The sequence below is a fragment of the Gracilinanus agilis genome, chromosome 6 (genome assembly GCF_016433145.1).
Source record: "Gracilinanus agilis isolate LMUSP501 chromosome 6, AgileGrace, whole genome shotgun sequence".
NCBI lineage: Eukaryota > Metazoa > Chordata > Mammalia > Didelphimorphia > Didelphidae > Gracilinanus > Gracilinanus agilis.
In genome coordinates this window covers 16973477-17039851 of record NC_058135.1, presented here as the reverse complement: position 1 = coordinate 17039851, position 66375 = coordinate 16973477, and the positions used below count along the sequence as shown (strand labels likewise).

The 66375-nt window shown below is 37.6% G+C and overlaps 1 protein-coding gene across 1 annotated transcript; it reads right to left on the bottom strand.

Annotated features, from left to right (window-relative positions):
- Positions 1-10962: 10962 nt before the first annotated feature.
- Positions 10963-31058, bottom strand: MSR1 (macrophage scavenger receptor 1). The gene is made up of 8 exons (XM_044680292.1): positions 30947-31058; positions 30044-30157; positions 26699-27123; positions 21422-21608; positions 18209-18289; positions 14321-14410; positions 12721-12774; positions 10963-11399 (listed from the first exon to the last, which is right to left on the bottom strand). Coding segments are annotated over exons 1-8 (1065 nt in total). The 3' UTR covers positions 10963-11397.
- Positions 31059-66375: the final 35317 nt, after the last annotated feature.

Sequence of the window (66375 nt, the reverse complement as noted above, 5' to 3'; positions counted from 1 at the left end):
GAGTTTCTTTAGCAAATATATATATTTAAATATATATATATATATATGTTTATATTATATATAGCATATAATATAGTATACAACCATTATATCATAAATAGATTTTTAATATTTTAAGTAATATTATGTTTTATTAATATTACTTATATAATGCATAATAATAAATATATAATAATGTTAATTAATATTAATTATATATATTTAAGAGATCATTAGTCATAGGATTTGGGACAAGCTAAGCCTTTCCCAGTTAGATCTGAAAGTATCAGAAACCACAGTGGGCAATAGAAAGAGCTCTGAGTGGACTGGTGGTGGGATATCAAATCTCACAATTGCCATTTTTTTTTTACTTTAGAGAAGTATTTCCCACCTCTTGACCTCATGTTCCTCATTTGTAACAATAGGGTTACTGGAAAAGATGACCTCTAAAGTTCTATCCATCTCTCATTCCCATGAGCCATTGTGTTTTCCTCTCTTGCTGACTCACAGGAGATATATTTGTGAAATCCTCAAATGGAGAACTGAGGTGACTCAGAGACAACTTTTGCTTGTTTGCTTTAAATCACCCTATGCCTCAAAAGAAGGTACATATGTCTTATGGTTTGGAGTCTTAGTTTTCTAAAGTATAGGATTTGTGTCCATATCTCCCCCATACCCTTTTGAATTAATATGTTAATGTTTTATTTAATTAAATAAACATTCATTAAGTGCATTCTATGTGCCTTCTGGCATCTCTGTTCCTTTGGTCCAGAAACTTTTCTTCATCTCATGTTTTTTTCCCTTTCCTGACACTCACAGAAGCCTGTCTCCTCCAACCCCAAAAGAAATCACCTCCCAACTATTTTTCCTCATCTTACAGGTACCTTCTCTGTTGACCCCTGATTCATCAGTCTTGAAGGAGGACTTGGCATACTCCTGCTCTCCATGATGACTTCCATATTTTCCTGCTACTCCTTCACAGTGACCTCTCCTCCTTGGAGTGAGGTTCATTCCATCTAGTTCTACTTCTTAGTTCAGGTAATGATGACATCTTTATTATTTATTCTTTATTCCTCCTCCTTTATCAAGGAATTCTGTTCCTGGCTCTCAGCCTTCCTCTTTATCCTATTTTACTGGGCTTCAATGTACATGTTGATGTCCCTTTACAGACCCTTGTATCCTCTCAGTTCATCACCCTCACCAACTCCTATGATGTACCTGTCAGCCATACTAGGGATGGTCACACCCTTGATCACTCCTAGAGTTCCACTTCATGATCAAGAATTCTTAAATTCTTTTATCTTTTTTTATATTTTTTTTTGCTTACCTCCTTTCATTCCATCTTTCCTCATGCCTTATTTCCCCTCAGTTCTTTACCCTTCATGATTACTTCCAGGTCATTAATCCCTTGACAATCTTCTGAATCATCACTAATGTTCTTTTTGTTTTTTTACCTTTCTCCTCAATCTTGAACTCATACTTAATGAATTGAATTTATACTGTCCTCTGGTCTCAAATCCTTAAACTCTTGCCCTCTGGACATTCAAAATTTGCAATCCTGTCCCTGGATCATTCCTACTTTCTGCCTTTTCTGCTCCTAGGCACATATTGCTCCAAGAATCTTGGAAAGTTCACACAATGGAACTTAATGAGTCCACTACAAAGGGTCTGATCTCAACTGATCCCCCACTGCAATAATAATTTTACTCTTTATTAATAGAGTCTCCATTGTACTCCTCCCAGTAGTTATGTCGACCTTTTCTTCTTTTCTCAAGATCTTCACACCATCCCTCCCTCTAGTATCTCAACAGAGGTCTTTGTTTCCTATTTATGTAGATGAATGTGTCAAGAGTTAGATCAGTGAATTTGGGTTTCACTTCCAACTCCAACACTACTTAGAGTAAAGACTCAATGAATCTATACTTCATTTCCAGAAGGAAGCAGATGTGTGCCTAAATGTGCTGACGCATGCAGGGGTGAGAATGACCATTAGTCCTTTACCTTCTCTTGAGAGGATAGACTATCAATACTTGGTCTGTGAAGTTGCTAACAGTGTGGTTCATCATTGGCTCTCAGGGGAAAAGTCATTGGCCATATTTGCCCCCAGGATATGCCCTCACTCTATGCTCCCTTGTATCACCTCAAAAATGAGAAGTTCAATACTTACTGTACCTACCTCTTGGGGTTTTTGTGAAGAAAATGTCCTGTAAATCTTGAGTCATGATGCAGACATTTGAATTATCCATTCATCCTATGTTTAGTAAATTTACTTCAAGATACTTTGACTCATCAAGCTCTAAGAAAGACTGTTTCTGAATACCTAATAGAAATAGCTTGCTAAGGCGTGAAGAGTAAAGCTCTATATTCAGAAGACCTGAATTCAAATCTTTCCTCTGACATATGTTATCTGAATGACTTCAGGCAAGTCACTGAAGAACAAAATCTAATGGTGAAGCTCTTGTCCACTTAGAATGAGTTTCTTCAGTCAATCAGGGATTATGTAGTGGAAGTCACAGAAATTTCTTTCCAGCCCTCTTCTTATTCTCCAATCTTCACTTGACAGGTGCTTTACTCATTAGCCTCCTGTATATCTAAATAATTTAAATCAGAGCCTCTTGGAATTCATTGACTTACCTTCCACCTTAAAGTTAATAGCTTATCTTATTTCCCATATGAAATCAATAGTCCTTATTTAAATATTCCTTAGTCTCCAAATAGTTATATGATTTTCTTTCACTTTCTATCCCATCTTAAAACAATTACATGCAAATAATCCAAGGGGCCATATTTCCATATAAATGATACATGATTTCATTGTAGACCTCGGAAACTGCTTCCTCATATGTTTTCCAGTTTTAATAAAAGTTTATTCTTTGCCCCTTTAAGCCATAAAATCTTCAAATACAAATCTTACATAAGGTGATTTATGACTCTCATTCATGCTACAGTTTATTTTCCATCTCAAAATGTTTATATCCTATCTGACAACTATGTTTATTTTCATGCAAATATTTTAAGTAATTTTTATTAAATCAAAGGTGTTTTCCTTCTCCTTTTAGGCATCAAGATGTTCAATTGTGACAAAAGCAATATCTGATCTTTACCTGTTGACATGACTCTTTTTCTTTGCACAAAATAATTTTTAATTCTTTAATATTCAGAATATGAAAGAGGGAGTACTTTACATAGAGAATGAATAAAAAGAAATGTTTTGGATGGAAAACTCTGACAACTGGAAAGATCAAGGAAAGCCAGTTGAGTTCTTTGAAGAGAAAGCTAGGGAACTCTATAAAGCAAATGTGAGTAGTACTAGAAATAATCGAGGCAAAGGTACTCAGTTTGAATATGGAATGTCAGTTTAGTTGGAGTAAATCAGGAGGAGAAATATGACAGCAGTGCAGAAAGATAGTCTAGACTCATACTGATGAATAGAGGAGATTGTATTTCATCCTAAAGGAAATGGGAGTGATAGAAGCTTCTTGAGCAAGGGAATTTCTACAATATTACCAGGTACTGGAATTTGAAATGGAGAGAAAGGGGCAGTTATAAGAGATGCTATGGAGGGATAGTCTAGATGAGGGGATGAGAGATAGTAAAGAGTCAAGAATGCTTACTGTTTGTTACACTTATGTGGGTTATTTTATCTCTATAGCATTGTGAGTTGCTTGTGAACAAAGACTATATCTTATCAAAACTTGATTTCTCTCCCAGAGCTCAGCATGAGACTCTGTACAAAGGAGATCCTTTATATTTAGTATTCAAGAGGAAACAAGCATAGTGACTAGAGAGATAGCCTTGAAGTCCCAAAGACCAGAATTCAACTCCTTCTTCTGGCACCTACTATGTGACCCTGGGCAAGTCACTTGATCTCTAAGAATCTCAGAATCCTCATTCATAAAAGGGAATAATAATACCTATAACACCTCCCTGGGTTGTTCTGAGGATCAAATGAAGAAAAGTCTATATAACTTTAAAGAGCTCTGTCAAGTTTTGGACAGCATTATGATAATGAATAAATGAATAAATACATTTCAAGAATTGAATTTCAGAAGGGTCAGCTAAGAATCATATTTCGTTCCTATGTCTCTTGCTCCAAAGGGCTCCAGAAGCCCTTTAGTCCAATCCCTCTCATTTTATGGAGGAAAAAAAATGAAGTCAAGGGGTGTTTAGTGACTTGCATAAGGTCATCCAGGTAATATATGTCAGAAGAAGGATTTTTTACTCAGATGCTCTGAATCTAGAGTTTTACTCTTCACACCTTAGCAAATTGTTTCTGTTGGGAATTCAGGAACTGAGTCTTTCTTAGAGGTCGATGAGTCAAAGAACCTGGAAGGAATTGACTAGAAGTAGGATGTATAGGTAGCTTAAATGTCTACATCATGACTTATGGTTTACAGGGCATTTTCCTCATAAAAGACCTAAGAAGTAGATAGTTAAATATTGATATTCTCACTTTATAGATGAGCATAGAGTGAGAGCACATCCTGGAACAAAAATGACCCTTGGCTCTTTCTTGTAATTTCATGGACCAAGTATTAATTGTTCACCCTCTCAAGGGTAGGAACAGGACTAATGACCATTCTTAGTCTTGGGTGTGTTGGTATAACTTAGGCACTCCTGCTCCCTTTTGAAAGAGAAGTATAGATTCCTTGACTTTTTACTCAAAGTATTGTTAAAGTTGGAAGTGAAACCAAAATTTACTGTTCCCATTTCTTTACATACTTCTCTATACCTTAGAACATCCAGCAACATAGAGAAAGGCAAAAAATATTTTGGCTCAACTTTTGCATGTGTGACGTGTTCTCAGGCCAAAATTAACTTTACCTTCCCTCCCCATCTTTTGTTGTCCTATTGCTTAGCATGTGTCTATACTATGATAAGGGAGTTTTCTAGACAAAAGTGAGACAGATTCCCTCTATGATTTAATTTGAGAACTAAAGTTTGAAAATCCTCACCATAAATTGGTGTTCCCCATTCTGGGGCAATAAGGAGAATGTACTGTGGCTCTATGGGCTAAACTTTCTCATTGCAACATGGAATCACAGATTTTATAGATAGTAAGTGGCCTCTGCCATGTATGAACCTGGGTTTTCTGACTCAAATTCCAGGTTTTTCCAGGAAGCCATGTTGTCCTCTGCCCTTAAGGAGTTCATTTTCTACTTGGGAGATATGGCATATATAGAAATAATTTGAGGGGAAAAAACTAACAAAGTGGTAGGAGGTCAAGAAAATTTCACCAGGGAAGCACTTTCTGAGTTGAACCTTGAAAGAAGCTAAGTATAGGCACTGAGATGCAGAGGAGGAGAAAGTACATTTCATGAAGCAAGGAGAAAAAGGAGATGGAGAGCAGCCCAAGCTAATTACAAGGATCTCTAAAGGATGGATGCAAAGTGATCTCTGTCTGATATCTAGGCATACCCTAAAATGATATTATCTCTATTATCTATCCTCTTTTCTCTAAACCTTCAATACACGACAAGTTGTCAAGTTCTTGTTAAGCCTGCCACCACTCATCTCCCATATTCATCTCTTTCTCTCCAATTACATGGTCCCAATGCAGGGCTTCAGTTATCCCTCTTTCTCAGACTTTTTCAGTACTTTTATACTTGGTTTTGATGACTAATTTCCCCCCCCCCCTCCAACAATTATGGACTAGCACTGTCCTAGGTACTGGAAGTACAAAGATAAATAGCAATACTCCTTTCCCTAATTCTCTCCTCTCTAAAACACTTTCATGCCGAAAAACTGATATTCCTATCCAAGTCATGCTCTTGCTCAAGAAGTTTCAGGGACTCCCTGTTGTCCCTAGGATGAAATAGGAATTACTTATGTCATGTGTCTAGTCTTCGCAATTGGGCTCTAACCTTCCTTTCTCCAGATGTTTTCCCTTCCTACACCCTGTTTCAAGTAAATGGGCTTACTTGCAGTTCCTCATGGACAATATTCCATTTCCTACTTAAGAGCTTTTGCACAGACTTGTTTCCCCATGCCTGAAATGCTCTCTTTAACTTTTCCTCTTAGAATCCCTAGTTTCCTTCAAAGGTCAAGTTCAAAACTCTTATGCAAGGCCTTTCCTCATTCATCCTCTTATTGGTACTCTTCCATTGAAATGATTCATTTACTATGTCTGTATTTTGTACAGCCTTATCAAGGTAATTTTGTTTTCTCCTAGTAGAATTTAAGTTCTTTGAGGAGAGAGACTATTGTTTTTTATTTTTGTATTTCCAGTAGCTAGGAAAATCCTGGCCTTTAATAAGTGATTAATAAATGCTTGTTGAATTTAATTGAAATGTGAAAAGGAAATCAGATAATTCCTATATAGTTTTTTAAACCCTTTCCTTCTGGTAAAGGCTATGCATCTGGGGTTGTGACTTGTCTAGGGTCACACAATTAGGAAGTGTTTGAGGCCAGATTTAAACCCAGAACCTCCCTTCTTTAGCTCTGGCTCTCTAGCCACTGAGATACCTAGCTGCCCTCTCTGTGTAGTTTTAGTCAAAAGAATAAGGAAGTTGCTTGTACTGAGGTAAGTCTTGCCACTGATGAGTTCCCTCATTCCCAATGAGTTTTAAATGGAGCTGCCTTGGAGAATTAACCACAATAACAAACACTGTGTCAGCAAGGAACAGTTCTCAGGGCACATTTTTGGAAATAGATTAACTACCTGAAGCAGATCCAAAAGAGAATAAGTAGGACAATGGAAGTCATAGAAACAGGATCAATGGAAGGAACTGGAACTGTTTAGCCTAGAAAAGATAAGACATGGTGGCAGGTATGTGCCTAGGAATAACTGGCTTCATGAATTGAAGGGCTGTTATGTAGAATTTATTCAATTGAGCAAATCCTCATTTGGCTCTTACAATAAGGAAGACACATCAAGCTAAGGATATAAAGACACAGGAGAATTATCTGGATGGCATTGTTGCAAAAATTTTTCATTGCACTTTTGACATAATGAAATATTCAAATAATCTTAATAGGATATATTGACCCTCTAATAAGTGAGAAAAGATACAGCTATGAGTTAAGGCATCTACTTAGACCAAGGATGAGGTGAACAATATTCTTGATTGGTTTTGTTCTTTTTGTTATTTGCTCTTTCCTTCCATTCTTGAGTTCTGAAATGCTTAATTGCCCAGGTTTCCAACTCCCAAACAGCTCTGTGTATTTAGATGACCCATCTACAAGGGATTTTATGCCATCCAGCTAGCCCAGATTTCCCTTTATTTTCTTTACCACCTCATCTAGTCAGAATGTCCAAAGATCCCAAAACTTTCTGGAATGGAGACAACAGAATATACTTGTCTCCCTAACAATTAAATATTGGAAGATCCAAAGTGGGATTATAAAGCTGGAAAGTAGCTGCTAAGGTCACAAATTGGGCATCCTAAAGTTATAAAGATGCAGAAGCCTTATCTCATGTGCTTGCCACCCTGTGCAGGGATTTACCATGGACCTAGGAGAGACCCATTATGCCAAGGTCTCTCTTGCCATCATTAACCTGTGTTTCAAACCTGTGCTACATACATCAATAAACTTTTTGGATATATAAAAATTATGAGTGCTTTGTGGGCCTTTCACAACTTGGTAAGGATGTAGGCTACTAATCACCTCTGATTTGCAAAACACTTGCTATTAAAATAGTGGGAGATTGACCAGAAGAAAATGATTAACTCTCTAGAATCTCTCATTTATCCCCTTGAACCCACCCATAGCAGATAGGACGAGGCAGATAAAAAGCTATGGCAGCACCCTGGATGGAATACAGGAGTAGAGCCAGCTCAGGCTTTGCCACATCAAATAACCAATTAATCAGTCATCATTTAGTAGTACTTTTAAGGTGCCAGGTTCTTGATGTTCTGGGCACTGTTGATACATCAATAAAAATGCAAGTCTATGTCAGTCTTCAAGGAGCTTATATTCTGGGGGGAGATGGGGAGGGTAACATTCATATAATAAATTCAAGGTATATACAGGATGAAGAAAAAGCAAATGGTGAGAAGTCATTGAATTGGGTAATCAAGAAGAATTAGTTGAAGATGGCAATTCAGTTGGGAGCTTAAAGGGGTCTAGGCATTATAAGGGGGCAAAAGTGAAGGGAGTGTGGGTTTTAGGCATGCGGGTGGGGCAGTCCTTGCAAAGGAGGTAATTATTAATGGAAAAGCAAGAGGTGCAGTTTGGCTGGACTAGACATTTTCTGAAGGAGGTCATCCTGGAAAGGCAGAAGAGCAAGGTTTTGCAGCGCTTTAAATAACAAACAAAGGAGCCTGTAATTTAATCCTAGAGCCAATGGAGAATCACTGAGTTTATTGAAAAAGGATTTGGCATTGTCAAACCTGTGCTTTAGGAAAATCCCTTTGGTAGCTAAGTGTAGGATGAATTGGAGTGGGGAGAGACTTTGGGCAGAAAGACACAGCCTATGGCAATAGTCCAGGCACAAGGTTGTGTGAGTGGAGTAAAGGAGATACTTAGAGAGATTTTGGGGAGAGAGAAGCAAAATTTGGCCACAGAATAGATAAAGGGAATAAATGAAAAGGAGAAAGAGAAGCTAAAAATGACTGACTGCAGGATTGTAAATGGGTGACTGGAAGGATGGTACTTTAAGGATGCCCTTTATAGAGGAGTTAGGAGGAAGACTAGTTTCAGGTAAAAGATAAATTCTGTTTTGGAGATACTGAGTTTGAGGTACCTATGAGACACAAAAACTCACAAAGAAGAGAATATCCAGGAAGAGGGTGGCCAATATTGACAAATGCTACAAAGGTCAAAGAGGATAGGGTCATCCTTGAGCAAATCCTATCCCTGATTTGTGGACTTTGGTTGCCTTTTCTAAAAAGGTTTTGGACTACATCATCTTAAAGGTTCTTTTGAGCTCTAGGTCCCATAAGCTTGGACAATGATACGCTAATCAGCCAAGAGAAGACAAGGAGCAAAGAGATAAACATTGAGAATGGAGAATAGAAAATCTTGTAGGTTATAAAATCACATGTGAAACACATACTCCTAGCACATCCACAAGAATGTCCACCACACACATATACCCAAAGTACCTCCCATCTTCCTTATGCTGTTTTAGAAGATTTGAAAGCACAGAAGTAATTCTCTTAGGCCATCGTGGAGTCTTCCAACATGAATGAATGGCTTTCTGGAAAACATATTTGAGAAAGACTGCAAACAAAAAGCTGGGTCATCAAACAAATATAAATTCAAAAGGAAACTGATAAAACACACCTTGTTGGGAATGTGTCCCAAGAGAAGGTAAACCTTTAGGAGGACCCCATTATTTTCCCTAGAATGATCAAAACACCAGACTTGGAGTCAGGAAGACCTGGCTTCAAATTTGGCCTCAGATACTAGCTAGCTGTAATTCTCTGTGATTCAGTGTCCTCATCTGTATAATGAAGAGAGTAGCCTTGATGACCTCCAAGACCTCCTCCAACTTTGAATTAATTTCATCTTTTGGCTGACAATAAAAATGTACACATTGTTAGGGGCTCATCAGGTATGGTTTTTTGAATTGGATGCAGACCATACATTATCTTGAATTTTGGGTGGATTTTTGAAGGATAGAGGAAGTCCATAAGAGGATGCCCAAGTTCTATAAGTAGAAGGGAGATAATTAAAAATATTTTGATTGGTTTTTTCCCCTTCAAACACAGGCTATGGGACTAACATTATCCCGACTAGTCACTCCCATCGTCTTGACTCAATAATTGGAAGACTATTACCTTCCCAATACTATCATCAGCAAAGCCTCTAAATCTTTCTTTTAGGCTTAGGGAAGGCTACTATTTTATTACTATAATATTTTTATATTAAATTATGTGGCCATTTTAATTATTAAACCAGACTGAAAATGAAAGAGAAATAAATAACTCTAGTGGAAATCAAATGAAAGGCATGGAAGAAAAGGGATTCAAGAATTCAAAAATTCAAGAGAATAGGTCAAGATTTTGCAGTAAAGAAGGCAATGCAAGTGTGACCATATCACAAATCACAGAGCTAGTTTGAGTGCAGCTGTTGAATACAAGACATAAATCAAGAGAGAGACTAAACAAGGTGCACCTTAGGGGGCAGAAGCCATCAACAGAGGTCAGCACAAAATGTCAGATTCATAAAACCTGTGTCAGGGAAGCTGAAGGACAAAGTATGTGCCCAAGAAGTTGCTGGGAGAAAGTTGAAGGAAAAGTTAGTTTGTCTTGCTGGCAAGGATGGCACTTGGGCTTCAAAGCATCCCCAAACCATACTGATGGGGAGTCAAGAGACCTGAGTTTTAATCCCAGGCCTTCTACCTATATCTTAGGAGTAGGGACAAAAAGATAAAAAGGAAATCATGTCTGCCCCCAAGGAACTTTCATTCTAATGTAGAAAGTTAAGGTATTCTTACCACAAATAGTTATTGACCCTAGATCAGGTCAACATGTCAGTAGATCTCTTTTCCATATTCTGTTGTTGAGTAATTTCAATTGGAATTTAGGTAACCCCGCTCCTAAGTTTGCCCCTTGCCTTTCATTTGTTGCAGCTGATCATTCCTCCTGCCATGGCTGCTGAATGTTAGGAGGTTTATGTTCAGACTTTGTAGGCTTCCCAGAAAGGTATGAGAGACTCTCGGGTTCCGGATCTCTTTGGAGTTGGCACTGAGAGCTGCGTCTGCTCCCAGGGACAAGAGACTTCTCCCCAGAGTCTCCCAGCCTTCGGCTCTGAGTGGAATTTGTTTGTGACTCTGTGGGGTGCCCAGACTGATGGGCCTTTCCCTTTATTGGATTAAAGAATGGGTTTTCGGACTCCTTGGAAGTTCTGTATTTATTCCTGTCTCCAGGCCAAGCCTCTGTCTACTTCTTTGCCTGGCAGCCTGGGCCCAAAGAGATCCTCTGCATGGGGCTCAGATAGCCCCCCTCCCTCCAGATCAATTGTTTTCAGGCTTTTGCTTTTTGTACACCTAAAACAAACATAAACTGAGATGGGTTTAAAGTACGATACTCTTAGTGACATCAGATTTTTTATTGTTGTTTTCCAAGCGCGTTGCTACAACAGTGGATAGAGCTTTCCAAATCGGGGTAAGAGGTTAGCAGCAGTTACCGGCACCCCAGAATAGCGGAGGGCAGCGCCAGGGGAGTGTGTAGGGGCTGTCCCAGGAGTAGCGGTCGGATGGGAAGGCCAGTGGTTAGAGCTGCCAAGGAGGGGCAGGGGAGGGCGATGCTGGGGATCGGTAATTGAATGGGCCAAGGCCCGGCCAGGGGGTCTACGCGGTGAGAGGCGGCCAGGGCCAAGCATCGGGTGAGGTAGAGCGGAGCTAGCTGCAAGCCAGGGGTCCCGCCAGGCCAACGGCACGTAGGCACAAGGCTGAATCTGGGACAAAGCCATGTGGATCTGGTGTATCCTTATACGGGAGAGGTGGGTGGCAGCTGTCAAGGCCTGGCCTCCTGGTAGGAAAAAATAGACCTTGTAGAACGTGTCATGTGCCTCCAGGCTCCAAAGTAAAACTGGAAAGCTGATTCTGAGGCATCAGATGTTGCCAACTCAAGCCCTTTCCTCCCTCACCCTTCCAGGGGCCATCATTCAGGGCGCCCAGGAAGCCTGATGGGTATGTGGGGAGGAGCGAGGCTTAGAATTCCATCCTGCGGGACTTCGGCCGGAGACTGAACCTCTCTGGCTGGCCATGGGTCTCCTTAGCTGTGAGGGAAGTGGTCTGGACCACATGCCCCTTTCTCAGGCGGTGATGGCCCCTTCTACTTCTAAAGTAGGATGGTCGGGTCACAATTGTCATGTTTCATCGAGAGCTGTGTACTACAGTGGATAGCGCACTGGGCCTGGAGCCAGGAAGACCTGAGTTCTAATGTGGCCTCTGACACTTATCAGCTGTGGGACCCTGGGCAAATCACTTAACTGCATTGGTTTTTTCATCTGTAAAATGAGGATAATCACGGGATCTACTTCCTAGCATTGTTGTAAGGATCAGTTGAGATAATAATTACAAAGCACTTAGCCATACATGCCTGCCACATAGTAGGCATTATCTAAATGTGAGCTGTTATTATTATTATTATTATTATTATTACAGCTGGATGTCAGTCATTGTTTCCTTTTTTATCCAACCTTTCCTTATATCCGCAGGAATTCCTGGGGCAGAAGACCCCAGTAAGTCAGTCAACAAGTCTTTAATGAATGCCTACTGTGTGCAATACACTGGGACACAATCCACAGGAATTGTGTCCAAAGACCACACCTGGTTGGCATCTTCTTCTGAGCCTGAATGAAATATTCCTCCCGTGAATCAAGACTCCTGATCTGAGAAAGGCTGGAAAAGCTTCCTCTTTCCTCTTTCAGTCTGGGAATGTCCTGCTTTCTGGGTATTCCCTGGAAGCTGGGAGCTGAAGGGTGGGAGGTCTGAGGCACCAGAGGCCCACGGAGGAGCTCACGCTCCCCTCAGGGACCAGGAAAGAACTGATTTTCCCTCAAGCCTATGTTGCTCCACCCTCCTATAAAGAACTTGGGGAGAACATTTCTAGGAACCAAATTTTAAAATAAAATGCAAGCAAACAATTAGAATCAATCCGGTTCATGCTAAGCCATGCCTTGGATTTATTCCAATCGCCCCATTTTAGCTTAAGGCACACCAACTGCCTTGGGAGAAGTGCTGAGGTTCGGTGATGGAGCTTAGGGGAGAATCTGCCTAGATTGCCAATGTCAGAGATGACTGCAGTGAACCAACCCAAGACAGAAACAGACCCTACAGATACTTACAGTACCGTCCTCGGTCCCCTTTTGCACCTTTTTGTCCTTTCAATCCAGGAATACCTTTAAAAAATTCATATTTGCTTTAGAGGAATGGTAGTAGGGGTGGGAATTGGGCTATACAAGTGGGAAGGGGCTTACAGTACCATAGAAGGGCACAATCGAGGGCAGACCCTCACCTCAGAACCCCATAGGGTGTAGGGGACAACTGAGGAGCCAAAACAGGCTTCTGATACCACTCCTCTCTCCAATGTGGCCATCCTTCCTCCTCTTGTGTCTTAGCTCTTGGCTGCAGATTTTGACCCAGATCCCAAAGCTTCACTTTGCCTTCTGCTACTCAGACATGTACCCCTAGACATGATTAATATTAGGGAGGCAGCATGGCATTTGGAGGTAGCTGTGTGACTCTGCAAAAGTTACTTAACTCCTTCAGTCTCAGTTTCTCTGTTTTTAAAAAGGGAATAATAATGCCTGTGATATTGATCTCACAGAGTTGCTGTGATCCCGTTTGCAAAAAAACTTTGTAAACCTTAACGGTTCTCTATAAATGTCTGCTATTATTTTGAGCCTAGCCTGCTAGGCAAAGAAGTAGATAGAGACTTGGCCTGGAGACAAGAAGACCCGAGTTCAGATCTGATCCTCAGGTGCTTATTAGCTTTGTAATCCCAGGCAAATCCCTTGACTTCTGTTTACCTCAGTTTCCTCAGTTCTAAATAGGGATAATGATCACAGCCATGCCTTTTCAGGATGAAGGACAAAGGAGGGGATGGGGACACTGCTAGGTAGATCTTAGGGATGATAGCAATGCTAGCTCTGATCTCTACTGACCTCGCCTGGGAGAGAGACAGAAGTCACTGATATATAATTAAGGTTCAAAAAGGACCTCACAGTGAAGAAGACAGAACTTATAGAGATGAGGGGAAAGCCCCTTAGTTGTTGTTGTTGTTGTTGTTGTTGTTGTTGTTGTTGTTGTTGTTGTTGTTGTTGTTGTTGTTGTTTTCTTCAATTTTATAAATACAGGATGTGGAAGACCAGGTTAGAGAGTCAATTATATAGGGGGTTTACTAGGCTGCCAGCTCCTCGTATTTCAAAAGGAGTGAGAGAGAGGCCCCCAAAGTAAAGGTGATCTCAGGCTTCATTAATACTAGGCTCTGGAGGGGCAAATGGGTGGCTCAGTGGATAGAAAGATGGACCTGGAAACAGGAGGTCTTGGGTTCAAATTTATCCTCAGATACATCCAAGTTGTTTGACCCTGGGCGAGTCACATAACCCAAATGGGAAAAAAAAGACTGTGAACTCAGTCGAACCATTTTTCCATTTGCAGCCTCAGTTTCCTCATCTAGAAAATGGGGTCAGTAATGCTCATCCTCTCCCCACCTCTGCTCTGTCTCTCAGAGGGCTATGGTAAAGAAAACCCTTATAGACTTGTAAGTACTCTAGAATCCTCACCAGGAATGACTGACTAATCCCCACCCAAAACTGGTTCATGCCAAAATCAACACACCCTTTGTTTCTATCCTTCCCTTCCCTCATGCTCTTTCTTCCCACTCTCACTTCCACAATACATCATTTTATATGTTTCATTGCAGTAACTACATGATCATGGTACCTGGTCTTCCGCCAAAGCCCTGGGGTCCAGGATTTCCTCTGGGCCCCTGGGGGCCCATCATTCCCATGTCACCTTTTAGACCTGGCAGACCTGAGGTATCCAGGGAAGAAGAAAAAAAAAACCCAAGGTCAGTCATTTGTCCTGCAAAGGCCAAAGCACGCCCTGGTCTTTCACCAACCTGTGGACCTGAGGAAGAAAGAACAGAACATTTCCTTGCCTAACATGTCAGACAGACATAAGGGTTGACTGGCTCACGATAACTATGAGTACAAGTGGAAAGAAATCAAATGCATAAAACTCAGCCCCAAATTTCTTTCCAGACTTGATGGACATTACTCCTGAGAGAACAGCGTTTCACTTAGTAAAGTGAACCTTTGACTACTTAGACTCAAATGGCTCAGAAGGGGAAATTTCTGTCCAATATAAGGAAAAACTTTCTACCCTTTAAAAGATGTCCTGAAATGGAAGAGACTGTCTTGGGGATCAGTAGAATGCAGAGTTAATAGCCAGAATTTTCGGGATAATATTTTTTTCAGTAAGCTAGTTCCCTAATGAAATTTCTAAACATTTAGCCCCATTTATTGACTTTTTAAGCAGAATGCTAGGAAGGTTAGGCAAGAGCCAAATTCATGCTTTTCATTTTAAAAAAATATTTTTTTCTGATGCAGTCTCATGGGGTCAATCCAATGATCAGTTAGGAAGAGATTTTTAACAATCCAAATAAAGGATAGAGAGAATATCAGATAAAACAATTTTGATTGCATAAAACTGAAATTTTTGCACAAACAAATCAATGCAGTTAAAATTAGAAAGAAAAATTAACTGGGGAAAAATCTTTCAGCATTTTTTTCTGAGAAAGGCTTCATATCCATGACATATAAAAAACTAAAAATATACAAGAACAAGAACCATTCTCAATACAAAAAAAATGTTAAAGGATTTGAACAGACAGTTCTGAAAATAAGAAAAGTAAGATATCAACAACAATATGAAAACATTTCAGAACCAATGTAATTAAAATTACAATCCTACCTAATCTACTTATTCTATGCTAGTGATGGTGAATCTTTTAGACACCAGATGCCATGCCATGCCCCTCCTTTCACCCAGGGACTGAGTGAGAGAAAGGGAGGGAGCAGTCAAGGTGCTTTGTTCAGGGAAGGGAGTAAGCACTTCCATTGGGCTGCTGAATAGAGAACTAGGGAGTCACAGTGGCAAGAGGGAAGAGACTAGCTCTGCCCAAGTCCCTCTGCTTTTCTAGTAATTTAACTCTGGTGGGTGACTGCACATGTGCCCACAGAAAAGTCTCTGCATGCCATCTTTGGCACCCATGCCTTAGGCTCACCATCATGGTTCTCTGCCATCCCAATTAAATTACCAAAAAATTATTTTACTGAACTAGAAAAAATAATAATAAAATTCATTTGCAAAATAGATGGCCAAAAATATCAAAGGAAAAAATGAAAATAAATGTTAAGGAAGGAAGTCTTGCATTATGAGATTTCAACATATATTATAAAGCAGTAGCTATCAAAATGATCTAGTACTGGCTAAGATATAGGAAAGTATATCAATGAAGCAGAATAGACATGCAACAAACAGTCATAAAAGATTATAATAACCTTATTTTGGACAAAGGGAGATTTCAAGTTTTGGGAGTAAAATTCACTTTTTGGTAAAAATTATTGGGAAAACTAGAAGGCAGTTTGGCAGAAACTAAATAGAGGTCAATGTCTTATACTCATATATTTACTAAGAAAGGATCAAAATAGATACAAAACCTAGGGAAATATAAAAAAATAAGAACAGGGAAAAGATTACCTATCAGATTTATGGATAGTAGAGGAATTTATGGATGAACTAGAGATACATTGTGAAATATAAAATGGATAAATTCAAATACATTTATTTGAAGAGTTTTATACACACACACACACACACACACATATATATATATATATATATATATAAAACTAATGGAGGCAAGATTAGAAAAAAAAGCATTGTTAAGGAAAATTTTTGTGACTAGTTTCTCAAATAGAGGTCTAATATCTAAAATATATAGAGAATTTTGTCAAATATATGAGTGTGAACCATTCCCCAATTGATAAATGGTCAAAAGATATGAACAAACAGTTTTTGGATAAAGAAATAAAAAATACATACATGTATATGAAAATTCACGCTAAAACATTATTGATTAAAGAAATTCACATCAAAACAACCCTGAGATATGTCATACTTATCAGATTGGCTAAAATGATAAAAGAACAAAATAGCAAATGGAAAAATTAGGCACTAATACATTGTTGGTGGAATTGACCCAACCATTTTGGAGAGTTATCTGGAATTATATTTACCTTTTGATTCAGCAACATCCCTACTAGATTTATTTCTTAAGATGATCAAGAAAAAAGGAAAATAAAGTAAATGTTCTAAAATATTTGTAACAGCTCTTTTTATTGTAGCAAAGAACTAGAAATTCAAGGGATATCCATCAATTTAAAAATGGGTGAATGGACTGTGGTATATAATACCATTATTAATTATTTTTATTATTATTTTATTTTATAATTTTTATAATTTTATAAATTTTATTTTATAATTATTAATTATTATTATTAATGGGAAAGGAACATATGAAGAGAGTTCTGAAACTTTGGCCAGGAGCTTTTGATACCCCAGAAAACTTTGTCCTCATAGTTTTTTATGGTTCCATTTGAATGTAAGTTCATTGAGGGCAGTATCTGTATTATTAATACTATCTTTGTGTCTCCAATAGCTAACCCAGGGATTTGCATGCATACACACACACACACACACACACACATAAAAGCTTTGCCAACTGTTCTCCAAAACCACACCAGATAAGTTCAACTGAAATAACAATAAATCTGGGGTCAAAATTGTATTTGAATCTCATTTTTGCTCTGTGACCTTGGAAAAATCATTTCAGCTCTCTGAACCTCAGTTACCTCTTTTATAAAATTCAAGGGCTTGATTTGATCTCCTTTTAGGGCAAGGTGGCACAATGGATAGAACACCAGCGCTGAAGTCAGGAAGATATCATCCTGAATTCAAATCTGACCTCAGATACCTACTAGTGACCTTGGGCAAGTCACTTAATTTTGTTTGCCTCAGTTTCCTATCTTGTTAAATGAGCTGGGAAAGGAAATGGAAAACCAGTAGCTTTGCCAAGAAAATCCAAGAAAAGGTCATGATATGACTTGTAACAACTGAACTACAATATGAGTTTTTTCAGACCTAGATCCTATCACCCATGATTTCAAGAAGATGCTGGGTTTATCCCATGAGTGACCTCTCCCCTAGCCTAGTCTGCCAGTGGTTGTCCAACCAATGGACCCAGAACCACACTGGACACAAAGATGAGGATATTGGGAAAAACCACAGAGCCATTCAATGTTCCTAACAAGTATCAGATACCTACTCTCAGCTTGAAGCAGACTCCTATGTCCCATCATGACTTTTTAGTGTCCTTTGGATCTTACTATCCGAGATAATATATGTACAACCAGCACAGTACCTGACATATACAATAGGAACTTAATAAATGCTTCTTTTCTTCCCTTCCCTGCTCCTTTCTCTACTATAACCCAAGTACTACCTGGCCTCTCCAAACTGAACTCTCCTTCATGTGTGTACTTCAATTGAGCTCCTTGAGGCAGGGAGCTTTCTCCTTTTCCTTTTTTGTCCCCAGGGCAGAAATCCCTTAAACACAGCTTATTCTAGGGTATCTTCATCCTTCTTGGAGGATGCAGGTATAACCGTGATCATTGGACAATGTTCTCAGTAAGGTTACAGATTCTCTGTTTCACTGAGTAGAGAATCCAGACCATGTCAAGTCACACTCAATCTGCATTCACATACCTCTTGGGCCAGTGATGCCAGGTATACCTGCTTCTCCTTTGGGACCACTGTCTCCTTTTTCACCTTTTGGTCCAGGAGGTCCTTGAAAGAAAGGGATGATAATTACCACTCATGATTGTTGATCAAACACACGCACAGCAAAAGTGCTCAGGGAAAGGTGGCCTCAGGGAAGTTCATGATAATCAATGACCTTCCCCAACTAAGATGAATTTCTCCCTCTTGATATGTGTCAGAACCTTTCCAAATCCCAACTTCTCCCTGTATCTCACACAATGAATGAAAGAGTGAAACAGATAGGGGCGTCACGGAGAGAAGATTGGTTTAAGTCAGGAAAACCTGAGTCTGAATCCAGCCTCAGACACTTCTAATCTGTGGCACCTTGAGCAAGTCACTTTACTACTTGTGTGCCTCAGGTTCTTCAATTGTAAAATGGGGATAATAATACCACCTCCATCACAGGGTTGTCCTGAAGATCAAAGAAGGTCATATTTGTAACAGTGCCTGGCACACAGCAGATGCTAAATAAATGTTTGCTCCCTCATTGCTATTGTGATGAGCCTGTCTACTCAGCAACTCTGGTAAATACCATAAGTAACAACTAGCTCTGGGTGATATCTGGCTGTTTGGAATAAGAGGAAGAAAGAAGTTAAAATAATTCTCCTTTTTCTCCTTCAGCTTCAGTCAGTACGATAATTCTTAGGAATGAATGGTTCTCCCCAAACCAATGTATTCAAAAAGCAATTTTCTATTCTGAAGGGAGAAGAGCCCTAACATACTGGCACTTACTCAGAAAAGAGGGAAGACCCTGAATTTAAGAGCAATGATATTGCTTAGGAGCAAGACTATATCTTAACAAGAAGCTCATGATTATTAGTAGCTATTAGTAGTCACTGGAACACCCAGACAACTTGGCCTCTTTCTTCCCATGTGACAGGAGAGCCTCAGCATATTAGCTTTGTTCCTACTCTCCTCCTCCATCTGGTGACCAAAGAAGTAAGAATTCTCTGGGTCTGCTTCCTGGCTCCTGCTTCTACTCAACACTTCTTGGCTGGGAGGAGGATGGGGACCATAGAGTTCTCCTGGGTCTTCTTTGCTTTTTATGTGGCAGGACTCACTGAGCCCAAGATATGTATCGATGGGTAACCCATTGCACTGAAACTAGAAAATCAATAACTAATAGTATGATCAATGCTTGGAGAATGATTTTTAGAACTATAAAACATAACAATGTGATTTATAGTCAGACTTTTAGTACCAGGCAAAAGTCTGTGTATATAACCCGATTAAGAAAGGAGTCCTAGGACAATACCTGGGTTGGAATTTCAAATGTGTGTATTGTTAGAGCAATTTTAAGTGTGTGCATTACCATACTAATTATGAGTTACCATGTTAATCTTAAGTGTGTGAATCTATCTTATAATGGACTTTATATCAAACTCATTCATGTAAGAGACTACAAGAACCAGAAGGCCACCAAAAGGCCATAGAGGACAGGAGCTCTTAGAGGACTGGAGCCTTAGAGGCCAAGAGCCTTTAGAAGGCTCAAGGAGGTTGACCAGAGCAAAAGCCTTCTGACCTGTCCATGACCTAGAAGTCATGTCAAGAGTGATCCTGTAAGTCTTCACTCCAATGCTGTAAGTTCCTCTTTATGCCTTTAAAAACTCGTTATTGTCAATGGTCAAGGTCTGAGGTTTTGAACTGGGAAGAAACCTGCAGAGCTCTGGCCATGTGATCTCTTTGCCGCAATAAAGCCAGATCTTCACCCAGAAAGATCTCCTAGTGTCTTATTTTTATAGCATCCTATTGTCTGGAGAAATGGTAGGCCTTAGGTTTGGAGATTACCATTAAGAATGTAATGTTCTTGAAATGGGAATCATTTGTTTTAGAACTTTTAAAGCATGATGAGCTAGAAACTTCCTTTAATGAATGAGGGGCTTGATGGGCTCCAAAATTATGCTTGGTTTGTACATTTGTTTTTGAGCTAAGCATTTCACCTGAAAATTACCATTAAATAACTCTGTATTGGTGTCTCTTGGTCTCTGTCAATCTGTCTGTCTTCTTTCCGTGTCTCCATCACTGTCTGTCTCTTTTTTTCTCTATCTCTTTGTGTCACTATATCTCTTATCTGTCTCTGTCTCTATGTCTGTCTGTTAATCTCTCTCACCAAATAGTATAATCTCTCAATCAAATTCTGCCAATTGTTTCTATTCCCTCTTGCTTAACTCCTCCCCTTATTCACCAAGCTATTATTTATGGACTGGAGAGAAAGCATGCTTCTCTTTTCTAGATATTCTCTTGCACTTCTTTCTAATGCTGAAATTCAATTGGAGAATCTCAAAGTTGAAACAAGCCTGAGACATCACCTAGCTTTATCAGTGCTGGTCCAGTGTCGCTGCCCCTCATGACTACTATTTCTTTGTTCTGAGGCCAAACAAAACAAGGCTGATACCTTTTCTTCAATATAGCACATCAAATAACTTGAAGATAGCTATTGTGACATCCTTAAGTATTCTCTATGTTGAATGTCTCCAGTGTAATTAAGTCATCCAACTCATCCCTTTGCTGGCCACTCTCCTCTGAATTTAGGGCATCTTTCTTCACATAAGGCCCTTCAAAATTTCTATTGATGATCTAAGTAGGATGGAGATACAGGCAAACACCACCTTCTCCCTTCTGGACACCTAATCTATTGGTGCAGACTAAGGTTCTGTTGTTTGTCTGGTCACCATGTAGTACTATGGATCTGTCATCTCACCCTCCCCCTTGCCTCAGAACTTTTTCAGAGGAACTGTTATCTAGCCATAACATTCTGTTACCTGAATGTGAAGACGACTTTTTGAACCTGTGTCAAACATTCCATTTATCCCTAATCCACTGTATAAGATTTCATCCTACCTTTTAGCCACCGAGATCTGTTGGATCTTGCCTAATATGACAGCAGAGACGGTATTTATCTAGGATTTGTCAAATTTCTGCCCTATTTAGATTTGAACTTTGGTAAGTACTGACCAGAACCACTCACAGATCCAGTTCCCTTTTAAGAGATAGTTTCTTCTATCCCAAGGATTTAGATGACTCCATTCCAGCCCTTTGGCAAATGATCCCTTTTCAATTAGATATCCCTTTCTTAGGCTATAAGTGACCCCAAACTCAGCCATCTCCAGAGACTTTCAAGACAATATCTGCTAAGGAAGTGAAACAACTTGATATTACCTTGGATTAATGTTAGATTTCTCAATGTCATCGAATGCTCCCAGTCCTTTAGTCTAAGGTCATTTGTAATGTTAGTCAAAAGTTTCATTTCTTCTTTTATTTCTTGGTTTAGATGGACCTGCTGTTCCTTCAAGGTCATAATTTCTGCTGACACATTGAACACATGCTGCTCCAGCCTCTCGATATCCTATAAAATATCACAGAACATCAGCAAAATTATTTTATCAGATGAATAAATGAACATTTTGCTTACTGAGGATTTTTTTCTTTCAACTCTCTACTATAGAAGGATAACTATTCATACATCACTTATACACTTTCTAGTTATTCCATATTCTACCAGCCAGTCAGTCAATAAGCATTCATTAAATACCTACTATGCACCAGGCTCTGTGCTAAGTGCTGATTACAACACTTCCTTTACACAAGCAAAGGCTTAAAAACTATGATTTTATTAAAGGAAATGATACTAGAGACGATAAAAAGCATGTGCTTTGTGCCCTAAGACTACTAGGTCTTTTCATCTCACTTCACCTTCATTATCATCATCACCAGTATTTAAAGTGCTCTTTTCCATATATTATCTCATTTCATTCTTGTAATATCCCTAGGAGGTAGGTGTTATTATTATCACCATTTTGCAGATGAAGAAACTGAGGCTGAAAGTATTATTCAGTTGAAATTTGGATGCAGGGTTTCTTGTCAAGGTTAGCACTCTATCTACCACACCCTTTAGCGGTCTTGGCTTGTAGTGGAAACTTATTATTTTTGTTGTCTCCCCCTAGTATAACCCGAGTTCTTGAAACCAAGGTCTGTCTTGCTTTCATGTTTCTCTGCCTACCACTTAGCACTTGTATGTAGTTAGTGCTTAACAGATTTTCCTCATTAATTCATTAATTTATACTGAGGAAAGGAAAGGACAAAGAAGATAATGAGAGATGAAGGAAAATAGTACAAGAACATCACAATGTCACTTTGAAAAAGGAGATTGAAAATATTTTGAATCTTCCTCTCTCTTTCTCTCTGGCTTTTCTATAAACACTTTCATCAGGTGGAGTAATTGTTGATAATATCAGAGCAGGTACTCCATCTGCTGACAGAGAATCACAGAACTCGAAGGGATCCTGGAAGAGCTCTTGTCAAAGTACTACCAAAATAGGAATTTCCTCTATATCCCTTTTTAGAAATAGAAAGAGAGTCTGCTTGTAGACATCCAATGAAGAGGAACTCATCACCTCTTGTGGCAGAACATTCTTTAAGAACACTATGGACCACAAAGAAGACAGAAAAGGGGACTCAAGAATGACTAGGACCTTTGCAAGGCATGGATGAGGTAACAATAACTGACAACAACTGAGTGATGTCCATATTTTTTAAGATATGGAACCGTCTTTATTCCATTTATTAAACAAAATACACAAGACCCAAAGGACTTATATATACCAGTGAACAAATATATAAACATAAAACACTCAAGTAATCCATTTAACTCCTGAGAGAGAAAAAGTAGAGCTGCTCAGCTCTATAATATAATATAAATTTTTGATTCTATTTTCTTTTCCAAAAAGAATAACCCTCACATGAGAAATGTCAGAACAAAAATGACTAACAAGCAGTTGGTGCAAAAACTCAGACAAAGGTCTAATTACTCAAATATACAAGGAGCTAAATCAATTGTACAAAAAAAAACAAGCCATCCCCCAATCAGCAAGGGACATGAATAAGCAATTTTCAGATAAAGAAATCAAAAGTATCAATAAGCACATGAGAAAGTGTTCTAAATCTCTAATAATTAGAGAAATGCAAATTAAAACAACTCTGAGGTACCACCTCATACCTAGCAGATAGGCTAAAATGAAAGAAGAGGATAGTAATGAATGTTGGAGGGGATGTGGCAATATTGGGACATTAATGCATTGCTGGTGGAGTTGTGGACTGACCCAACCATTCTGGATGGCAATTTGGAACTATGCCCAAAGGGCTTTAAAAGACTCTCTGCCTTTTGATCCAGCCATAGCACTGCTTGGTTTATACCCCAAAGAGAAAATAAGGAAAAAGACTTGCACAAAAATATTTATAGCCGCGCTCTTTGTGGTGGCAAAAAATTGGAAAGTGAGAGAATGTCCTTCAATTGGGGAATGGCTAAACAAATTGTGGTATCTGTTGGTGATGGAATACTACTGTGCTCAAAGGAATAAAGAACTGGAGGAATTCCATGTGAACTGGAATGACCTCCAGGAGTTGATGCAAAGAGAAAGGAGCAGATCTAGGAGAACATTGTACACAGAAACTGATACACTGTGGTATAATTGAACATAACAGACTTCTCTAATAGCAGCAATGCAAGAATCCAGAGCAAGGCTGAGGGACTTATGAGACAGAAAACTAGCCACGTTCAGAGGAAGAACTGTGGGAGGAGAAACACAGAAGAAAAACAATTGCTTGAACACATGGGCTGATGGGGATATTATTGGGGATGTAGACACTAAACGATAACTCTAGTCCAACTATCAATAATATAAAATTAGGTCTGTGTGTCGGCTAAGGGGGGTTAGGGGAATTTGGGGGAGAGGGAAAGAACATGAAGCATGTAACTATGGGAAAATATTCAAAATAAAAATTTAAAAAAAAACAAGCAGTTGATGTCCATGATAAGAAAGGAGGTATGATGAGAGTCCTTAGCTACATTTGATGAATTCATATACCCTTGAATACCTCAGGTCCTGAAAGAACAGCAGTGAATTTGAAAGATGGTGGAAACTAGGAAGGGAGTTGCAAAATATGAAGTCTCATGTGCTACTAATTTTCCAAAAAGAGAACAGTGGCCAAAAAGTATAGATCAGGGAATTTTATTTCATTCTTTGGAAAATTCTTGAACAGACTGTTAAAGAGAAGCTTAGTGAACAGCTAGAAAGTGAAGTGGCTATTACAAAAAGCCAGTAGGTTTTTCACAAGAACCAGTTATTTCAGATTCACCTCTTTTCCATTTTTCAACAGTTTAATAACATGGAAGATGGAGTAGATGCTGTAGATTTAGTTTTGATTTTACAAAAGCATTTGATAAAATATCTCATCATCATGAGATTGTGCGTTCCTTAATGGCAGGAACTCATCTTTTGCCCTTTTTGGATCTCTCCAGCACTTATCACAGTACCTAGCACAAAGCATTTAATAAATGCTTATTTATTGACCAGCTGACTAATTCAGGGATCAAGAACAGTGGGTGAAATCATAAAGAGGCCACATCAGGGTTGGTGTCAAGAAAAACTTCATAACAAGGAAGAAAAAAGCAAGTTCAAGAGAAATAATCAACATATTGGGAAAATCTGACATTATTTGCAATGTTCCACACATGTGGACTGTTTTGCCCCTCCCTCACTTCTGCCAAGGTATTGGGAGAGATATCTTCCTGTGTCTCTTTCTTAAGACTAAGCTTGATTTTTGTAATTTTGCAACATTCCATTTAGATTGTTTTATGATGACTATTCTTTCTTATATTGTTGTACTATTGGGTATAGTGTTTTCTTGACTTTGTATCAATTCATGTTTCTCTTTCCATGCTTCTCTGCAAGTATTACATTACTTTCATGCACCACAGTCACTTTAGCCATTTCCCAATCGATGCACATCTACTTTGCTTCTGGTTCTTTGCTACCACAAAAAAAATGCTGCTATACATATTTTCATGTATTTCAGCCTTTTTGCCCTATTCCTCCATTCCTAATCAACTGCTTTCTTTCTTGTCCTAGATGCATTATTTTTTCAGCCAATTCTTAAATGGCATAGTCTCCAGTGTTCTTATCATCTTGGTCACTTTCTTATGGCCATGCTAATTTTTATCATTGTTCTTTTTTAAGTTGAACATAGTGTTTAGGAGGAACAGCTGGGTGGTGCAGTAGATAGACCACTAGACCTGGAATCAGGAGTGCTGGACTGGTTCAATATTAGGAAAGCTATCATCGTAGATGACCAGAAAAACCTTTTGTCAAAACAACATCCATTACTATTAAACACTAAACAGATCCCAATTACTCACAAACATGGTGAATAAAAAGCATAAGTAATAGATTCTTGTGCCAAAGGAGACTCCTCTCTGAGCCTTAATAGATGGTCTTTGGATGATCTTGTTTTAAAGAATGCATGCTCTGGTGAGCAGCTATTGGTGATATTCCTCTTAATGCTTAATTAGGCTATCTCTCAGGTGATGGGCATACTAACCCATCATAGCGACCATTTGAAGTCTTTCCAGCTTAGCAGCCCATGCCATGCTGTTGGCACAATTTTTGAGAATCCAGAATCACAATCCCACCATGATGAGATCTTGGAGGAAGACTTTAGGGACAGAGGGTAGCATTGGTATATAGTAGACAATAGTATAACATAATATACTTTTAATACACAATACATCTATTCAACTAAGGGTTATCTATATATGAATTACTATTTCTGTCTTTCAACAACATGATTTTTAAGGCTGAGCATTCCTTCCACTGCTGAACCAGACTGTTAGCTCCTTTAACTTAGCTGAGGGTTGTAGAGCATAGCTGAGACTGGAAGCATCCATTCCCCTGCCCGTGATCAAGGTTGGAATGAGTTCCATATCCTGACCTTAGCAAGACTGGCTCCTGAGCAAGATATAGTTCATCTATTATTAGGCATCTCCCCAAAGCATTTCCAGCTTGGCAAGGCTTCATAGAACTTCTTTACTGTCAGCACATTATTGAAAAACTGAGGATTGCTTCTAAGCCATTACAATACATTATTTGTAGGATTCCAATGACAGAATCACTTGCAATATTATTCCTTAAAGATGCAGAAAAGTGACTGATCTAGATAATCCAAATTCTAGTGGATGATAGTCTACTCCAGTGATTCCCAAAGTGGGCACCACCGCCCCCTGGTGGGTGCTGCAGCGATCCAGGGAGGCAGTGATAGCCACAGGTACATTTGGGGGCGGTGATAGTATGTGACAGGGGGCATTAAGTAATATTTTTTCTGGAAAGGGGGCAGTAGGCCAAAAAAAGGCTGGGAACCACTGGTCTACTCTGTTGGCATATTATTTTTTTCTCCATTGCCTTCAAAGACAAAGTCTCTGAGCAAGTCTACTGAGCATCAAAGTAACTGGCTGAATGAGTTGACCTGAAATGGAGGAAGGGGGTTTTTGAGTTAGTGATTTGTGGGCTTTACATCTAGCCTGGTCTGATTCTGGATACCCAAACCCCATCATCAAGTAGGCTATCATTACTCAATGTGGCTTTTTTATGCACCAACACTTACCTCCTGCTGTTTGTGGATGTTGTCTTGATAGACACCTTTCCAGTTCTCTCTATCAAGCTGAATTTCAAGTAATGTAGCATTCAGGATGGCTAAAGAGTTGTTGACAGTGTTGATCATTTCGCTTTGACTGTGGATGGTAGACATGATGGAGGTAACCTGCAGGAGAAGATCTTCAAACTTCTGCTCAGTTCTCATGCTGAGGTTCCAGAAAACCTGTGAGTGCAGGAGGTTGGCTTCTAAATCAGAGACCTTTTCTATCTCCTTTTCTAAGGTGTAATTGTGATCAGGCATCATTTTCTTTAATCCCTCCTTATCTTCTTGGTCCTTTTCTTTCCTTAGGAATTCTGAAGTAGAATTCTGATAGGCTCCATTTTCACAGATGGGGCTGTTTATGCAGTTCTGCATACCCCATCTCAGGGCCTGAGCTGTGGAGTCAAAGAAAGTAATAAGGAACATTGATCATTTCACTAGAAGAAGTCTTTTATGATCACTGAATTGTAAATGGTTAGAATCAATCAATTAACAACATTTATTTTAGTACTCACAACATTCTGAGAATTGTGCCAAATATTTGAGATATAAATATAAAAAGAGAATAGTCTTTGAACCAAAAGAACTCATATTCTAAAAGGGAAGATACACCATGTTAATATATAAATATATCATCTGTCTTTGGCCAACCCTAAAGAGAGGCAGAAAGACTGATCCACTGAATGAACAGATACTCAGATTCCCCAAGTTTAGCTCCTTCCTCAACTTTTGGTAAAGATATTTGTGACTAGAAGAACAGGAAACCAGGCAAGTAGAAAGAAGGAGGAAGCCTTTGTACACAAGAAAAATGAATGCAGAGCCATCACAGATTCTTAAACACACACACACACACACACACACACACACACACACACACACACACACACACACACACTGTCTCTCTCTGACTGTTTGCCTCTTCCTCTCTCCCTCCCCCTTTCTCTTTTCTCTTCCTCCTTTCTTCTGTCTCTCTCTTCCTTTCTCCTTTGTTTCTCATTCTGTTTATGTCTCTTCCTCCTCCATCTCTCTTCACATCCTTTCTCTACCTCTCTCTTCCTCACTCTCTATCTCAGTCTGTCTTTGTCTTTTTTTCTTAATCTCTCTCTCTCTCTGTTCACTTTCTCTCTTCTTCCCTCCTCTCCCCTTTATTCCCATCACTCTCTCTTCTTGTCTATTTCTTTATCATTCTCCTCTCTTTGTTCCTCCCCTTCCCCTTCCTCTTTCTCTCTATAAGTTTTCTCTTTATGTTTTCCCCTCTTTGACTGTTTCTCCATTTCTCTCTGCCTCTCTGACACTCTTTCTTCCTCTTCCCATCTCTTTCTCCCTCTCTCTCTCTGTCTTCCTCTGTCTTCCTCTGTCTCCCTCCACTCCTTTTCTCTATCTCTCTGTCTCTCTCATCTTCTGTCTCTTCCTCTGTGTCTCTTTCCTCCTGTCTCCCCTCTCTTTTTCTTCCTTTCCTTCCCTTGCTACCTCTTCTCCCTCTCCTTTTCTCTCCTCCCTTTCTCTCCCTCTCTTTCTTCTTTTTCCCTTTTCCTTCCCCTTCCCCTTTTCCCCTCCCTCTCTTCTCTTCTCTCTCCCTCCCAGGAAAAAACAGAATGTCTCCAACTGAATTACACACTTTAGACTTACTGCTTCCCCCTGGCTCAGGTGGTACTAGCTTTTGTTCTAAATGAATATTGTTCTTTTGAAAGTTTTAATAAATGACACAAATGTTGGCCTTCATAAACTCAAACTGTTTGTCATAGTTGATGTATTACTCATGAATGGGAGAAAGAGCATTCTCTATTTTAAAAAGAGGTATTTGGTTCAGATGAAAAGGGCTAGACCTGAGAGATGGAGCCATTAGGGAAATGTAGGGCCACTAATACTGGACTTTTACAAGCTGGATAAAATTTGAGACCTAGATATCTATTTTACAATAAAAAATTCCAATCCAAAATGACATCAACAGTAAAACCACACATCTGACAAAAGGTGTAGGAGCACTGAAGGACAGTCATTTTGGAGACAAATAAATATTGAAAAGGAAGCTGCTACTCTCTAAAGGGAAGGGGACCAAGTTACTAGTTAAGCTTCAGCCACAAAAATACCTAGACCATAGAAAGCACTAAATGTTTGTCAATGGATGGATGGGTGAATGGATAGATGGATGGAAGATGAAGTTCCTTGGCCACATTCAGACAAATCCTTTGACTTGGGAAGGATTGACCACTTATCCTGTCTTGCTCACCATCACCCCCTGATAATTATAAGTATAGTATATAGAGAAAATAAATGCATAGTGATTAATACTTAACCCCAAACATTTTAAGACTAATTCCTATTTTGCCATGCTTCTTTCCTACTGGATTTGTAAATGTGATTAAAGAAAAGCAAAGAAACAAACATCAAATTTGAGTCTTGCATTCATCATGCCCAAATTCCATCTTAATTTCACATAAGGGTCTAGGCTATTGAAGCTTTTGGGGCCCATGGTTCTCATAGTCATTCAGATTTGTCACATTGATTCAGGGCTCTTCACTTTCCATTTCTATATTTTGTGCCCTGTAACTAAATCCTTCACAAATCCTACTGATTCTACCTCTATAAAAATCTCTTTACTATCTCTTCTTCTTTCTACATCGTTGGCCACTACCCAAGGTCAGTTCTATATGACTTAGATGCCAGAGTGCTATTCTGAAATATAGGAGGCAGAGGAAAGAGGGAAGAAGAGAGGAAAAGGAGAAGGGGCGGAAATAAGGAGAGAGAGGAAAAGAGGAAAGACCAATAGACAGACTGACAGAGACCTACAGATAGAGAAACAGAAATAGTCAGACGGAGATAGAGAGACAGAATAGAGAGAAACAAAGACACAGAGGGAGATATGGACAGAGAAATAATAGAGAGACCAACCAAGTTGTTTCTGTCTCCAGGGTTCTAGTGGAATCTTTTGTTTGTTGGTTTTTCCAAGGATGCAGAAATCACATATTAGGATAATGGGATATCATCTATACTTCCACTTTTCCTTTGTCTCTCTTATTTGTACATTTAAAAGAAGTAAAAGGCATATAGCCAAGTACTGCAGCCATCTTGACTAGAGGTAGCTAGAAACAACTGAAGACCCACAACTACCATGATGGCCAAGGGCTTTGCATAAACACACACATATACATATGCATAGATACATATATAGGTATACATGCACACATGAAATACACTTATGTTAAAGAATGTCTAAGAAACAGAGAGACAGTGGTAGCAAAGCTTGAGAAACTATTTTGGCTTTGCTTTCCTAGAGTACATTTTGCCAAATCATATCTCTTGTGAATACTTTACCTGTAATAAATCCAGTGACTGGGATTAGAACCCCAAACATCAGGATGTAAAGCCCAAGCAGTGCAATTTTATGTGACTTCAGTTTTTCTTGTAAACCAAAGACATTGGGAGAATCTATTTTAAAATAATATAAAACATTCATTATATGGTCCCAAAAGAGCATACTTAACTGTTACTGAAATTAGATATTAAAAATAATTTCATGTCATTATCTCCAAGTATATTCCTTAAATAAAAGACCACTCTATATTCAAATGTCACCAGGCAGAAGTTATCTCAGACATCAGCTAGTCCTAATGCAGGATTTCATTGTCTGCCCTTCAGAATTAGCAGTTAACTCACCCCTACTTCCCTATTGAAGGCTTCCTAGGATGGAGGACTACAGGAAGGCTCAGCCCAGCATAAGCAATGTGTTCATCATTTCAGGACCAGTATAATCAAACTTGGGCTCATCAAGCAGCTAGGTGGCTCAGTGAATAGAGAGCCAGGTCTAGAGATGGAAGGTCCTTGGTTTCAAATCTGGCTTCAGATACATCCTATCTGTGTCTTGGTACTTACCAAGACCACCCCACTTGTCTAGCCTCACCACTCTTCTGCCTTGGAACCAAAGCTTGGTATTTGTTTTAAGAGAGAAGGTAAGGATTTAAGAAAATAAGTATGTTGATTGGATTTTTTTAAAGATAGCTGCCTGGTAAACATTTTCTAACAGTCTTCTTCAGTGCCAGAAATGTAGCCTCACGAATGCTTTGGTTGTTGAAACCTATGATGGCCTGTTACAGAACACAGGGTTCATGCACTTCTTGTATAAGGGGCACAGATGACGAGCCTGAAGCTCATAAGCTCATGCCATGGAAATCACAGAAAGGGGCATGCTGAACGCTTCCGTTTCATTCAATGACTCACTTTCTGGAAGCTTTGCTGTCATGGTCTTGGCATCAAATCTTACTGAGTCAGAGCAGCCATCCTGAGTACAGTTCTCCTCCTTATGATTGAAAAGTCTATTCCACTTTTCCATGACTGCCAAAAAAAAAAAAGTGAAAAGTGTATTTCCATATGTAGCACAAGAGCAAAATGTTTATAGAGCAAGCTACCTTTGAGTTATTTTGGCATAAAATGCTAAATTATGATTTATAATTATGATTCAGTTTTAATGGGTTGTAAAATCTCAAAATTAATGTGCTGGAATTAAGCATATTCATTCTTCTCGCCAACTGTTATTTTTATGGTAAAAGGCAGTTTTATTTTCTACATTAAAAAAATATAGTAAGGTCATGTCCTTATGGGTTTATAAAACCGTCAGTGGGAGTGGGGAGAAGTATACTTGTCTCACACTTGTGAGAAGACAAAATTTTCACCCTTTTCTTGGGGAACAGGCTGATAGGAGGCACCTCTATTTTCAGACATGGCCAGTGTCTCCATTTGTTGCTTAATTACCTTTATTTGCTACAATAAAGGGATTTGTGATCATTTTTATGTTAATAACAAAAAGATACTATAATAATAATATATAGTAAGAGCATTTAAACCAAAGGTGTCAAACAGGCATCTTAGACAGAACATGGCTAGCAACACTGACCAATATAGCCTGAACCAGATGGAAATATAATTGGAAAATACTTAACAAAAAATAAAATTAAAGTAAAACATAGATAATATTAAGTTGTAGTTTTCTAAGTCAATATGTAACTTGCAGGAATCCTTATATATGGTTTAGTGGCCCCAGTTTCTATTTGAATCTTAAACCATTGACTTAAACCAACAATAGAATGGAAAATAACTCTTTGGATTAGGAACCAAATGCATTCCTTCCTTCTTTCATTTAGCAAACATTCATGAAGTACCTGACTGAGTTACAAGGAAAGAAGAGTAACAATGATGTCCTTGTGACATTTACAATTCATTGACAGGGAGTGAGAGGCAAAAAATGATTAATAGAAACAAGCTAGTCAGAAGAACAATGGAGAAATCCAAAGAAAATGCTTCTGGATATTTGAAGGAAAAAGAAACTTCACTATAGTGATCAGTGTGGGGTGGGAAAGTCACTTTTTGAGATAAAGAGGGACAATGTGCCCAAAGGCTCAGAAAAGGTAGAGTGAAAGACAAGAATGGGAGTGAGAGAATTCCAGAGTCTGAGAGATTAAAGTACCCTCAGAGGCCACCAAGTCCCATACATATGCAGAAAGAATGTGTACTATTATGTTTCCTATGAGGGCTAGTTCATCGTCTATTTAGAGATGGTCAATGAGGGGGAACCTCTCACATTTCACAGAAATCCATTCCCCTTGGTTGCTCCAATTGTTGAAAATTTGGAGGGTTTGTTTGTTTGTCTGTTTGTCTTTCCTGACATAAGACTCAACTGATCTCTTTGCAGATTCTGACCTTTGCTCATGGTTATACCCGCTTAGGCTTAACAGAACAAGTTTAATCTCTCCTCCACATGACATCCTACAAATACATAAAGATAGTTATCATCCTCTACCCTGTCTCAAGGATCTAGATGCCCTCATCTCAAGTTTCTTAAAACTATGGAATCTAGGACTGAACCTAGAACTCCAGGCAAAATGTAGAAAAGCTGGAATGCACAGACTCTCTCACATCTCAATCTCAAGAAGCTATGCCCTTCCTAATGCCACCCAAGATACCATTCACTTCAGGCTGTCATATTCCAGACCAATAAAAACACAGAACTTTTTCAGATAGGAGACTACCTGATTAGGCCTCCCCAATCTCATATGGAAAGTACTTCCTTGGGCTTAGAATATGAATGACCTGATGGGGAGTTGTACATTATAAGACTTCATGAGTAGGTTGACAGCAGACATCAGAGGGCCTTGAATGGCAGGATCAAGTATGTTGAGTAGGCAATGGGAAGTTCCTGAAAATTTCTAAAGTGAGGATGGCTGTACCCCTCTTCATGATGCATAATAAGGTAAAAAAATAACAATTAACATTCAAATATTTATTATAAATAATAATAGCAAACTAGAATCTATGTGTCTTTCAATATTGTTTGGTTTTTTGATACTGTCATTCTATAAATTGTTCTCCTGGTTCTGCTCACCTCACTCTGTAATAGTCCATACAAATCTTCCTAGGTATCTCTGAAGCCATCTCTCTTATGATTTCTTCTGGCTCTTCAATTACATTTACATACTCTAATTGATTTAGCTATTGGGCTCTCTCTTAAAGTCCAATCTTTCCTACTAAGAAACAAACAAAAAGCAATTGAAAAAAAACCTTCTATATATAGTGTATGCATAAGGGTTGTTTTCCTCTTTCTTTGAATTCTCTGGACACCTAAGCCTAGTCATGTCATTACTGAGTCAAACAGTAAGAATAGGTTAGGTCTAGGTGAGTGTCACACAGGAAGAAAAAAAAGATTAGGGTAGAGACATTTGGACACAGTTCAAAGTTGCTTCCATTCTCAGCTCCACCAACAGGGAACTCATTGATATGCCTGTTTCCCCATGACCCGGCCAACATTTGCCATTTTCTCTTTTTGTCAGCCTTGCCAATCTGATGAAAGTGAGTTGGAACTTCAAAGTTTTACTTCAAATTTCTCTTGTTTTCAGTGATTTGGAATATCTTTATTTTCTATTGATAGCTTACATTTCTTTCTCTGAAAATTGCTTTTTCAAATTTTTTGACTAACTTGTCAATTGGAGAACAACTCTTAGTTTTCTAAATTTGAATTTGTTCTTTATATATCTTACACAGGTGACTTTTATGAGAAAAACTTGATGCAAAGGATCCCCCCATAGTGAAATATTTCCCTTTTAATTTGAGCTACATATAGTATTCTCTACATCTTCTAATAGTTAGTAGATCTATAGCAAGATTTGGAGTGCCTATTTCACCATCCCCACTCTCACTTCCCCACTTCCTTCTACTATCTTTGCCCTACTGCTGCCCTTCTTGCCCCAAAATCATTGTAGGCAATATGTTGTAATCATTTTGACAGACCACAAATCACTCCATTATCCATTAAAATAGAACATTTTTAGTCCCACATGCTCAAATGTGGGGACTGGGCAAAAACCTTGTAGATCCTTGTACCCAGCTCTATTGTTTTACCAAAGACAAAACTGAGGCCCTTAGAGGATCGGTACCAACAAAGCTTGTAAGTGGCAGAGGCAGAATTCCAGCCCAGATGTTCTAATTCCAAGCGAAGTGATACTTCCAGTAGATCACATTTTGCATGGAAAATGGTTAAACCCTTTCAATGGCTAAATTTTAAGTATCACCAGGATCTTCTAACCATTTCTTATGTCTCTGAAATTAGGAAATTAGCACTTTTGGAACGTTTGACAGCGTAAATAGTCAGCTCTGGTAACTAAAGTCCAAAGCCAGTTCCCAAATCAAAATGTCAATTCTTCATCTACCATACTGGAGCCTCTTCAGCTTTGATTTGGCAGGAAGACAGTCAGCTTGACTCTGGCCAATTTCCTGTCATTCCTTATTTTCATAAGTGGCCATGAAGTTCCCATTTGTTCAATTTTTGTGAATTACTTTCACTTCCTGTATTGTTGATGAATTCAAAAGAATCTGTTATTTCTCTTAGAAACATTGCTTTCAGATCCTTTTTTTGGTAAAGAGAAACAGAAGGTTTACTAGATCTCTCATGAGGTTGTAGGACAGAAATAACTAATATAAATCTTCTGGCCAGGCCTCCCCACCTTCTGGATCAACTCTCATTTACAAATTTTTTAACCTAAAAAGTTTAGTCTGAAAAAAAGTCAATGCCAATCTCTGTTTTCAGAGATTTCAAATCTGGGATCTGGGAACTGAGGACTTGAGATGACAAATCCAACACTTTCAGTACTAAGACATAGGAAATAAAGCCCATCCTGAGGAAAAGGCTTGCAGAGTCATACAAATTGTCAATAGAAGAACAGGGAATCAAGACTGTTTTCAAAGCTTCAAATGCAGAGAGCTTTCCCTGCCTCTAGCTACAGCCTCAGACCAAACAGAATCCTTGCTTCCTCTAGATTAGCTTTATGCTCTTCTCCTCCTTCATGAAGAAACATCAAGGCACTCCACAGGCAGTATGCTGAAAACCAAATTTTCTCAGGGAGCACATTTTGTTGCTTCCCTATTTCCTGTCAAGTCTTTACTGGCCTGTAAACAAACTCAGATGTCCCTAAAGAGTTAAAAATTTATGGAGAACAGATCTGACTCAAGCCAATATGGCAGCTGAGGTTTAGGATTAGAATGAAAAGAGATACTCATAGATCATCCAGACTTAACAAAAGAAAATTCTCAACTTTATTACAGAAAAAACACTCAGCCAGGATACAGTGCTGGTCAGGTTGCTTATAGTTTCTTTGTCATTTCAGTGTGTGGATCAGAAGTACCTGTTAAGCCTAAGGAGCCAATGACTCCTCTGGAGCTGGCTTTTGTACTTAGAAGCCCAGGTAGTTTCATGACTGTTTCCAGTCTTAGTTCACTCAATCATTTAATAATTGAGAAAGGAAATTTCAGTACCATTGAAGAAAAACAAAACTTAGCCTCTTTGCAGAATAGGTATTGCTCCTTTACCAATATGGAGAGTAGAATGGGGATTCAACATTCTAAAGAAGGTAATCTTTTGTCATGCATCTAACCACACTGAATTTGCCCTAAGTTAATGTGTCTTAATGTTAAAATATCAGGTATTGTAAAGAAAGGCTAAAGGTAAGGGGGAAGAATCCAGAGCAAGTTCTTGTTTCCAAAAGGTTCACATATAGCTCATTGTTTCCATTCCAGCCTATCCTTTTCAATCACTACTGGGGACTTCACTATCAATGTTTTGACCCATCTATACCAGAAGCATACAATTCTTCAATGTCAATAACCTCATTATTCACCCCACATAGATCACCTACCCAAGTGGTTTCCTAAAGGGGCACCAGCCTTTCTAATGGTCTTATCCCTAACAACCTGAATTTCAGAGAATCATGTATTTCAAGCTGGAAGGGACTTTGGAAGACATTTAGTCCAACCATTTCATTTCATGAAATAGGAATCTGAGGCCCTGAAAAGTAAAGTCACATATTTAGTGAATATTTGAGGCAGAATTCAAACCACTTCTTCCTGATCCCATTTGGCACTATCCACTATACTACACTGTTTTTCTTAGTTCCTCTCTCTAAACCAGTGATTCCCAAAGTGGGCACCATCACCCCCTGGTGGGTGCTGCAGTGATCCAGGGGAGCGGTGATGGCCACAGGTGCATTTATCTTTCCTATTAATTGCTATTTTTAAAGAAAAAATAATTTCCAGGGGTCTAAGTAATATTTTTTTCTGGAAAGGGTGCAGTAGGCCAAAAAAGTTTGGGAACCACTGCTCTAAACCATAGCCTTCTATCTTCCATCTCTCTTTCTGTCCTGCTCCTGCTAAACCTACTACAGACTACCCCAAGCTCTTAAAGTTTAAAACTCCTCTAAGGCTTTTGGAGCACCCTGTAACTGGGGTTTATGTTGACCATTGTCAGCTTAACCAATCCATATTTTTCCAGAGTACCTCTCCAACTTGGGTCTCCTGTGTTTCCATACACATCCTGATTTATGATTTCATTTCCCTCTTTCCAACAGTTCCCCTGTCAATACGTCTACAAGTATTTGTTAAATGCCTACTAGGTGCCAAGTACTGTGCTAAGTACTGAAGATACAAATAAAATGAAAAACAGACCTTGCCCTCAAGAAGCTGTCATTGGGACTTTCACTACTTCTGATTAGTCGATCACAATCTCTTGACAAGAGAAATGGAGCAAAGGATGCTATCAGAGAAATGTATGCTCAGAGAAAAAGGTGGTTCAATTGCATGTTAATGATAAAAAGGCATTTTTTAAGCACACACTGTGTTCCTAGCATTAGACAACATGCTGGAGATACAAGCAATTAAAATAGTTCTTGACCCTGAACAACTTATATTCTAATAAAAGACATTCTCTCGGAGCAAGAGAAAACCAGGAAGAGTAAAAACAGAGAAAAGAAATTATAGAACAATTTCATTAATGAATATGGGTGCAAAAAATCTTGAATAAAATAGTAGACAGGAGACTACAACAATATGTCACAAAGATTATACGTTGTTAGCAAAATAGGGAATTTTAATTTAATTAAAATTTAATATAAAGAAAATTATACATGTAATTATGTCAATAACAAAAGTAAAAAAAAATCATATGATTTTATCAATAGATGCAGAAAAAGCTTTTGACAAAATACAACACTCATTTCTCTTAAAAACATTGGAAAACATAGGTATAAGTGATTTTTTTTCCTAAAATGCAAGTAGCATCTACCTAAAACCAACAGTAAATATTATCTATATTTTTAAACTCTTACCTTCTGTCTTAGAAAGGATACTAATAATGTTGGTTCCAAGGCAGGAGAGTGACAATTAAGGTTAAGTGACTTGCCCAGCTTAAAAGTTTATACAATTGTATTTGATTTGGTTGAATCTAAAAATAAATAAATAAACCAGCATAATAAGGATTTCTGTTCATTTAAAATCATTAGATAACTCCTCTTTTGATGAGAAACAAATTTCTCTCTCTTGACATCAGTTGGATACAATAATAACCCACAATGTTGAAAAAATAACATAAACTTTGTAAAGGGAGGGAAGCAGTTAGGTGCTAAGATCTTTCATAGCCAAAGAAAAAGTACTTATGAGCCTCCTTAAAACATTTAAGTACCAGAATCAAAATGAAACTTACACAACAGAATATAAATTTGAGATAAGAAGACAGCTAAGATATGAAGGAAGCTCTTGACAATTTCATTTAGAATACATAATGAGGTAGGTAATAATAAAAACTTACTGTAGTGGGAAATATAGTAAAGATCCTTTAGGGTAACAATATCTGTGACATTCCTGTGCCACAATAGGGTTCTGTCCGATTCCCCTGATGTTGCAAAGTAAACCACTTTGTACAACAGGTAGATGAATGCTTCTCTAGCATAAAGTAGGGGATAAATGGCTTCTTCTCCAAAGGCACTGTACTTACTGAAATGAGGGACCTGAATTTTGCAGTTATGCTGAGTTAGTTCTATTTGAATTTATTTGATTATTACTTATAAAATTAATTTTTAAATAAATTATGTATTTGTAAACCCTCAAGAACAGTAAAATGTATCAGTATTGAAATTAGTTGCTTTTGTGTAGTAAAAACTTGTATGAAAATGTAAAAGATAATACACTAGAATAAAGATTGTCTGTAGATAATATTGACTATGATTAGGAAATAAAGACGAGAGGAATTATGTAAGTGGAAGAAAGCAAGAGGATTGGGGTCCCACCAAAACAGATGAGATTAGAGGAAATTTTAGAAAAATCTCTGGCAAATATTGCATGTTTCTCTTCCCCAATCAATATAGGTGCACAAAGGGCATTTCATAAGACTTTGAAAGGTTAAACAGAAACTTGGCAAATACATATTAACTAATGGATTGCTAGAGAAAGGATTATTTCTTTGATCTCATTTAAAGAAGTGATGCTAAGTAATTAGTAAGTTAAAAAATGAAAATCAGTTTGTCTATTTGGGTTATTTAAAGAAATAGTTAATGAGAATAGTTAAGAAAAGTTAGAGTTGCCACCTTAAAACAGTGGATTCCATGAGATTTAAATATTCCCCATACTAATGATGAATTAAGGGTTAATGTGTTTAAAATTTTTATTCAGTGAGAAAATATATTGACACCAACCTCCCTGAGTTGCTGAAAGCACATAATTGTGAAATGCCTTGCTTGAGCAAGAATTCAAATGATCAAAATATTCTGCCATTTAAGAAGATACTTTTTAAAGTTGGCATTGAAAGTAAACAAATCTGTTGACACATTTCAGAGATTTAAATTGCAAATGAAATATTAAGAACTAAATGTTTTAAAGTAGTACAAAAAACATAGCTGTGCAACTCTTTTAAGCTTTGCAAACCAAGGCTTGGCATGTGGTAAGTACTATGTAAGGAAATAATTGTCACTTCTTTCCTCCATACTAGCTGACTCTACATTGAATCTTAGATGTCATTGGTTAAGATTAGTAAAATGACAAAGAAGATTTAGAAATTCCATTGAATTATTGTCATCTAAGTAGTTCAAAGTTTCATGTTTTAAGTACATGATACTGAGTATGTAAAAAAATGTATTATAAAATTTGAGAGAAGCTGCTAGGACAAGTTATTTTGCCTTTTATGAATACTGTTAGATTATGAACAATCTCACTATATATTTAAAAACTACTGATTCTTTGATAATGTATATTTTGTTTAAAATAAGATAATAATAACTCACTGTTGGGAGAAGACAGCCACATCCTCTTAGAAGATCCTTCTGTCTAAGGGGCAAGATCTTACCAATCCTTCTGATAGCATGTTTTGAGACTGTAATGCAGCATTTTGGGGAAGTAGGAGCTCTCCTGACCAAAGTAGAGAAACTTATACTAACTTTAAGTAAAATATTAGTTTCCCCTGAAGCTTATTTGGGAAACTATGAAATTGTATATGTTACTATTTAGTATATAATGAAATTTCATTTTTTGAACCAATTATTCACTAAATATGTGAACTTGGGTTCATTGCATATGCATAAGAGTCTAGATTGCAATTAATCTTACATGAAAGATCAATAGAATACCCTGATACTTGTTAAAACATGAGAGAAATGACAACAATCTAACCCTTAAGCTGTAACTGGTGAAATTTTATTGTTTGAGAAGGTGGTTTGGGGGATTTTTATTCTGCTACTATTGCAAAGCTTTGATATTAGGTGTGTGTCTCACTTTTCATAGGGCCTCTACTCTATCATTCAATAAAATACCATATGCTCCTGCAGTCTGAGGTCCAATTCTGGGAAAGTTGAGAGAGTGAACTTGAGAAGGTAAAAGTAGGACTCTCTTGACTTAATTTTCTCATTTCCCACCTAAGTATATCTGAGCCTGGCTAAGATACTTCATTGCTCTTGTTGAGCCTTCACTGTGTTTTCCTGTTGCCTATGACTTATACCTGAAGTCAAACAGAACTAAAGAATAGTATAGGTGCTGCTACATCCCTCCCTTTTCCCTTAAATAGAAAATTCTATTGATAAGGGCAAATGCATAATGATTCCTCATTTTTTCAGATATTTCCTTGACCTTAATTAATAGGATTTTTAGTTTATAGGAGTTTGATACAGCAATGACCTTTCATTATGCTAATATAATGATATTTTCCTAAAGGGAGAATGAATAAAAGAGATGAAATTTAGATAAAGATAGATAAAAATGAATGTGAAATTTTCTGAAATTAAATGAAGCACACAATTTTGATGAACAACAAGATATATGGGTACACACCATTGGTTCTCAAAGAGCTTTCATGGAACATATCTTAGCCTATAAAGGCTTTAATTTTTTCTTTTATGAATTTTAAGATCTGTTTTGTAAAAGCTACAGCAGAAACACTTAGAAACCTCTGTAACTGGACTTCTGGGTTAAGATGGAGGCAGAGTAGTAGCAGCTTGCTTAACCTCTCCTAACCCACACATACATTACTCCTCAAGAAGACATAAAAAAAGGGCAGCTGGGTAGCTCAGTGGAGTGAGAGTCAGGCCTAGAGACAGGAGGTCCTAGGTTCAAACTCGGCCTCAGCCACTTCCCAGCTGTGTGACCCTGAGCAGGTCACTTGACCCCCATTGCCCACCCTTACCACTCTTCCACCTATGAGACAATACACTGAAAGTACAAGGGTTTAAAAAAAAAAGAAGACATAAAAACAAATCCAGACGAACGAAGGGACCCTATAACAGGGCGCAGAATTGAACGTATGTGGGATCAGGGCATTTCCATGCTATAAGGGGGTGAAATAGCTCTCACTAAAATGAGAGCTGAGCAATCCCTTCCCCCCACACACACCACCTACAGTGCCAAAGTCAGTTCATAAGAGCCAGTGAGCTTGGGGCACCCATTAAGTCCTTGGCAGCTACCTGGGGTCACCAGGGCCTGCTCCTGGGAGCAGCAAGACTTAAGACCCCAAGAGCCTAAAGAACACGGGGACTTTGAACACAGACCCTGAGCACAGGTGTGGACAGGGATCATGAGCGCAGGCAAGGATGCAAGTGTGGACTCAGATGCTGAATGCAGGATCACTGGTTTAAAAGGAAATAGCCTAAGAAGAAGGGGTAGAACTAGGAGAGGATACCAAAATGTTGGGGAATACACAACTAATAATAATAACTCTAAATGTGAATGGGATGAACTCACCCATAAAATGGAAGCAAATAGCAGAATGGATTAGAAACCAAAATCCTACCACATGTTGTCTACAAGAAACACATATGGGGCGGGTGGAAATACACAGGTTTAAGGTAAAGGACTTGAGCAAAATCTTTTGGCCTTCTGATGAGAAAAAAAAAGGCAGGAGTGGCAATCATGATTTCTGACAAAGCCAAAGTAAAAATAGATATGATTTTAAAAGACAGGGAAGGTTATTACATACTGTTAAAAGGCAGTATAGACAATGAGGAAATAACAGTGCTCAATATGTATGCACCAAATAGCATAGCATCCAAATTCGTAAAGGAGAAACTAGCAGATTTCAAGAAGGAAATAGATAGCAAAACCATACTAGTAGGAGATCTAAATGTTCTTCTTTCAGACCTAGATAAATAAAAAAAATAAGAAAGAGATGAGAGAGATGAATGAAGTCCTAGAAAAATTAGATTTAATTGATATGTGGAGAAAAATAAAAAGGGACAAAAAGGAACACACCTTCTTTTCAGCTGCACATGGTACATTCACAAAGATTGACCATGTAATAGGGCATAGAAACATTGCAAACAAATGCAAAAGAGCAGAAATAATAACTGTAACCTTCTCAGATCATAATGCAATAAAAATAGTAAGGGCACCTGGACAGGCAAATCAAAAACTAATTGGAAATTAAATAATATGATTCTCCAAAACCAGTTAGTCAAAGAAGAAATCATGGAAACAAACAACAATTTCATTGAAGAGAATGACAATGATGAGACATCCTACCAAACTCTGTGGGATGTAGCCAAGGTAGTACTCAGAGGGAAATTTTTATACTTGAGTGTATATATTAACAAATTAGGGAGGGCAGAGAATAATGAATTGGCATGCAACTTAAAAAAATAGAAAGCGAGCAAATTAAAAATCCCCAGATGAAAACTAAATTAAAAATACTATAAATAAAGGGAGAAATTAATAAAATCAAAAGTAAAAGAACTATTGAATTAATAAATAAGACTAGAGGCTGAAATTTTGAAAAAACAGATAAAATAGACAAAGTACTGGTCAATCTAATAAAAAAGGAAAGAAGAAAACCAAATTGACAGTATCAAAGATAAAAAGGGAGACTTCATCTCTAATGAAGAGGAAATTAAGGCATTCATTAAAAACTATTTGGCCCAATTATATGACAATAAATATATCAATCTAGGTCAATTGGATGAAGATTTACAAAAACATAAATTGCCTAGATTAACAGCAGAAGAAATAGAATACCTAAATAGTCCCATATCAGAAATAGAAATTGAACAAGCCATCAAAGAACTCCATAATAAAAAATCTCCAGGGCCTAATGGATTCAAAAGTGAATTCTATCAAACATTCAAAGAACAACTAATCCCAATACTATACAAATTATTTGATATGATAAGCAAAGAAGGAGTCCTACCAAATTCCTTTTATGACACAAATGTGGTACTGATTCCAAAGCCAGGTAGATCAAAAACAGAGAAAGAAAACTACAGACCAATCTCCCTAATGAGCATAGATGCAAAAATCTTAAATAGAATACTAGCAAAGAGACTCCAGCAAGTGTTCAAGAGGATTATCCATCATGATCAGGTGGGATTTATACCAGGAATGCAAGGATGGTTCAACATTAGGAAAACCATCCACATAATTGACCATATCAACAGTCTAACAAAAAAAATCACATGATTATCTCAATAGATGCTGAAAAAGCCTTTGACAAAATACAGCATCCATTCCTATTGAAAACATTGAAAAGTATAGGAATAGAACGACCTTTCCTAAAAATAATAAACAGTATATACCTAAAACCATCAAGAAGCATTATATGCAATGGGGATAAATTAGAAGCCTTCCCAATAAGATCAGGAGTGAAACAAGGATGCCCATTATCACCTCTATTATTCAGCATAGTACTAGAAACACTAGCAGTAGCAATTAGAGAAGAAAAAGAAATTTTTATCAAATTATCAGGTAAAAAAATAGGCAATGAGGAGACAAAGCTATCACTCTTTGCAGATGATATGATGGTCTACTTAAAAAATCCTAGAGAATCAACTAAAAAGCTTGTAGAAATAATCAACAACTTTAGCAAAGTTGCAGGGTACAAAATAAATGCACATAAATCATCAGCATTTCTATATATTTCCAACACATCACAGCAGCAAGAGCTAGAAAGAGAAACACCATTTAAAATCACCCTAGACAATATAAAATACTTAGGAATCTATCTACCAAAACAAACACAGCAATTATACAAAAATAACTACAAAACACTTTCCAAACAATTAAAACTAGATCTAAACAATTGGAAAAACATTGATTGCTCATGGGTAAGTTGTGCTAACATAATAAAAATGACCATTCTACCAAATTAATTTACCTATTTAGTGCCATACCTATCAAACTACCAAAAAACTTCTTTACTGAATTAGGAAAAGCTACAACAAAGTTCATTTGGAATAACAAAAGATCAAGAATATCAAGGGAAATAATGAAAAAAAAATGTGAAGGAAGGTGGCCTAGCAGTACCAGATATTAAACTATACTATAAAGCAGTGGTCATCAAAACAATATGGTACTGGCTAAGAGAAAGAAGGAAGGATCAGTGGAATAGACTTGGGGTAAATGAATTCAGCAAGACTATCTATGATAAACCCAAAGAGCCCAACTTTTGTGACATGAATCCACTATTTGACAAAAACTGCTGGGAAATTTGGAAAACAATATGGGAGAGATTAGGCTTAGATCAAAATCTCACACCCTATACCAAGATAAATTCAGAATGGGTGAATGTCTTGAATATAAAGAGGGAAACTATAAATAAGTTAAGTGAACACAGAATAGTATATTTGTCAGATCTCAGGGAAAGAAAAGATTTTAAAACCAAGCAAGACTTAGAGAAAATTACAAAATGTAAATTAAATGATTTTGATTATATCAAACTAAAAAGCTTTTGTACAAACAAAAAGAATGCAGCCTAAATCAGAAGCAAAACAAATTGGGAAGAAATCTTTATAACAAAAATCTCTGGAGGGGTCTAATTACTCAATTATACAAGCAGTTAAATCAATGATATAAAAAACCAAGCTGTTCCCCAATTGATAAATGGGCAAGGGACATGAATAGGAAATTTTCAGATAAAGAAATCAAAACTATCAATAAGCACAAGATAAAGTGGTCTAAATCTCTAATTATTACAGAAATGCAAATGAAAACAATGCTGAGGTATCACCTCACACCTAGCAGATTGGCTAAAATGATAGAAGGGGAGAGCAATGAATGTTGGAGGGGATGTGGCCAAATTGGACATTAATGCATTGCTGGTGGAGTTGTGAACTGATCCAACCATTCTGGATGGCAATTTGGAACTATGCTCAAATGGCTATATAAAAGATTGCCTGCCCTTTGATCCAGCCATACCATTGTTTGGGTTTGTACCCCAAAGAGATCATACTACTGTTGGGTCTGTACTCCAAAGAGATCATAGATATACAGATTTGTACAAAAATATTTATAGCTGCACTTTTTTTGTGGTGGCAAAAAACTGGAAAATGAGGGTATGCCCTTCTATTGGGGAATGGCTGAACAAGTTGTGGTATATGCTGGTGATGGAATTCTATTGTGCTAAAAGGAATAATAAACTGGAGGAATTCCATATGAACTGGAAAGACCTCCAGGAATTGATGTAAAGAGAAAGGAGCAGAGCCAGAAGAACATTGTACATAGAGACTGATATACTGTGGTAAAATAGAATGTATTGGACTTCTGTACTAGCAGTAATCTAATGGCCCATAACAATTCTGAGGGATTTATGGAAAAGAACACTACCCACATTCAGAGGAAGAACTACAGGAGAGGAAACACAGAAGAAAAGCAACTGCTTGAACACATGGGTTGATGCGGACATGATTGGGGATGTAGACTTGAAACTACCACACCAATGCAACTATCAACAATTTAGAAATAGGTCTTGATCGATGACACATGTTAAAATCAGTGGAAATGCACATTGGCTATGGAGGGGAGGGGAGACTTGGGGGGTGAAGGGGAAATTAAGAGCATGAATCATGTAACCATGTTAACTTCTAAAAAATAAATATTAAAAAAAGAAACCTCTGTAACTGGCTGGTTCTTCTAAGAGAAGACACTATCAGAACTATTATCAACTGAGATCTACTCTAGAATATGATGAGGATAATTAGTTTCCAAGGATGATATGAATACCCGAGATAACACACAAATAGAAGACATTTAAAACTCAAATAGAAATTAAATGGACATTAGGTGACATTAGGACACAAGAGCATTTGATCATTGTAATACTTGCAAGACATGCAAATCCAACCTTTCCTATGATTTATTTCCCTCAATGGATTGTTGTCAATGTGCTTTAATAGGGGATGGCTTCCTCTGATATTTTATGCTACTTGTAGAGAAGTACTCTCTAGGTTTCCTTAGACCTTAGCAATCCATTGAAGTTAGATTATTATATAGAGTTAAAATTGATAGGTGATTGGTATATTGTTAGACTGATAAGTATAATATGTAAGTACTGGTGATTAGTACTGATGGTGGTTAGCACCTCTTTAAATGGTTCTTTGAGATCTTATGCTTTTTACTAGTTACTAGATACTGTTAATTAAAATGTAGATTCCAACCCTGTGTTTTCCCTGTGTCTTCCTCCCAATTGATAAGGGTGTACATCTGAGCAAACTTTAAGGTTGATAATGTTATGAAAGCCGAGAACAACCTTAAAAAGACAGAAAGATGCCATTAAGCAGAACATAGGAAAGAATATCACAGATGCACACTGGGGGTCTTTGCAATTCAGCCTGGAATGCCCCTGGAATGGCCAGAGAGGGAATAATCTGAGGAAAGGCAGAGAATTCTCAAGAAAGTGAGGAAGGCAGTTCCCCAGGGTTACATAGCTAGGAAGTTTCTGAGGTCGGATTTGAACCCAGGCCTAGCTCTCTATCCACTGAGCAACCTAGCTACTCCCACTAGCACTTTTGTTGAAGCAAACAAATGGAAACAAAGTGGGATGACTCTTGGTTGAAAAAAATAATGGCATGTTATAATAAAATATGTTTGCACCATAAAAATTATAAAAGGAAAAAGATTCAGATAAATCCCAAAATAATTATTAAAAATAATGTCTACTGAAGTGGTAAGAAATATGGGAACAATTTATATGACAACTACATTATGAACTAAAATATTGTGGTAAAAGTCAAGAAAGATGATCAAAGTAATTACTCATCATAAGTCCAGAAGATTGATAACAAAGCATGTTGCCTGCTGCTTCAGAGAGAGATGATGCCTTGGGATGGAGAATGAGATGTTTGTTTGCAGACAGAGTCAATGTGTGATTACATTAATTTGTTACAAGGAAGGACTTTTGTGGTTTGGGAAGTTAAGGGAGCAATGAAGACTTGTCAGTGAATCATTTAAAAAAAAAAAGAAACAAAGGAGAACAGAAGATAGTTCTGAATGGCATACAGCTAAGCAGAGAAGTATTGGGACCGAAATGATTAATTTGAAATGAAAAAAGAGTGGTACTTATTTAAAGTTCACAGATTCTTATTTCTGTTCTTTGGCTAGGGAAATGTTCATGTTTGTTGACATTTGTTGAATTCATAATAATGAATAAAAAATTGTTCTTAATTTAAAAATTATATATAGAGTTTCAAATTCTCTTCCTCCCTTCATCTCCCCAAGAAATATAATTATTTTTTAAAATAATTTTTACTTTTTTTAAACATTTTTAATATTCATTTTTAACATGTTTACATGCTTCATGCCCCTACTTTCCCATTCACCCCCCACTCTCCCCCACCCATGGCCGACGCGCAATTCCACTGGTTGTAACATGTGTCATCAATCAAGACCTATTTCCAAATTGTCGTTAGTTGCATTGGTGTGGTACTTTCGAGTCCACATCCCCAATTATGTCCACCCCAACCCATGCATTCAAGCAATAGTTTATCTTCTATGTTTCCTCTCCTGCAGTCCTTCCTTTGAATGTGGGTAGCGTTCTTTTCCATAAATCCCTCAGAATTGTCCTGGGTCATTGCATTGCTGCCAGTACAGAAGTCCATTACATTCGATTTTACCACAGCATATCAGTCTCTGTGTACAATGTTCTTCTGGCTCTGCTCCTTTCTCTCTGCATCAGTTCTTGGAGGTTTTTCCAGTTCACCTGGAACTCCTCCAGTTTATTATTCCTTTTAGCACAATAGTATTCCATCACCAGCATTTACCACAATTTGTTCAGCCATTCCCCAATTAAAGGACATACCCTCCTTTTCCAGTTTTTTGCTACCACAAAAAGGGCAGCTATAAATATTTTTGTACAAGTCTGTTTGTCTATAATCTCTTTGGAGTACAAACCCAGCAATGGCATGGATGAATCAAAGGGTAGGCAATCTTTTATAGCCCTTTGAGCATAGTTCCAAATTGCCATCCAGAATGGTTGGATCACTTCACAACTCCACCAGCAATGCATTAATATCCCAATTTTGCCACCTCCCCTCCAACATTCATCACTCTCCCCTTCCTTCATTTTAGCCAATCTGCTAGGTGTGAAGTGATACCTCAGAGTTGTTTTCATTTGCATTTCTCTAATTATTAGAGATTTAGAGCACTTTCTCATGTGCTTATTGACACTTTTGATTTCTTTACCTGAAAATTGCCTATTCATGTCTCTTGCCCATTTATCAATTGGGGAATGGCTTGATTTTTTATACAATTGCTTTAACTCCTTGTATATTTGAGTAATTAGACCCCTGTCCGAGTTTTTTGTTATAAAGATTTTTTCCCAATTTGTTGTTTCCCTTCTGATTTTGACTACATTGTTTTTGTTTGTACAAAAACTTTTTAGTTTATATATTATCAAAACCATTTAATTTACATTTTGTAATTTTCTCTAACTCTTGCTTGGTTTTAAAGTCTTTCCTTTCCCACAGATCTGACAAGTAAACTATTCTGTGTTCACCTAACTTGTTTATAGTTTCCCTCTTTGTATTCAAGTCATTCACCCATTCTGAATTTATCTTGGTGTAGGGTGTGAGATGTTGATCTAGACCTAATCTCTTCCATATTTTTTTCCAAATTTCCCAGCAGTTTTTGTCAAATAGTGGATTCATGTCACAAAAGTTGGGCTCTTTGGGTTTATCATACACTGTCTTGCTGATGTCACTAACCCCAAGTCTATTCCATTGATCCTCCTCTCTATCTCTTAGCCAGTACCATATTGTTTTGATGACTGCTGCTTTATAGTATAGTTTAATATCTGGTACTGCTAGGCCACCTTCCTTCACATTTTTTTTTCATTATTTCCCTTGATATTCTTGATCTTTTGTTATTCCAAATGAAATTTGTTATAGTTTTTTCTAATTCAGTAAAGAAGTGTTTTGGGAGCTTGATAAGTATGGCGCTAAATAGGCAAATTAATTTGGGTAGAATTGTCATTTTTATTATGTTAGCTCGTCCTACCAATGAGCAATCAATGGCTTTCCAATTGTTTAGATCCAGTTTTATTTGTTTGGAAAGTGTTTTGTAGTTGTTTTCATATAATTGCTGTGTTTGTTTTGGTAGATAGATTCCTAAGTATTTTATATTGTCTAGGGTAATTTTAAATGGTGTTTCTTCTTGCTGCTCTAGTGTGTTGGAAATGTATAGAAATGCTGATGATTTATGTGCATTTATTTTGTATCCTGCAACTTTGCTAAAGTTGTTGATTATTTCTACAAGCTTCTTAGTTAATTCTCTAGGATTTTTTAAGTAGACCATCATATCATCTGCAAAGAGTGATAGCTTAGTCTCCTCCTTGCCTATTTTGATACCTTCAATTTCTTTTTCTTCTCTAATTGCAACTGCTAGTGTTTCTAGTACTATGTTGAATAATAGAGGTGATAATGGGCATCCTTCTTTTACTCCTGATCTTATTGGGAAGGCTTCTAATTTATCCCCATTGCATATGATGTTTGTTGATGGTTTTAGGTATATACTGTTTATTATTTTTAGGAAAGGTCGTTCTATTCCTATACTTTTCAATGTTTTCAATAGGAATGGATCCTGTATTTTGTCAAAGGCTTTTTCAGCATCTATTGAGATAATCATGTGATTTTTGCTTGCTAGACTGTTGATATGGTCAATTATGTGGATGGTTTTCCTAATGTTGAACCAACCTTGCATTCCTCATATAAATCCTACCTGATCATGGTGGATGATCTTCTTAATTACTTGCTGGAGTCTCTTTGCTAGTATTCTATTTAAGATTTTTGCATCTATGTTCATTAGGGAGATTGGTCTATAGTTTTCTTTCTCTGTTTTTGATCTCCCTGGCTTTGGAATCAGTACCACATTTGTGTCATAAGAGGAATTTGGTAGGACTCCTTCTTTGCTTATCATATCAAATAATTTGTATAATATTGGGATTAGTTGCTCTTTGAATGTCTGATAGAATTCACTTGTGAATCCCTCAGACCCTGGCGATTTTTTCTTAGGGAGTTCTTTGATGGCTTGTTCAATTTCTTTTTCTGATATGGGATTATTTAGGTATTCTATTTCTTCTGCTGTTAATCTAGGCAGTTTATATTTTTGCAAATATTCGTCCATATCTCCTAAATTGTTATATTTATTGCCATATAATACAGCAATATAGTTTTTAATGATTGCCTTAATTTCCCCTTCATTAGAGGTGAGGTCTCCCTTTTCATCTTTGATTTTTGGTTTTCTTCTTTCCTTTTTTTATTAGATTGACCAGTACTTTGTCTATTTTATCTGTTTTTTCAAAGTACCAGCACCTAGTCTTATTTATTAATTCAATAGTTCTTTTACTTTTGATTTTATTAATTTCTCCCTTGCTTTTTAGTATTTCTAATTTAGTTTTCATCTGGGGATTTTTAATTTGCTCACTTTCTAATTTTTTTAGTTGGATACCCAATTCATTGATCTCTGCCCTCCTTAATTTGTTAATATATGCACTCAAGGATATAAATTTCCCCCTGAGTACTGCCTTGGCTGCATCCCACAGAGTTTGGTAGGATGTCTCATCATTATCATTCTCTTCAATGAAATTGTTGATTGTTTATATGATTTCTTCTTTGACTACCTGGTTTTGGAGAATCATATTATTTAATTTCCAATTAGTTTTTGATTTTCCTGTCCAGGTGCCCTTACTAATTATTATTTTTATTGCATTATGATCTGAGAAGGTTACATTTATTATTTCTGCTCTTTTGCATTTGTTTTCAATGATTCTATGCCCTATAACATGGTCAATCTTTGTGAATGTTCCATGTGCAGCTGAAAAGAAGGTGTATTCCTTTTTGTCCCTATTTATTTTTCTCCACATATCAATTAAATCTAATTTTTCTAGGACTTCATTCACCTCTCTTACCTCTTTCTTATTTATTTTTTGGTTTGATTTATCTAGATCTGAAAGAGGAATATTTAGTATGGTTTTACTATCTATTTCCTTCTTGAGCTCTGCCAGTTTCTCCTTACGAATTTGGGTGCTATGCCACTTGGTGCATATATATTGAGCAGTGTTATTTCCTCATTGTTTATACTGCCTTTAATCCGGATGTAATGACCTTCCCTGTCTTTTTTAATCCTATCTATTTTTACTTTGGCTTTGTCAGAAATCATAATAGCCACTCCTGCCTTCTTTTTCTAATTTGACGCCCAAAAGATTTTGCTCAAGCCCTGAACCTTAAACTTGTGTATGTCCACCCGGCTCATATGTGTTTCTTGTAGACAACATATGGTAGGATTTTGGTTTCTAATCCACTCTGCTATTTGCTTACATTTTATGAGCTAGTTCATCCCATTCACATTCAGAGTTATAATTATAAGTTGTGCATTCGCTGACATTTTCGTATCCTCCCCTATTCCTACCCCTTCTCCTTAAACTATTTCCTTTTAAACCAATGGTTTGCTATTAAGACCCTATCCCTTATCCCCTCCATTGACTAACTTCCCTTTCTACCCCCTCCCTTATTATTCCCCTCTTTTTCTTTTTAAAGGCCTAATGAATTCCCTCCCCCTTCTTCTCCCCTCCCTTTTTTTGACCTCCCCACTCTCCCGCTCCCCTTCGTTTATCCCTTCTGATTTTCTCAGTAGGGTTAGATAAGAGTTTTATATCCCAATGGATAGTATAGCTACTCTTCCCTCTCCGGGTTGATTACACTGAGAGTAAGGTTTAAATATTACTTCTTAATGCTCTCTTCCTCTCCTTCTTATAATAGCATTTGTCCCCTCTCCTTCCCATGCCCTCTTAGTGTGTAATATAATATCCTATTTTTCTTATTCACTCAAGTTTCTCTTGGTGTCCCCTACTCTTCACCCCCCTCTTTCCCACCCCTCATATCATCTTAGACCATTTAGTATTCCACCCTCTCCCTGTGAATTATTCTTCTGATTACTATAATAGTGAATACTATAATAGTGAATAGAGTTCACTACTGAGAATTATACATAGCATTTCTCCACATAGGAATATAGATAATTAGATCTCACTGAGGCCCTTAAAAAGGCAAATTTACAAGTTATAAATTTTCTTTCTTTCCCCTCTGTTTCTTATTTACCTTTTCATGTTTCTCTTGATTTTTGTGGTTGGATATCAATCTTTCCATTTAGCCCTGGTCTTTTCTGTGCAAATACTTGGAAATCTTCAATTTTGTTGAATGCCCATACTTTCCCCTGGAAGTATATAGTCAATTTTGATGGGTAGTTGATCCGTGGTTGCAGGCCCAGCTCTCTTGCCTTTCTAAATATCATATTCCAAGCTTTGCGGTCTTTTAGGGTGGAGGCTGCAAGATCCTGTGTGATCCTGATTGGTGCTCCTTGATATTTGAATTGTCTCTTTCTGGCTTCTTGTAAGATTTTTTCTTTTACTTGGAAGCTCTTAAATTTGGCAATTATATTTCTGGGCATTGTCTTTTCTAAGTCGAGTGTCAAGGGTGATCTATGGATCTTTTTAATGTCTATATTGCCCTCTTGTTGTAGGACTTCAGGGCAATTTTTCTGAATAATTCCTTTTAGTATGGAGTCCAGGTTTCTATTAATTTCTGTTTTTTCTGGAAGACCAATTATTCTCAAATTGTCTCTTCTAGACCAGTTTTCTTGGTCTGTCACTTTCTCATTAAGATATTTTATGTTTCCTTCTATTTTTTCAGTCTTTTGACTTCGTTTTATTTGTTCTTGTTGTCTTGAGAGTTCATTAGCTTCTAATTGCTCAATTCTAGCCTTTAGGGACTGGTTTTCGGCTATAATCTTTTGGTTTTGGGCTATGAACTTTTGGTTTTCAGCTATGATCTTTTGGTTTTCCTTTTCAATCTGGTCATTTCTGGTGTTCACTTTGCTTATTAGTTCATTTGATTTCTGAGCCTCACTTTCCAGTTGCAAAATTCTGCCTTTTAAACTGTAATTTTCTTGCCTGATTTCCTTTTGAGCTATTTCCCATTTCTCTAACCAAATCTTTTCCATCTTTCTTGTCATCTCAGTTTTGAACTTTTCAAGAGCTTGTGACCAGTTTTCATTATTATTTTGGGAGGGTCCGGATGCTTGTTTGTTCTCCCCCTCTATTTGCTTGGTTGTCTGGATTTTCTCTGTGTAAAAGTTGTCAAGTGTTAAAGATTTCTTTTTCTTGTTAATCTTTCTCATCTGAGCTTCCTGATTCTGGGTAGCCATTGTTATCCCAGCAGCTTCTCAGGTTTATCCTCTCGCTCAGGGTCTGTCTGCAGTCTTTTGGGTCCTGAGGTCTGAGTTCTGGTTTTTCTCAAGGTCAAGCCCCCTGGTGGACCCCCTTGTTTGGTCCTCTGCTGGAGGTTCCTTTACAAGTCTCAGCTCGCTGCTTCCACAGTCTTATACCCGTCTGCGCTGGTTCCCCACTCAGGGTTTCAGAGCCTTTGCTCACGCTCATGCACGTGCCTGTGTCTGTCTGCGCCCACGCTCTGAGCCCATGCTCTGCACCCGTGCTCAGAGTCTGTGCACGTTCTTTAGCTTTTTGGGGTCCTAAATCTTGCTGCTTTCAGGAACAGGCCCTGGAGCTGCCAATGACTCAATGGGTGCCCCAAACTTGCTCTATTTCTTTTTAGGTGGCTTTCGCGCTATAGGTGGTATATGTGTAGGGGGTGGGGGAGGTTGCTCAGCCCGTGATTTTGTGAGAGCTGTTTCACCCCTTTATAGCATGGAAATGTCCCAATTCCACATACCTTCCACACTGCGCCCTGTTGTGGAGTCCCTCCGTTCGACTGGGTTTGTTTTTATGTCTCCTTGAAGAGTCTTATATGTTTTGGTCAGGAGAGGTTAAGAGCTGCTTTTTACTCTGCCGCCATCTTAACCCCTTACCATCTAATTTTTACTTTTTAAAAAAAGTTATCATGGTTACATGATTCATGTTCTTACTTTCCCCTTCACCCCCTGACCTCCTCCCTGCCCCATAGCCAATGCACATTTCCCCTGGTTTTAACATGTGTCATCAATCAAGACTTATTTCCAAATTGTTGATAGTTGCATTGGTGTGGTAGTTTTGAGTCTACATCCTCAATCATGTCCACCTCAACCGATGTGTTCAAGCAGTTGCTTTTCTTCTGTGTTTCCTCTCCTGTAGTTCTTCCTCTGAATGTGGGTAGCATTCTTTTCCATAAATCCTTCAGAATTGTTATGGATCACTGCATTGCTGCTAGTACAGAAGTCCATTACATTCTATTTTACCACAATGTATTGGTCTCTGTGTACAATGTTCTTCTGGCTTTGCTCCTTTTGCTCTGCATCAATTCCTGGAGGTCTTTACAGTTCACATAGAATTCCTCTAGTTCATTATTCCTTTTAGTACAATAGTATTCCATCACCAGCATATACCACAATTGGTTCAGCCATTCCTCAATAGAAGTGCATACCCTCATTTTCCAGGTTTTTACCACCACAAAAAGCGCGGCTATAAATATTTTTGTACAAATCTGTATATCTATGATCCCTTTGGGGTACAAACCCAACAATGGTATGGTTGGATCAAAGGGCAGGCAAACTTTTTATAGCTGTTTAAGCATAGTTCCAAATTGCCATCCAAAATGGTTGGATCAGTTCACAACTCCACCAGCAATGCATTAATGTCCCAATTTGGCCACATCCCCTCCAACATTCATTGCTCTCCCCTTCTATCATTTTAGCCAATCTGCTAGGTATGAGGTGATACCTCAGCATTGTTTTCATTTGCATTTCTCTAATTATTAGAGATTTAGAACACTTTCTCATGTGCTTATTGATGGTTTTGATTACTTTATCTGAAAATTGCCTATTCATGTCTCTTGCCCATTTATCAATTGGGGAACAGCTTGATTTTTTTTATACCATTGATTTAACTGCTTGTATAATTGAGTAATTAGACCCCTGTCAGAGTTTTTTGTTATAAAGATTTTTTCCCAATTTGTTCTTTCCCTTCTGATTTTGGTTGCATTGTTTTTGTTTCTACAAAAGACTTTTAATTTAGTATAATCAAAATCATTTATTTTACATTTCGTAGTTTTCTCTAACTCTTGCTTGGTTTTAAAATCTTTCCTTTCCCAGAGATCTGACAAGTATACTATTCTGTGTTCACTTAATTTATTTATAGTTTCCTTCATTATATTCAGGTCATTCACCCATTCTGAATTTATCTTGGCGTAGGGTGTGAGATGTTGATCTAAACCTAATCTCTCCCATACTGTTTTCCAATTTTCCCAACAGTTTTTGTCAAATAACGGAATTTTGTCCCAAAAGTTGGGCTCTTTGGGTTTATCATACACTGTCTTGCTGATGTCACTTTCCCCAAGTCTATTCCACTGATCCTCCCTTCTATCTCTTAGCCAGTACCATATTGTTTTGATGACCACTGCTTTATAGTATAGTTTAATATCTGGTGCTGCTAGGCCACCTTCCTTCACATTTTTTTATTATTTCCCTTGATATTCCTGATCTTTTGTTATTCCAAATGAACTTTGTTATAATTTTTTCTAATTCAGTAAAAAATTCTTTTGGTAGTTTGATAGGTATGGCACTAAATAAATAAATAAATTTGCGTAGAATGGCCATTTTTTATTATGTTAGCTCATCCTACCCATGAGCAATCAATGTTTCTCCAATTGTTTAGATCTAGTTTTAATTGTTTGGAGAATGTTTTGTAGCTGTGTTCGTATAATTCCTGTGTTTGTTTTGGTAGATAGATTCCTAAGTATTTTATATTGTCTATGATGATTTTAAATGGTGTTTCTCTTTCTAGATCTTGCTGCTATGTTGTGTTGGAAATATATGGAAATGCTAATGATTTATGTGCATTTATTTTGTATCCTGCAACTTTGCTAAAATTGTTGATTATTTCTACTAGTTTTTAGTTGATTTTCTAGGATTTTTTAAGTATACCATCATATCATCTGCAGAGAGTGATAGTTTAGACTCCTCATTGCCTATTTTAATGCTTTCAATTTTCTTTTCTTCTCTAATTGCTACTGCTAGTGTTTCTATTACTATGTTAAATAATAAAGGTGATAATGGGCATCCTTGTTTCACTCTTGATCTTACTGGGAAGGCTTCTAATTTATCGTTATTGCATAAGATGCTTGTTGATGGTTTTAGGTATATACTGTTTATTATTTTTAAGAAAGGTCCTTCTATGCCTATATTTTCCAGTGTTTTGAATAGGAATGGGTGCTGTATTTTGTCAAAGGCCTTTTCAGCATCTATTTAGATAATCATGTGATTTTTGTTTGTTAGCTTGTTGGCACTGTAGGTGGTGTGGAGGGAGGGGGTTGCTCAGCTTGCGTTTTAGTGAGAGCTGTTTCAGCCCCTTATAGCATGGAAATGCCCTGATCCCACGTACCTTCAATGCTGCGCCCTGTTTTGGGATCCCTTTGTTTATCTGTATTTGTTTTTATGTCCTCTTGAGAAGTCCTATATGTTTGGGTTAGGAGAGGTTAAGCAGCTGCTTTTTACTCTGCTGCCATCTTAACCCAGAACAAGAAATAAAATTATTATACATAAGATGTCATGCAAAATGTGTTTCTACATTAGTCATGTTGCAAAAAATAAAGGAATTGAAATAAAATATGCATAAACTTGCACTAATTTCATTATTTCTCTCTCTGAAGGTGGACAGTATTTTTCAACTTGAGTTTATTAGAGGTGTCAGGGATAATTGTATTGATCAGTTGCTAAGCCTTTCACAGTTGCTTATAATTTGAGATTTGGTACTGCTAGGCTTCTATCCTTCATATATTTTCATTGTTTCCTTTGATAGTCTCAATTATTTTGTTCCAAAAAAATTTTTTTAATTAAGGAAATAGATAATTATTATTTCTTAAAGCCCAACCAATTCATCAGACAACAAGCATTCATTGAGCAGCAAAAGTATGTTAGGAACTATAGAAGATCCTGAGGCATGAAAAGAAATGTGACATGGTCCTTGTTCATAAGCAGTTTACAGTGTAGCCTGGGGGACACATGTACCTATACATATGTATGTATTTATTTAATTACATATGCATACAAAATTGATGGGGAAAAGAATTGGAAGGGGGAAGAGAAACCAGAGACTAGAATCTGGGGGAGACAAGATATTACTTCATACACAAACAGAGCCTTGAAGGAAACTAAGAATTCTAATGAGTAGAGAGAAAGGAAAGACCTATTCTAGGTCTGGGGCACAGTCAAGGTACAGAGATGGGGAACTAAGTGTCATGGATAGAGATCAGTAATTAAGTTGGACTAGGTTGTAGAATAATGCAATATTCTACAATAATGAAAAAGGAATAATATATAGTAAGAACCTTTAGGTAGGGTGTGGCTAGGTTGTGAAGGTCCTTAAAACCAAATCAAAGAGCTTATATTTTATCCAAAAGGAAATAGGGAACCACTGAAATGTATTGAGTAGGGGAGTAAAATGGCCATATCTGTTCTCAAGGAATATTATTTTAGCAGTGGTGTTGTGTATTGAATTAGAAGGGGAGATGCTTGAAGGACTGAAAAAGGGAAAAGACAGATACAAGAGACGCTGTGGAGGGATAAGTGACAAAGTTGGGCAACTGTGTTAGGTGGGAGACTGAGGGAGGAATCAAGGATAATGCTATAATAATGGGACCACTAAAAGAAAATTCATACTCAGCAGTTGTGACATGGGTGACAGTCTAGAAAAGGAGTCTGAGAAAGAGATGTCATGCAGTTAAAAAGAGAACAAAAGAGAGCATGGCTATGAAAATCTAGAGAAGAGAATAACTAGAACAGGTTGCACTACAGTTTGGCTATTTCCTAAAGGTTCAGTAGGATGACAACTGTGAATAGGCCCTTAGATTTAGCAATTAGGAGTTTAGATAAAATGACTCAAAACCTGGAACATGAAATAGAGATCTTCAACAATTCATTGTCAAAAAATGAAAGTATACTAGTTATAAGGGAAATAGCCAATGATAATAGAATCAAGTAACACTAGGTCCAGGTGCATTTGCAAATGAACGGGATCAAGTTTTTAAACATGAATTGATGTCTATGATAAAAAAAATTTCTGAAAAAAAAATTGAAAATGCCCTCCCTGACTCCACTTAAAAGACAAATACAGCCCTAATACTTAAATCAGTGTAGGCTAAAGCAAGAATGGAAACCATCTCACTAATAGACATTAATCCAAACATTTTAAGTAAAACTGTTCAAAAGAATAGCTACAATATAGTTGAAACATTATTCACTAAGATCAAGTGGCATTTAAACCAAGAATAAGAGAATAATTCAACATTAGGAAAACAATTAATCTAATTAATTACATTCAAAACAAAAAGCAGAAACACTGGGAAAACAATTAACACAATTAATCATATTCAATATAGAACTAAAAATCCTTTGTAATTATATCAATAGAAGCAGGAAAAGCCTTTGAAAAAGCATAATAACACTTATTCATGTTTTAAAAAGCAAACAACAAACTAGGAAATACAAACAGAGAAGGACAGTTTTTTAATAGGTGGCAGAGGTGTCCCAATTGAATTTTAGCCTAAGCTGAAGTTAGACAGGGATGTAGAAGACTCTGAAACATAAAAGAGAAGGCTGCAGATGCAAAATTTGAAAGGGGGAGAAGTTTGAATGCTTCAATTATATATGAAGTGGTCAATAAGAGAAATAGATTTGAATCTCGTCATTCACCTCAATAGGATTTCCATAAAAAAAGGGAATGGAAACCACCACCACCATCATCACAGCAGCAGCAACAATAGCTAAAATGTATATAGCACTTATATATATTATGTACATATGTGTGTGAGTCTATATATATATATATATATGTATATATATATGTATAATGTATATGTATATGTATGGAGAGAGAGAGAGGGAGAGAGAGAGAGAGAGAGAGAGAGAGAGAGAGAGAGAGAGAGAGAGAGAGAGAGATTGCTTCAGATATCAGGAGGAAACTCCAAAAATTGGTTTAGAGGACACATTGTGGAGATTGGGCCTTAATGGGAGAAAAGAACAGAGAACAAGCTCAAATTTTGTCCATATCCATTATGCAGAAGTGGGGCTAAGGCGGCTCCTGAGAAGACCAGCTCCTCCTTCAAATGTTCAAGATGGGCCATTAGTCTAAAGAGTGTCCTCAGAGGAGAAAGCATGTGGCCATGAAAGATACTGGGGGAAAGAATGCCCTAAGAGTGGTCAAGCTCTGGCCTTCCAGCAACTTGGCCTCCAGTTTTCTCAAGACTTAAAGTGATGGGGATAGGGGAATGGCCAGGCCCTCCTTTTTTCTATCTGTATGCCCAAACCCAGGGTTGTCATGGATGTGGCAAGTAAGAACTTTAATTTCTTAGCTGACATGGAAGCTACTTACTCTGTCTTTCCTCAGTACTCTGACTCCACCCTGTGGTAGGCATCAAAGGGAAGTCTAAGAAATATCTTGACCCACAATGTGTCCTCTAAACCAATTTTTGGGGTTTCCTCCTAATATCTGAAGCACAATGACCAATGAAATGCATGCCCAGGACAGTGGCACCTTTAGGGGACTTGGGATCTAAGTTATTATATTTCCTTAGGTTTCAACTAGTCTTCCTTAAAGAAGACAGGATTTTCTTTGCTTCCTGGATAATCTCTTCAAGTTTTTCATAATTTACTTGTTTCTTCACCCTCTTTTTCATCCCTTCAGTGAGGCAGGTAATTATGTGGTCTCCTGCTCCCATAAGGTCTCACATAGACCCATCCTGGTCTGCCATGAGGACTGCTATTGACCATCTTGGTAGGTCTCAGCTATCACATTCCCAAATTTCTAAGCCAAGTCTCATATCTTTCTCTTCTCTATGGTCCAACAGGATGAAAGGGTGATATTAACAATGCCCCAAGACAGATCAAACTGTAGAACTGCCACCTTAAAACACTCAATAAATTTAGTGGGGTATTCTGAATATCTCCCCAGTTTTTCTTTAATTTGGGAGAGGTCAGTCATGAAGAAAGAGAAGTGTACCTTTGTAATTGTTCCATTCCCACTTGCCATCTCCCTCAAGGGGCAAAGTTTAGGCACAATTCTGAGGAGGACATGTAAAGGGTCCTGCTGCTGGTCTTTGAAGGGCTCAAAATTTAGATTTGATCTAAACTTAATCTCTCCCCGATATTGTTTTCTATTTTTCCTGGCTTCTTTTTCTCAGTTGAAGCCCAATATATTTTGCTCCAGCCTTTCATTTTTACTCTATGTATGTCTACCTGTCTCATGAGTGTTTCCTGCAGACAACATATGGTAGGATTTTGGTTTCTAATCCACTCTGCTATTTGCTTCCATTTTATGGGTGAGTTCATCTCATTTACATTCAGAGTTATAATTATCAACTGTGTATTCCCAGACATTTTGATTCTCTCTCCTCATCCTGCCCTTTCTTCTTTCACGATTTCCTTCTATACCAGTGCTTTGTTTTTAATCAGTTCCCCTGATCCCCTCCCTTATTTTACTTCCCTTTCTCCCCTCTTCCTTCTTATTCTGCTTTAGGGTCTTTTTAAGCTACCTTCCCCCTGCCCTCTCCTTCCCTAGTATTGCTTCCCTCCCCACCAGTCACATAGCTAGTAAATGACTGAGACTGTATTTGAACTCAAATTAGTTGTCTCTGACTCCAGGTCCAATGCTCTATCCACTGCATCATCTTTAAAAAGTAAAGGTAAGGAAAGCATGGCTCCCAGACTGATGAGATAAGCAATGGCACCAAAAAGATGGTACATACTTGTGGTATATGAGAAATGATAGAAAGTCCAGTCAGGATGAACCATCATATGACTAATAATAATAGAATTTACTTGGTACCACCCTGAACAAAACTTTGCTCTCAATAAGCTATATATAGTTTCCTCAGCTTTAAGAAGGGGTTGGATTTGACGGCCTCTAAATTTTCCTTCAGGTGTAAATCTTTGGTGCAGGATTACAAAGTATACAACAACTAGTTACAACACAACATCCCAAGAAAATGCAATTTCTACATTTATTGAGCATCTACTATGTGCCAGGTCCCTCATGTAGGAGGGACCTTTTCTTTTCTATTTAATAATGAAATTCAGCATCTCAGCCTCATATATTTCAGCTGGAGGTATGTGAAGGCAGAAATGACAAATATAGCCTGATTAGCTAAGGTCTGCTGATACACAGGGAAACTGTCAAAAGAGAATTTCTCAATCACACACATATCCAAGGGACAAAAGAAAAAAATCAAAGTTGAATCTGGTTCCTGGTTCATTCTGTCTCAGACAGACTATTTCTTTATGGTAATCAGTGAATTCTGAAGCCTGACTCTCTTTTTAAATTTGTCAGAATGATAGATACCCACCTTACTCCACGAATTGCTTCCAAGTCAGAGAAAGGCTACAAAAGAGAAGAGGAAAGTAAGTTTCACCAGAATGGCACTAATGCTTAAGATAACTCAATTATACCTATTCTCGCCCATAATCACCCATATCCATTGATCTGCCCACCCACCTATCCAACCATCCATTTGCCAATCCATCCACCCACCTATCCATTCATTGATCTATCCATCCACTGACTTACCCATCTATCCTTCAACACATCCATCTGTCCATCTATCCATCAACCCATCTACCAATTCACCTATCTATCCACCCACCAATAAACATTTTGAAACTATGCTCCCTCTGCTAAGCACTTTGTTTGAAACTCTGAGAGACTCAGTCTCCAAGAAAGAAAACAATCCTTCATGGAGCTTAGAGTTTTGTAGAGCAAGATTAAAAAAATTTTTGTGAATCATGGACTCCTTCGTGGTTAACTTAAACCTTTGCATCTCCTTCCAGATTCATGCTTTTGAATGTATAAAATATAAAGGATTACAAGGAGAATTTGTTATATTGAAATGATTATCAAAATATTGTCTTTCAGTTTCCTGATCCAGGTTAAGAAATTCTGTCATAAAGGGACTGCACACACACACACACACACACACGCACGCACGCACGCACACACGCACACACGCACACACGCATATATAACTAGTACAACTATAAGGTACATACATTGGATGAACAAAGCATTGGAAGCAGGCAAAAAAGAAAGGATTCTGTGAAGCAGAAGGGGCAAGTTGTTTCTAGTAAAGCTTCTCACAGGAGACTGGAATTTCAATAATGGAGAGGACATTTCAGATGTAGGGACCAGTGTATTAATTAATTCCCTGTCAGTATTGACATACTATGACCATAATTGTAACAATTGTCATCTTTGTCATCAACATTAACCCATTCATTCAACATTTACCAGGGATGACCTTACCTTGGAAGTGCACAATTCCACTCATACCTAACTGGGAAGGATAGACAATCCTGATTTGAAACAAAGTCTTAAGTCCTTTTCTACGTAGTTGGGAAATAAAAAGGAGCAGGGATAGGAAAACCTTTCCCCTCTTGCCAGTTCAATTCATGACATCCTTAGTGAGAATAAATAGGGATCTTCAATCCCTGGCTGGATAGAGAAAAGAGTAAGGCTGAGCATAGTGGAAAAAGAGAAAAGGGAGGAAGGTTCAATCTCTTGTCTTGCTAAAATTAAAATTAATATACAATAATTAAGTGTTATATTTTATAAAGTTTATTAATAACAACTAAAGTAAAAAAGCTAGATTAAAAAGGAAGCTAATGGGGGCAGCTGGGTAGCTCAGTGGATTGAGAGTCAGGCCTAGAGATGGAAGGTCCTAGGTTCAAATCCAGCCTCAGACACTTCCCAGCTGTGTGACCCTGGGCAAGTCACTTGACCCCCATTGCCCACCCTTACCACTCTTCCACCTATAAAGCCAATACTCAGAAATTAAGGGTTAAAAAAAGGAAGCTAACCAAGCTGTAGTTGCAGGAAAAGAGAGATGTGGACTTCCCCACAACTACATACAAAATGTGACCACACAACGTGGTGGAGAGATTAAAAGGAATTCTGAGAAATATTGAAGAACTTCTGGGGGAGGAAGTCCAAGTTACAAAATTCTCTAACTATACATTACCCCCTGTGATCTTTTGGGAGACCAGTCTCCCCAAAGGGATCATTTTAAACATAACCAACTTTTAAGTTATAATAATTTGGGGATAAAAGGGAAATAAAAGAGGAAAAGAGCAAAACCAATTATTGCTACAGTGACAAAAAGCCAATTTAGGGGCAGTCCCCTTTGGCATAAGGTATACATTCAAAACAAATGCTTTAAACCTTCCATAGTTCAAATTAGCACATCTCAAAGTTCATTCTGGATCTTCTGGTGCAGTGTGTGGTCTCTGCAGGCATCTTCATGGCACCTTCTCCAAAAAGTTTGCCTTCTGTATTCTGGGAGGAAGTCCAAGGTTCAAGATTTTTTCTTCTAATTACATAGTCTTAAAGATGCAGGTAGTCAACTTAAGGAAGTTATTACCACGTATATTTTAGGGAAGGCACAGGCTTCCATGGTAGGCAATCTAGAGGTATTCATGGCTCCTTCAGGGCACCTCCATTTAGGTGAACTGGACATAGCCATACTTGCCTAGGTTATTGTTATAATCTTCTCAAATTGACTGTTTTTTAGACTTTGTTTCAGAATGGCAGAAAAAAATCCATTACACCTCCATTGTAAGAAAACTGAGATTTTAAAAGAAATGGAAAATTACTTTAAAAAATTTAGAATACACCACATATAACTATATTTTTAAAATCAAAGGATGAAATTAAATAAGCCATAAAGGAAATATCAAAGATGCTTTTTTTTATTTGCTCATTTGCTTGTTTTTTTAAAGAATGTTATAGATTCTGGAAAGATGGTGGCTTAGATGGAGCAAATCTTAAAACCTCTGCACCCTTTCCATACTGAGATAGAAAACAAAGAGCTTTGAGAAGAAAGAGAACAAAATCTAACAACAAGAAAGAGCAGGGGGACTTTATTGCTGGACAGCTCAAGAGGTACATCAAGAAAAAGGTTTAAATTCTTGAACTGTTGGGTCTGAGGGTATAGAAGGGGACTCCCAGGACCCCTCCCCCATGGGCTGTGCAGAGTCTCCAGAGGCCCCAAAATCTCCCGACGGGCAGATGCACTGGCCCAGAGAGAGGGACTTGCTGGCACTGGACTCAGGGAGTTGAACACAGGCGCCAGGGAGGTGGCTAGAGGAGAAAGCCAGAGAAATACAGCAAAAATGTTTGGAAGATGGTGGCTTATATGGAGCAAAACTTCAGACCTACAGCCTTTACCACACCGAGATAGAGAACAAAGGGCTTCAAGAGAAAAGAAAACCAGGTCTAATAGCAGGACAGAGCAGAGGGACCCTACTCCTGGACACCTCAGCAAAAACACTCCACCTTGTCCCCCCACTTTTTTTCCCTTTTCTTTCTCTTGAGGTTTTAGCCTCAGGGCACATTAAGCAATACAGTATAATCCAGGATTAATCCCATCAACTGGACAGACAAGAAGTCTTCAGAGGGAAACTCCAACACCCCTCTTCCATAGACTGTGGAGAACATAACTACAAACCTCCATTGCCAGTTGGGGGAAGATCTTTCATCAAAGCTCATTAAATCCATCTCATTAAACTAGCAGAACAGAGAGGGAAAATATGCATAAACAACAGAAAAAGAGAAAATAAATTACAATTGACAGCTTCTTTCCAGGAAGTGAAAAGAGAGCAATTGAAATAGAAGAAGAGGAAGAAGATACAGAAAATTGGACACAGGCTTTGGAAGATCTCAAAATTCAATTAACTCAAGAACTTCAGGAACTCAAATAGCAATCAACAGAGGCTGAAGACAATTCAAAAAAGGAAATACATGAACTAAAACAAGAAAATAAAGTCCTAAAAGCTAAAAATAACCAGTTTGAAAACGAAGCAAAGAAGGCAAAAGATGAAAAATCAGACCAGAAGGAGAAGGATGACCAAAAAGCAAGGGATGAAATTCAGTCTTTAAAAAATAGAACTCAACAACTAGAAGCAAATGACTTCACAAGGCAGCAAGAATATATAAAACAAAATTTAAAAAATTAAAAATTTGAGGAAAATATGAAACACCTCATTGATACAACCAAATATTTGGAGAACAGAGCTAGAAGAGACAATGTAAGAATTATTGGTTTACTGGAGCATCATGACAAAAGAAAAAGTTTGGACATCATCCTACAGGAAATTATCCAAGAAAACTGCCCTGAAATTCTTGAACAAGAGGGAAAAGTAGAAATTGAAAGAATTCACAGATCACCTTGTACATTTAATCCACAACTGAAAACTTCCAGGAATATTATAGTCAAATTCAAAAACTACCAGACCAAGGAAAAAATATTACAAGTTGCTAAGACGAAGTCATTCAGCTACCAGGGAACCACAGTTAGGATAACATTGGATCAGACTGCATCTACATTGAAGGACAGGAAGGCATGAAATACAATATTCTGGAAAGCGAGAGAACTGGGTCTATAACCAAGAATCAACTATCCAGGAAAACAGACTATATTTTTGCAGGGGGAAGTGTGGTGATTCAATAAAATTGAAGAATTCCAAACATTGATAAAGAAAAAAACAGATTTAAACAAAGATTTTGCTGCCCAAATACAGAACTCAAGAGAATTGCCATAAGGTAATAAAGAGGGGGGTGGGACAGAAATCTTTTCCTTAAAGGACCCAATACATTGAATCAATTTGTATCCCTAGAAGAAAAGAAGATATTAGTAAATATTAAAAATTGTTATTATCAACAGGGTAACTAGAAGAAGCTTACTGAGAGGGAACAGTGACAAACTGTATATGATGAAATGCCAAGATATATATGTAAAAACACATACATATATATGTATGTATAAATATATATAAAAGTAGAGGAGGAAAATGGAGATAATATTAAGAAAAATGGGAAAACAGGCAAATTGGAGTAAATTTATATTCCATAAAGAAGCTCATGGGGCAAACAGGGGAGACGATCAATACATTGGAAAGGTAAAGAGGTTGGAGAGAGGAAACACTTAATACTCAAGTGCATTGGAATTAACTTAAAGAGGAAAGAATAATCAGATCCATTGGGGCAGAGAACTGATTCACATGCTATAGATGAGTAGAAGGGTAACAAAAGGACTGGTGGGGAGGGAAGCAACATTAGGGAAGGAGATGGTAGGGGAAGGATAGCTTAAAAAGACCCTAAAGAAGAATAAGACAAGAATAAGAAGGAAGAGGGGAGAAAGGGAAGTAAAATAAGGGAGGGTATCATGGGAACTGATTAAAAACAAAACACTGGTATAGAAGGAAATCGTGAAAGAAGAAAGGGCAGGATGAGGAGAGAGAATCAAAATGTCTGGGAATACACAGTTGATAATTATAACTCTGAATGTAAATGGAATGAACTTGCCCATAAAATGGAAGCAAATAGCAGAGTGGATTAGAAACCAAAATCCTACCATAAGTTGTCTACAAGAAACACACATGAGACAGGTAGACATACATAGAGTAAAAATGAAAGGCTGGAGCAAAATATATTGGGCTTCAACTGAGAAAAAGAAGCCAGGAAAAATAGTAAACAATATCGGGGAGAGATTAGATTTAGATCAACATCTCACACCCTACACCAAGATAAATTCAGAATGGGTGAATGACTTGAATATAAGGAAAGA

What these genes read in the sequence shown, in the direction of transcription:
- MSR1 (XM_044680292.1), bottom strand. Translation starts at nt 31,058, where the DNA reads ATGGAAAAGTGGAATAGACTTTTCAATCATAAGGAGGAGAACTGTACT. An exon ending in AGTCACTGGATTTATTACAG is followed by an intron (nt 27,124 to 30,043) that starts GTAAAGTATTCA and finishes TTGACTCCACAG; the next exon opens with CTCAGGCCCTGAGATGGGGT. An exon ending in TGGCATCACTGGCCCAAGAG is followed by an intron (nt 14,411 to 18,208) that starts GTATGTGAATGC and finishes TGGATACCTCAG; the next exon opens with GTCTGCCAGGTCTAAAAGGT.